Source organism: Epinephelus lanceolatus, chromosome 22 (assembly GCF_041903045.1).
Source record: "Epinephelus lanceolatus isolate andai-2023 chromosome 22, ASM4190304v1, whole genome shotgun sequence".
Lineage (NCBI taxonomy): Eukaryota > Metazoa > Chordata > Actinopteri > Perciformes > Serranidae > Epinephelus > Epinephelus lanceolatus.
In genome coordinates this window covers 24,615,686-24,687,774 of record NC_135755.1, presented here as the reverse complement: position 1 = coordinate 24,687,774, position 72,089 = coordinate 24,615,686, and the positions used below count along the sequence as shown (strand labels likewise).

General features: G+C 43.1%; 2 protein-coding genes across 3 annotated transcripts; one reads left to right on the top strand and one right to left on the bottom strand.

Annotated features, from left to right (window-relative positions):
• Nucleotides 1-29,752: 29,752 nt before the first annotated feature.
• Nucleotides 29,753-34,522, bottom strand: gba3 (glucosidase, beta, acid 3). Of its 2 annotated transcripts, none has more exons than XM_033651986.2 (5): nt 34,280-34,522; nt 32,778-32,942; nt 31,881-32,683; nt 31,239-31,362; nt 29,753-30,836 (listed from the first exon to the last, which is right to left on the bottom strand). In XM_033651986.2, exons 1-5 carry the CDS (start codon nt 34,332-34,334, stop codon nt 30,628-30,630), a joined length of 1,356 nt encoding a protein of 451 aa, XP_033507877.1. In that variant the 5' UTR covers nt 34,335-34,522; the 3' UTR covers nt 29,753-30,627. The 2 variants fall into 2 exon arrangements, with proteins under 2 accessions (XP_033507877.1, XP_033507876.1); XM_033651985.2 differs by having other exon boundaries at nt 32,778-33,002; nt 34,280-34,521.
• A 2,447-nt stretch (nt 34,523-36,969) lies between these two features.
• On the top strand, nt 36,970-71,498 carry adgra3 (adhesion G protein-coupled receptor A3). Its single transcript, XM_033610037.2, has 19 exons — nt 36,970-37,998; nt 49,316-49,387; nt 54,929-55,000; nt 60,001-60,072; nt 60,192-60,263; nt 61,066-61,226; nt 61,847-62,060; nt 62,191-62,355; nt 63,130-63,331; nt 63,508-63,657; nt 64,113-64,271; nt 65,481-65,648; nt 65,808-66,015; nt 66,207-66,415; nt 66,738-66,862; nt 67,342-67,465; nt 68,059-68,204; nt 68,917-69,012; nt 69,737-71,498. The coding sequence occupies exons 1-19, from the start codon at nt 37,790-37,792 to the stop codon at nt 71,181-71,183; spliced, it is 4,071 nt and encodes a 1,356-aa protein (XP_033465928.2). The 5' UTR covers nt 36,970-37,789; the 3' UTR covers nt 71,184-71,498.
• The last annotated feature ends 591 nt before the right edge of the window (nt 71,499-72,089 follow it).

Sequence of the window (72,089 nt, the reverse complement as noted above, 5' to 3'; positions counted from 1 at the left end):
ACAATACTCTGGCTAATACCTTTCTCTGGAAGTCATTAAGCTTCATTCTGACATTCAAACTGAATATGAAACTCATGTCCCACACCATCATCATCATCGTCATCACCATCACAGAGGTTACAGATCCTCTGGTTTCTGTCCAGCCCGTCACATCTTCACTGACATCAGGACTTCTGGTGTTATTTACTCTGAAGTTACAAACAGCCTTTTTTGTTTTCATGCCACAGATCCTTCTCCAGTTTAAACTCTTGTTTAAATATATATTATATACCACATGATGTCACACTGCTGAGGTCACTTTACCACTTTTGTATTAGCCTCTGTTCATCAGTTAGTTTGAACCAGCTGATGTTGTTACACTTTGGTGTAGTGATGGGCAAAGCAGTTCTTTAGATGTTACTGAATCACTAAAGGAACACATGCATCCCCCCAGAGCACTTACAGGTTCACATTCAAGACCATTCGCATCTGTCCCTGAACAATGCAACAGGCATCCCCCCAACAAATCCAGAACATTCAGAACCTGTTTTTCTATCTCCTAATGCTACAAACTGATTCTTGGGCAACACTGAGAAAAATAGCTCAGGATCATTTAGAAGTTAAAAAACAAACAAAAAACTACAAAGATACAGGGAGTTTCAAATACTGCTATAGATGTTGGAGTTTCAAATACCCCATACAATTTATTCATGTGTTTAATTATGGTCTAAGCTAAACTAAGTAAAAATTTAACAGAAAAGCACATTTAGAGCTTCATTACAATGAATCATCTAATACTTTAAATTTCTACTACATTTTTTTCAATTTGTGACCATGTGAGAAGTGCAGTGACCTTATGTAATGTGTAAGGAAGCACAGGCTATTTTGACTACCACACTGACCCAACGTTGTAGAATTACAACATAGACATAACAAGCTATAAATCAAATTTGATGAATGTTTTCCAAAATAACTAAATATGTACATGTTCTAGACATTGTAATAAACACAAAAAAATATTTAAGGAATTTTACTTACTTGAATCCTGACAAATCCAGTCATGCAAAAAAAGGAGATGAGCTCAACAGGAAGTTTGCAGGTAGAGTGAGTTCATGGCCAGATGACCAGACCTATAAACACTTCTTCTATCCAATAGCATTGTGAGGACAAACAATAGGACCCATTAACTATGTAAATGTGGTCTTGAGAAAAAAAAACATTTGCAGGCCTTTTTTTTAGAATTGTTAAAAGTGATGTTGTAAATTTGCAACAGTGGGTTTTAGTGGAGCTTTTAGCAGCTAGAGATTGAGAAATTCCCCTCAGATCTTGGTGGAGACCAAAAACAGAGCTAATAGGAGAGTGAACATTGAACTTACAATAATCAGGTGGCCAGGAACACGACGACAAATGAATTCTAATGTAGCTCGGTCTCTGTTGGATGTGTTAGTAGGCAATGTTTTGCTAACTTTGCCACATCAACTTTAAAGTGTTGATAAAGTGGCCAAAAAAATAATGAATTCCGGTCTAATATAAAAAAAAACTGGTTGTCAAAATCTTAAATTTACTACAAAGAGTGAGGTTACATTAACCGAATATTTTCCATCCACTAACTTTTCTTAACATTGACAGAAAAATTCAAAAGTTGTCCATTAGAGCACTGAGGGCGATCTACCTTACCTTTAAGTAATTCATTCCTCAGTCCAGTTGATAGCGTGTGCTTATTAATTAGCAATTCTCTAGTCTTGTCTTTGATTTCCTGTGCATGACTTTGTCGTTTAGCCAGCTTTAGCCAAAGAGGTTACCTCTTAGCTTTAGCCATCGCATTGGTCAGCTACATAACTATATACCATTAGGCTGAACAAACGTCCTTTTTTGCCCGGACATGTCCACTTTCCACGTCCCGTGCGGGCATCCGGGGGGTTTTTATAAACTGATGATAATGTCCGGTTTTCCGTGTGTTTGTGTGTGAATGTTAGAGTGCGGCACGGGCAGCATATTTCTGTCCGAACCCGAACCGAGCCCGACATTATTTAATGACCAAAGCACTGAGTTTGTGTCACACAGTGGTTACAGGCTATTTAACAGGCCGGGCGTGCGCCGTGGGTGCTCAGCTGCGGAGAGGGAGACCTCCGTGTTTGAGACGGGAGCGGGAGGCGGGAGGTAAGACGCTTTCTAGCGAGAGGAGAGGGAGAAATAAAACAAAATAAGATAAAATAGGAAAAACCTGTCTCCCTCTTTTATTTTATTTTCAGCATTTAATCAAGGCGGAGGCGGGCGGCTGGAGGTCCGAGACTTCCAGAGAGTGGAGAGGTAGAAACAAACAGCCAGTGTGTGTCTGTGTGTGTTATGTTCAGGTGTTGTCACGTAAATAACAGTGCCCAAGCAATAAACAGGACAGACAATAGGACTTTATTTATTTTTACACTACATTTTCACTGAAAGCTGACCGAATCCGACCCGAGCTCGAATACAATTTATAGCTACATTTTTGACCAAACCGGCCCGACCCGTCGGGTACCGTCGGGCTCGGATCGCGACACTCTAGTGTGTGTATGTGTCCCCTATTGGGGCCTATCTGAATTTCTGTCTTTGAGAGATATTATTTTGTAATATAACTGAATTTTCTATCCATACATATAAATTTTAAATATATTAAAATTATAAGGCATCTTTGAGTAAACTGCGAGTATCATTTAAGTAGGCTATGTTGTGGCCGGCCGAGTGTCCTCTTTTTTGGAAATCAAAATATGGTCACCCTATATACCATTGCAAAACAAAGCGACAGCTGAGAGTCCTAGGTTTCTTTAGAAGCTCAGTAAATATGATGGCATTGATTAATGAGGGGAAACAGTAGGGCTGGTCATTTCAGCATCTGCCTGCATTTCACGAGCTAGCACAGCAGCAGCAGCGGCTAACATCCAACACCCTGTTAGCCCTGTTACAGTGTATGTGCGGGCGGACTCTCCCAAACTATCCCTGATGTGGAGCTCACATATCGTAGCAATTTCATGATAAAGAGCATGAGCGGGGCAAGGACGGGCTGAGCAGCTCAATGTTCTGCACACAGCTTTACATTAAAAAAAGATTTTACCCATTTTAAATAGAAAAAAAGATTAGAGAATTCTTGTTTGGCAATACTTCCACGGCTAAAGCATCCAACATGCACTATGGGTGATATGTTACTGAAGCTCCAGTGCCCAGAAACTAGAAAAAGAGGGATAGATGCGGTGGAGGATGAAGGTTTATCAGCCAGGGGCAGCTAAAATAGGGTACAGGCTCATTTCCCTTTGTTATAGCTACCCCCACTTTCAGTCTAATGGTTGAAAATGTATTCAGAGCACACTGTCTTGTCCAAGGAGACTACTTAACTTATTTATCCGGTAGATCTGTAGCATATAAACACACAGTTTTGCGGTTTATCTCCAACATTACCATTCCATGCCTGCTGTCAACTGACAAGGTTGCTTTGTGTATGTTACTGTGCATGCATCTGTGAGCGAGCGTGTGTGTGCAGCATCTCCAACATGCACAGCTGGGTATAGTTTTGTGCATCCGCTTGTTTTGTGTGTAAAAAGTTAAGACTCTAATCTCTCCCATTCTTTTTACCTGCCCTTGTGGTTTTTCCGGCGCCGTCTGGCACCATTACCCACTGAGTGACTAATGAGTCTTACAAATGTGTATTATTTGCATCAAAAGACGGGGACAGATTTCAGTGGCGCGACGCACCAATACCTTAGCAATGAGAGGCACTTACAGGTAGAGCCTGTTGATCTGCCGACAGAGAGGAGGGATGGAATGAGGAAAGGAGGAATGCTGGTATTTGTCCTGTGCAGCACCATCATTTATACAAGAAAGTTTTCTCCCTAGTCTGTGCACTGAATACCATTGTGTGCATATTGATCTTCCACCTGCTTTGTTGTAGTCAGTTTGCAGCATACCAGTATACGGATCTGCATAATGCAGCTCAGAATGTGTGTTTTCTGCATCTGTGTGCACAGCTTGTTCAATTATATGTTTGCATATGTGCTAAATGCTCTCATTTCTAGAGCAGGACTAGGATTAACTAATGACCACCGGATCTTAACATCTTACAATTTACATTTTTTATCAACTACTGACCCCAAAGTTGCTGCAGTGGTCTCAGCTGGGCCCCTCACACAACATCATCACTGCAAAAAAAAGATGCACATTGAGTGGATGTGGAGCAGGCTGTTTACTACCACTCCCCCTAGTGGATATTGCAGGAACATCAGCTTATTTCACCAACCAGTGTATGATGTGTCTATGTGCATACATGCTCTGTAACATGAAGGGATTTTTAGTCACCCATGTGTGTGTACATGTGCCACAGAGGCATAAAGAGGTAGAAGTGTGTCTGTAACTTTTGCCTGTAAATTTACTCCACCAAGTTTTTATTTTCTGAGAGCATCTGTGCATGTTACTGTGCTGCACTTTAGGATGAGTCCGCTGCCAGTTCAGCACAGAAATTCCTCGCAAATGATATTTTCTCCCTTTGTGTGGGCAGAATAGGAAAACGGCCCCATTTGAGCAAGTGACTGCAGTAATTTCATTTCTATTTTCAAATGAGCTTTCTCTTCATTTTGCACCATTTCTAAGTGCTTTGTTGCTGCTTCATTTTCTTATTATTGTTCACTGGAATGGTTTAGACATTTCCACATGCAATATTTTACTTCTGCAACAATCACCGATTGTCCTGGAGCAATGAGAATTTCATCTGTAGCTTCCTGATGAAGTGCTGATTTTTTTTTTGGACTCCCCACATTCAGTGTTCACATAGTAATGGACTTTAATAGTAATGGAGTTGGTGTGTCGATTATTCTGATGGTGGACACACATGGCTGGATCCATCCTCACAGGGGGTCAAATATATTTGATGAAATCAAGTATCTGAGAGTCCAGTAGGAGCAAATCACCTCCTTGTTGCCACACCACGGGTGGTGGGGTAATGTAACCAAATATATTCGTTACAGTGAGATGCTTGGCAACACTCGCCATGGTTGTGGCAAAGGTAATTTAGAGCTCTAACAGGTATGACAGAGCAAGGAGTGGGTGTGTGTGTATGTGTGTGTCTGTGTGTTATTACCAAAGGAAAGGTTAGACTCCGCTTATATAATGAACCATGGGGCAACATCTGGGTTTGTATAGGTCACCTATACTGCATATAATTGAAGCACAGGTGTCCATTTCTCCTATCTTGCTTTGTATCTGTGATTGTAAAGATGGACATGACATGACAGGCTGAAATCCACCTTATGACTGGCTCTTCAAGTTGGGATTGGCCCAGTGGGGCAAACCAAGGATAGAATTACGCTCTCAGCCCATGTGAAGGGACCTTGTGAAAAGCAGATAGGGCCAACCCAACACCTATCCCCATCCCCTCTCCCTTTCCTTCTCCCCCTCCTCTCGATCCATTAGATGGAGCGCTTCTTACACCCGCAGGAAGCAGCAGAGGCCGTCTCGATAGCATCCGCCATCTATTTTATTTTTTCTTATTCTTATTTTTCAATTTGGTGGCTGGGGAAAGGTCAGGATTAGTTATCGACGTGGCTGTGTCTAAGCCAGAGACAGGGAACCACAGCCGCTGCCATGGGTCCCCTAAAGCCATTTTCCTCAGTCCCAGCAGTAGCCTAATCTGAGTGCAGGTGTGTGTGTGTGCACGTGATTGTGAAAGCACCTGTGTGTATGTGTGTACCTTTTGCATGTGCACTCCACCTGTGTAGTTGTGTATTTACTTACGGGAGGGTAAATACTTATTTGTGTGTGGCTCGCATTTGTATGCGTGCGTGTGTTTGCGTGTATGTGCGTGTGTATATATTTTGCCCTACATTATGTTTCTTGGAGGATAAGTCCTCACATTGTGTGTACAATGTGTATGCATGCCCTCACAGAGTTGTATTTGCATGTATTTGCACAGAAATTGAGGAAAGCCGCTCGGCGTCTCACTCGGCAACTTAGCATTCCAAATACATTTCCATTCAAGTGCTTCTCAAATGCTGTTGTGTACAATTTCAATCAGACTGTCAACTCACTCGCCGGCTTTAGTCAGTGGTTCCTTAAGTGGTGGAGTCTAGTCCACCGAACTGATTGCATTCCACCTTCCTGTAGCATCCTACTTTTCTTCTTTTACCACCTCCCATCCATCCCCAAACCAGCGGTGATTCCCACTGTGAGAGGCTGCTGTCTCACAGTCCCAGACCTGTGAAATGATGATAGAGGAGCAGGAGCCCCTTACCCATCAGTCTTTATCTCTCCTTTTTGCCCTCCCCCCGCACCCTCCACCACCACCACCACCAACTCCCCCCTCATGCTAGACTGAGCTCTGGTTGTGGTCACTCTGACGGTGACGGATGTTCCCGTGCGGACGGGCCTGGAGAACCCCCCAAAGTCATCTCAGCGCTGGCCTCAACCTGCTGGCCAGGTCCCTTAGCAAGGCCTCTACAGGTTAGAGGTCAGGGAGTGATGAAAGGAACTGTTAGTCAGGTTCGGAAAAGGTAGACGAGGAAGTGAAAGAAGAGTGTTGGAGTGAAGGAAAATAAAGTTGACTAAATCCTCCTTCAGTGTTCTTAACAGGCTTTGTTTCCTCTGTGTTCCTCCTCTCTAGCAGAGTTTAAGCTGCTGGAGTGTTGCGATTTGTTTCATGTCATCAATTTATTTTGAGCAGTGCATTGCATTATTTAGATGATGCTTATCTCACCCTCCAAATCACTATCTTGTCGAGACTGGCACAGAATAGCATCCGTATCTCTTGTGCTCATCAAGGCATCTCATTTATTAACCAAAAAGGAATTCTGAGGAGAGGAAGATATGCAAGAATGATTAGATGCTCCAAAATTTGATGCTATCTGTCAGCAATTGGTTTTCCTTCATCTCTCTGTAGCCGCTAGATCTTTAAAAGACATTAGCCACATACTGTAAGAAATAAATCAAACAAATGGATTAGCAGAGCTAAATAGTTGTCAGGAGCCTCACAAGGCCTTATGAAGACAGATCTGCCTCTTATGGGGGCAATCAGGTATGGAACTTATCATAACAGAAATTAGGAGTGAGACCCATTTTTTATTCCACAACCCAAGGCTATATTTCCATAAAAACTAATGGCCAAGTATATTATTCAACTATACTGACTTATGTGCTGGCTTCCCTGTATTTTAAACACACACACACACACACTTATACATATATATATATATATATATATGATGTTGAAATTGCCAAGATTAATGTGGTACTGCATTTTGAGATAAGGTGGAGCAGAATAATATGAACAGTATGTCATTATTGTGTGATGCCCTTTGGACCTCTTGGCACAGGAAAAAAGAATGCGCTGGGAGATGGGCATGGTGCTTCATGTATGTGCGTCTGACTAGATATACATTTCACAACAGCTGCTTTCTCTCAGCCTCTGATCAGGTGATAGACACAGTACACAGTGTATCCACAATAGGGCACGTTTCCTATGTAGCTTGTCATGCCTTATTTAAACTTAAGTCCACCGACCATCTGCTATTTTTTCTGAAGGGTAAAGGATCAGTTAGGGTAACACACTCGGCCCTGTGGTGAGTCTTAAGGCAAGCTCTTGATGGACAAGGTAAAGAAAAGATCGCTGATTAGAAATCTGAGAACTGTAATTAAAAAGGAAATTACTGTGCCTTACAACCTGGTAATTATAACACTGTTGAACCTGCATTAATTTTTTGTCCCTGTTTTTTGTTACACAGGGCCACACAACAAGTGTTAAATTTATCAGAATTATTGTTAACTTTACCTTAAAAAGTGGTTATGACAAATATGACAGCAAAGAGTCGATACATCTTGCAGACATGGCTTATCATTGGCATTTATTTCTTGACTGACAAATCTCCCGCCCAGTATTTACTCTCCTATAAACTCTGTTTTGGTCTCCACCAACTCCTGACTGTAATATGTGGCTGTTTAGATGCTAAATGGTCCACTATGTTCATGAGTTAACTTGGTTACTATGTGCAATGTATCATCGTAAAACTTTTTGTATATCTTATGAAAATGCACATGCAGCAATTCGTATGATACCTAACGATTTAGCACCCCGCAAACGACATTATATATGGAATGTAAAGTTAAGTACTTAATGAAAAGTCACTTAGGTTAGGTTTAGATAAGTAAAGTTACGTAGGGTTCAGGAAAAGAAACATGGTGATGACATACTTTACAATAACTTCCGAACACCATTGTCGTGGGGGAAAGTCCTGTGCTCAACCACCCTAACATGCGTCCTTTGGAGATTTTCAGTCTTTATAGTACTTCCTTCTTTACTCCTGTCAGCGCATTGGTCATGTGATCACAGCCTTCCCAATTACGTGGGTTATACACAAATTACTGGCTCATAGTTACGTAGATTATGTACGAACTGTGGTGCTGACTGCACAAGAAATGAGTGGTCGCATAAGCATATTGCTTTTAAACAAATCACTACCTTAGCCAAACTTATTTTAAAGTAAAAACAAATGTGAATCAAAAAACAATACGGTACCCAAAAATTTGAGTGATTAGCAAAGAACGAGTGAGGATAGAATCAGGAGCGACCCAATAATGAATGAATTGTTAAAGAGTACTTCCTGAATAACTGATAGTAGAGAATGGTGGGTTGGACTACTTAGTAAACACTCAGTGTGTAGTACTACTTTACTTTACGGGGCGCAAAAGGGATAGGTAATTATTTTTGCTGTCTGGTTCAAAGTTCATCAGGAATGACTCATGAAGAAAGTGGTTATTACTCTGATTCACGGATTATTGAATCGGTATTCACTCAGGGCTGTATAGGTGTTGGCTGAATAATAGTGATGGTCACCTTGGAGTGTGGGTCGGAACAGACAGATGTTCAGATACCGGAATTTCTTACCAATTTAACACCAGTAGTTCGATGATCCTAGCCCAGGTTCGCCAAACAAAGATGAACAATAAATTATCACCCCAACTATCCATCACAGTTTACAGACCAACTTTCTGGTTTAACTTTAACTACCATGCTTACCCTGGTTCTGCACACACAGTTTTTCTGTGTTCTATTTTAAATTCAGAAACACTTGACTGTACACACATTTGCCCCTGTGTCATTGTATGTGTGTTGTAGTACTGCATAAAGGAAGTTTTAGACTCTTTTTATACTGTATAATGACCTCTGGATGGAAAGAGAGAGCGGTGGATGTTGCTCAAACATCCTGATTTGTATAGGTCACCTATTCTACATGTAACTCTACCTCAGGTGTCCATTTCCCCTATCTCGCTGCGCATCTGTAACTGGAAGACGGACACGCTTCTCCCACATTCCCTCGACCCCTGCGCTGCTGCCGAACACCGCGATGATTGTTTTTGAGAGTTAAACTGCTAAAGGTAGACAGTTGGCATGTGAAAATGTCATCACTGTAAAACTCCCCCCACTCGGAAATGGGAAAGTAGCGGGGGGGGGGGGGGGGGGTGCAGCAAGCCAAAAGGCCATTAAAATCTGCGATCATTTATTTCCACTCCCTCGTCTAATCCATCTCTCTGGGGAATGGTTCTGTCCTTATCCACCCAAGGCTACCAATCTATTCTCCTGTCTGTCTCCATGCATCAGAATGAACCTGTGAAACAGTCAGACATGCTCTCTTTCTCTTTTACCCCTTTCTCTTCTTCTGTCTCTGTCTCTCGTTGGCTCAACCCTCCTTTTCTGATTTGTTTCGTTTTATCTCTCCTCCTCCTCTCCCCCCCCTCTGTCTCTGATTGTCCCCGTCTCCCTCCGTTCTCACCTTTCCTCTCCCCCAGTGCCTGTTCCTTCCTCCCTCTCTTCCTCTCTCCATTTCACTATGTCAGAAACGTCTACATGAATCCAATTCAAATCATATCCAGAAAAGAGGGAACAACAACAAGACTTTGTCAATGGCAATTTAATCCATGGTGAGCAAGGTGTATGTAATGCTGTGCATGTTCCAGGAAGCTGTCTGATTGCATTTGGATTTGTGCAGATCTGGTTGCGGCTCACTTGTACAGAGAGGAAAAATGACACAGAAAGAGACAGCTGACTCATTTTTCACAATGTACTTTAATTTCTCTTCTTTGATTTTTCTGGTATTTGTGCAGATTTATTTCAGAAAGGGATGTTTATTTAAGTTTTGATGGATTTGTTTTGCTCAAAGAATGGGTGTACTTGTGTGCATGGGGAAAGGGTGGTGGGGGTTCTCCCCTCCCTCCCGAACCTTGTATTTTGGGAAGATAAGAACGAGGGGTCTGAGGCATGCAGCTCATCATTCACAGCCTCACTAGTCATGAAAAGCAAGCGAATAAAAGTAGTGCCACAAACCAAGGTCCAATTCCCCATCAGGCCAGATCCCCAAGGTTAGCCACACCATTGCGCTGTCACGTCAAGAAATAAAAAACTCCCGTCTGCCTCCCCACCCGACACAAACGTCTTTTGCTAATGGCCGCCACAAAGTCCCACTAAACATCGAGTGAATATTTATAGACCATTAATAACCTATGTGTAAACCGCTAGTGTCACCAACCGGGTGAAGCAGATGATGGGGAATCATGGTCAGGGCATTAATATTGGCTCAGACTTCCCCCAAAGGTAGATAAATGGGCCTTAATATCTCGGACTCGTGTGCACATGGGAATGGCTGCCAGAAATCCCAGACGGAGAGGTCTGTGATCTGAGGCCGTCCAAATTCCAGCGACATAATTGGTGTAATCGTGTGATGAATTGCAGCCATTTAGCTTTTTTTTCCACTATCTGCAAGCTTCAGCAATTTTCCTTATAAAGGTATATCCAGCCGAGTTCGTCGGGCATCTTCTTATAGTCGAGTTGGGAGAAGACCGGGGCGATGTTAAATATGTACAATTGGGCAAGTAATTAGATTAATAAGGCCTAAATGAGCACCAGGCCAAGAACTGAAACCCAAAATCCCTCATCCTTTGAGAGTCTGGAGTGAAACACATTACAGTATCTGTTCAAAGTTTAAATGGAGCCTGAAAAAAGTTTCTACGCTGTGGTTCCTGCGCTCGTTTCTTTCCCCGACAGACTTAAATTCCCCCCTGCTCATCTCTCTGTTCACCAGACTAAGAAAGAGATGTTCAGCAGAAGTAATAATGAAGCAAAACTTGTGAAGCTCTGCAAGGAGGAAAAAAAAGAATGAGATAAGAAGAGGCCCTTTAGGGTTACTTAACTCTATTCAGTCTTTGGCTGCACAAGTTTTATGTCAGATTTTCTTTGAATTGGGTAGTTACAGCATGATATAGACTCCTTTCATACCTGAAGCTCTTATTGATTACAATATATGGAACAACTATGGTGAATGCAGAAAATTCACCCGACTGAGAGGGGGGCCAACAAGCCCAGGAGCCCTGTTGCGAAAAGACTAAGAGAAAACATCCACACTAGCAGGTCTGTGAGGCTGTACTGAGGCAAAGCAATGCTTTCAGCGAAATGCTAATGCGAGCAAGGCAACACATAAACAATAACAATACTAACATGCTGCTGTTTAGTAGGTACACCATGTTCACCATTATTAGCCCTTTTTACTCAACGATCACACGATAGGGCCGCTACGAAGTCCCTTCTTTGTGCCGCCTTCGCATTTTTACACAGAACCAAATGACCACAGCATCATTCCACTCCCATGTGTAATTTTAGGCTGCACCCACCATCGCAGAATCAAAAGAGGCATGACGCGTTGACAGCGTTGGCCTCTAGTGTGACACAAAACACATGCATCTGCAGTGCCTTCTAAACAATAATAATGGCATAACATGGCAATAACAATCATTTACCATCCTTGTTATATGGCAGCTGATCTTGTCTACTGCTCCCGGGCCTCATTGTTTCTCACTATGCAGACATTTTCGGCTGCTGTTTTTTTCTTTAAGTTAGCTGCCAGCTGCTATCAGCTACTTTTTAAATCTCCTGCGGTGGGATGCACACCAACCACGTTGTCAAAATGTCCCACCCATGCTGCCCATGATCCCATCCTGCGAGCCGACCCATTCATACATTTATACAGACATCGTTTTGGCACTGTTACTACCTCTGCTCCTGGCTTAGAGGCGAGACAACGCTGTCCCCTCATTCTGTGATTGTACCTTTTATACAGAACGACAAGTCTGCAAAACGGTGCGATATTTCCACTCTGAACAGGCAGTGTAAAAGGGGCTTTAGTTTAGCATTTTAGCTTTGCAAATTAGCACTAAGCACAAAGTAGGGGAGAGTCGGGACAGCTGCACCACTTTCACCAAAAAAGACCTAAGAGTCATGTAATAAATTTCTTGTATGACCAATAGAGTGTGCCAGTAAACCCGGAACTCTGTTAGCGCTTTTAGCACTTCCGGTTCTCTCGTCTAAAAGTCAATACGTTTTTTGAATGGGATTTTGGTAAAATGCCTCAAATAAGGTCTGTGGTTAACAAAAGCTTAAGCGAGTTTTGTTCTACGACATAAAACACGTCAGTAAATACCCTACTTGTGAATTTTGAAGCTTTTACATGTCGTAAAAATGGTGGTTGCTAACAAGTTGCTCAATACGACTACAAACCCTGTCGGGGACATTAAACGTCATCACCCCCGAACAGGCGAGAGTTCTGGCAGTCCGCCATTACAGCTTCTTATTTAGCTGAAACAGTCCGATTTCCCCATTATACAATGTTTTTAAAATAAAGCGGCCGAAATCAGTTGAAAGCTTCGTGGCGGTGACGTCAAGAGTCATGCGACCGTGGAGTAGTCACGTAGTCCGTTAAAGCCTAACGTTAGCTTTTTACTTCTGGCGATAGCATTTAAGCTTCAAATGTGGTATGAAAGGTGTTCATATGTGAAGATTATCTCGCTGAACAAAACCTGTAAGTGTCATAAACTTGTGTTAGCCACAGAGTTTATTTTCTGACATAATCCAAAACGCAATGCAAAAATCACATTCACTTTCTCTTCCGAGAACCAGCGTGGCACACTCTATGGCTTTCTTACCTTGCATTTCAAATTCCGTAGCAGCGTGAAGAAGTGTGCAGATTTTACGCTGTAAAAACACTGATTTTCAGGTGTGAGAGTCATTTTTATGAGAGTATATATTTTGAAATTACAATTATGTAATTTATATATGATTAGATTATTCTTTTTGGACTCAAACTAGACCTTAGTAGGAATTTTTAATAGTATATGTATCAGTTTTCATCATTCTTATCGTTACAACTTAATGCAGTAGTGTAGAAGGTTGTTACAATAGAATACCTTTTATTTGACATCAGTTTAATTCTGTGATAAAGTTGGAGAAGTCTGAAAGGTTGCTATTTGTAGTGGACAAGTAAGGGTACTTTCTATCAAGGTTTGAGAACATAAGGGCTGAGACAAAAAGTGCTACAACCATCCCCAGTCTCCCCTATGGCTGAGGTTGATAAGAATATCATTAGTTTAGCAGGTACTGCGGTGGCGTTTCCAGAACTTGTGCTTATTTCATCTTAATGCTTGGCATTTTACCACATCTTGTTCCTGGCAATCACAATGTTTCACCATCACAATGTTTGCCAGGTCACCTTGTTCTAAGACTTCTCAGGGTTGCTCAATTTAGGTAAACATGTTTTGCTTCTAACTTGACCTTAAGGGTTAAGTATTTCTAGGCCTTTTCGCCACCACAATATTTGATGATAAGCCAAGATATGGTGCCTGGTAAAAAGTGAGGGGATCATTAAAGTTATTACAGTTCATCATGAGAGGGACATGAACATCTGGATCAAATGTTATGGGATTCATTAAAGAAGGCGCTCAAAAGTAAGACGATCGGCAGCGTCATTATGATTTATTGGATCAGAACCATAAATGTATGTACATAATCTTGTGCGAAACCATTTGGTAGATGTTGAGATATTTAATGGGCTTAATGTCGATAGTAACTTGGTGAAGTTTCTGTCAAGGGATCACCAATGTCAGTAGAAACCAAAAAATAATGCGATATTTCAATCTGGACAAAAGTGGTGGACAGCCACACTGACACTGCCATCCTTAGAGCTACACAGCTAGCATGGCTAAAAACAAAACTCTGGGTATGTATGCCTCAGATTTGGCATATTGTATTTATCCCTTACACTCTTGATATTAAGCTGTGCATTGGATCTAGGTTTTATCTGACAATTTAATTTCATTCTCTTTCACAGACTGAAGTTAAGACTAGGGCATCCAACTCCAATGAATGTCAATCATGTCAGGAAATGCTACCACTCCCATTCAAAATTAGCATTCTTCCATCCTTAAATGCAAGTGTTTGTCAACATGATTGACAGCAGCACTTCTGATGGGGCTAATTCAAGAAGCTATTGAATTGGGTGAACTATCATTATATCACCAAAGGTGGGAGTTTAATGAACCTTTTCACCTCCATTAAACCTGAAAATTGGTTGTAGAGTCTTTTATTCTCCAAACATCATAACTTGACTTAGAACTTTTTGTAGCAGGGGAGTGGATTTTTATATCGCTTTATATATTTTATGTGGATCGTGCATTTTAATTTCTCCACTCCTGATTTGATGGTGCGAGTTGAAATTGGGGTTATGCTGTGGTCACATATATAAGCCCAGCATGAATTGTCTTTTGAAGATATATATATTTTGTTCCGCCCCCACCAGAAGGCTGCTTCTGTCCTATAGTGGAGACAGAGTACAATGGGACAAATAGAGCTCTAGCAGGCTTTAGAAACATGAAAGTACTGTAGGAGGGCCCTCGCTCCTTGGGGGTCCCAGATTTCCTTCATGAATGCAAAACAATATAGCGCAGGCGTATGCGTGTGTGAGTGTGTGTGGAGTGGGGGCTGCTATAATCAAAGGCACCTCATACTTCAGCTCGTTTCCCCTCGTTTTTCCTTCTTCTTCTTCTCCTTCTCTGACCTGACATGGATTAATTACAGCCCGGCACAATTTACACCCTGCTGGAACTGTGGCAGAGAATAAAGAATGGTTGAAATGTGAGCCCAGTGACAGGGCGTTAGAATGCTGAATTGCTTTGTGCAGCACGTGCCGCGCCTCTATTGCCTTTGCAGGGACCATGTTTACGAGGCCCGACTCAGAGGTGAACTCCCAGGCCTTAAAGTGACAAAATGCCCTCACTTAGATCAAGACAGCCGCAATGTTTTACAGACTACACAGGATCTGTTCCATTTCTGTCTTTCACACGCTGCGACTTGATCATATCAACCTTATCTTGAAATTACAGCATGCCTCTTAGGGTCTGTCACTGCTGTAATACTATGCAACTTGTTTCTGAAATCCAACGGGACCGACATGACATGTGTTACATACCAGGACGAGAGCATGCAACATTTCTGCTTATAGAACATGCACCATGAGGCATGCTTATTGGGGAGGCAGCAATAGCAGACGCCTCAGCCAGAGTCGGCCTGGCACTGCCAAGGAGGTGTCAGCAACAACTGGCAAAGCGGGCGCCCTGCCAGCCCGCCTGGCCGCCCTGCCTATGAATGGTGCTTTTGTCAAAGGTGGCAGTGAGGACACTTGAGAGGGCTGCAATTAACACCACCTAAAATTAGAACGCGTGACCCTGTGCATCTGGCCTGGAAGAAAAGCGTTCCTTTCTTTTTTTTTCTTGAATGCATTCTAATTTTACACATTTGAAAAAGCAATAATTTCAACAGGGCCGAGCACAGAACTGTGTATATGGGGGCAACCACACGTCAGAGGCCACAGGGCAATGGGCCCAGGCAGTCACCGAGTCCACTCAGGTTAACTGGATGGGGGCGAGCTAGACGGGGGAGGCCATCTTGGCTAAGAGTGACCGGTGGATCAATGCACTAAAAGGCAGAGCCAAAGGTCAGGCTGCTCAGTGGCAGCTCAGGGATCAACCGTGACAGCCACCAGTATGGGGGAGAGTTACCACCTTCATGTGACCACAATGCCGGACCTTGCACATTTGGCGCCCTAGGCAAGTCCTCCCCTACAACAAAAAATAAATATATATTATCTCGGCTAGCGAGCAATAATAATGAATCTCTATATAACTATAAAGGAATACGGTATTTGCAAATTTGAAAATTTCGTCAGTCTTTTTTGTACTGCGCTTCAAATGGCTTTTTCCTTTTTACTTTCTCTTACTCTAACGCTCTCCACATACACTCTCCACATACACACGTACTTATTTACTTTTTTGTTAAACAGGCCATCTATTGATGACCAAAGGGCTTTCAATCTTGAATTGAATTTTAAAGTTGTACTAAATATTGCCCATTTGTCACAGATAGAGAGTGAAAGCAACGGCATTGCCTTTCTTTTTCATTGTCATCTCCCCAGAAAGACTACATTGACTCATGGACAGAGTTGTTGACATACTGGACACCTGCTTTGAATACCACCTCTGTTGAGTGGCATACTTGGCAGACCACACCCAAGGCCACAGCTTTTATAGCGGGTAAACTGACAGCGGAACATCCTGTCCAGAAGACTTAAACCTTCAACTCTGAGCCACAAAACCAGATTTGTTTGGCACATTTAGCTTTAACTTTTTATTTGTCGTATTTTGTACTATGGGCACTGTCCATTGCTCCAACAGACCATAACTCTGGTATCCGAAAATATCCGAAAGTCCATTTGTATGGCAGCCTCTTATCCCGAAAACAAACGCCCCTTGTTCCAAAAGTCCAGTGGCACATGGCTATTTATTATCCAAAATGATGTCATCGGACTATAGCAAGGGCATGACCTGCCATACTCTGCCTCTGCCTCTGATTGGCTAGTACTCATTGCCATCATTGGTTGGGTTGGCTAGGTTTAGGCATGAGGAGTGAGATTGGCTCAGGTTAGGATAAGAATATCAGGGTAGGTCAATCAGACGCAGAGTTGGGTCATACCTTTACGACAGTAGGAAGATCTGATGATGTCAATCTGCTAAATAAATAGCCTTTTGCCTCTGTTTGGAAGAACATGTAGCATATCTTAGAAGAAATGGCCCTTTGGCGCAATGGGCGTTACTATTGAGGCTTCGGGATTACAGGTCATCGGAACAATGGCATGACACCTTTTGCTATATATTTCAACCCTCTTCAGACATGACGTCCTTTCAGAGTTTATACCACCTTTTGTGTCTTTTATTTTCCCCTCTTTCTTCTTCCCTCTCTCCATCATCCCTTCCCTTATTTTCCTCTTTTAGCAGACTATAATATCAAACTGTCACATAAGTCCAAATAAATTATAGATTTTCTGAGGGGTGTGTTGGTGTGTTTGGCAGCGAGATGCAGCTATAAAAGGGAAATAAACAAGATGCCCACCAAATTGAAAAGAAGGAAGTCCCCCTGCTGTGCATTCAAATTGGTTGGCGCAATTTGACAGGCCACTGTCGAGCACGTCTGTGGGATTAAAAGGCCCGAGATGCTGTTTATGTGTGTCTGCTCACTCGCAGGATATCTTCACTTTTGTCCGCAGTTTATCATCTCCTTCCTCAACCACCACCGTCACCCAACTCTGCTTATTAATGGCTACAGAACTACTGTCAGGAAGTACTGACCCCTAAATCATCCCCTCCTCTGATGTTTTTTTCTTTCTTCATTATTGTTGCTCCAAACAATCAGGTCGGGGATTTATCACCGGGATTATCCACACTGCCTGACAGCCGCATTGGGAAGTTGGATAATGTTGAGATATTTAATGTGGAGCTGTGGCCATTTCCGATTTATTTCACCAGTAATGCGAGGGGTAAACTTAGAAATGCTTCACTTTGCTTGCATTTTCGAAGAGATATGGTGTCGTCAGTGATCAGCATTATAAGTCCGGTATTATTTTTTTTTCCAAAACACACTGAAAAACATCAGAAGGCATTACTCTCACACAATCTTATGCCTATTCCTCCAGTTGTGAATAGTGCTGCACAAACACAGAATCACCGTACTCCTCCCCCAGCCCCCCTCCATGCAGCCTCTATTTTCCCCTGGATCGCTGGACGCCAAACAGGCAAGAAAAATGACCAGCATGCTCTCCTTACTCCCCTGAGAAGTGAGTCCTACACACAGGGATGTGGCTATTACTTATCATCATCAAAAAGTGCTTGTTTGGTGATAATAAGGGCCTGGGATAGAAATCTCAGCTAAAGGGAGGGAGGGGACTACCTGAAGTAGCAACGGAGGAATCCTTCCTCTGCTTACCCAAGCATTTTCTGCCTCTCTGTAAAATGGAGGGCCAGCTCTAAGACCCGGCTTAGTCCAGAAATAGGAGAAGATAGGAAAAACTGTTATTAGCCATGGTTAGAAGAACGAAATAAGATAAAGAATAACAGACAACAACTTCAAATGTGCTTACCGTGCAGGAGACAATCGTCAGGGAATACGGGAGGAGGGTAGAGTAAAGCATTAGGTCGTAGCGTCTTGTTTTTATCTAATATTCTTGTGTCTGCGATGGTAAACATGAGCATAATACTGCCTCAGACAGAAAAGCTGTCAATTTGTGAGGCCTACCTTGAAGCTCTACGAGTAAAAAGGCTTTTGAGTGAACAAGCTTTACTGTGTATTCTATCGCTGTGTATTCTATCCCCACAGTATTCAACCTGAAGCATGGTCACATTGCTAATAGCAACATTCAGCCCAAAGGGAAAGTCGCAGCTCATAAATTTCCATCTACCTTTTTATTCTTTTTTTTTTTTTCTTTTTTTTTTTTATGCAGTTGGTCAGGAGGACCGTGCACCCTGGGGGAAAGCAGGGGCAGCTCACAATTCAACATGAAACATAACTCATGTCATGCTACGTGGGGAGAAAGTTCATGCAATACATAAATTTAGGGTCATATGTTACAGTTCCAGCAGGGGTCACGCTCGATAATAGCCCAATTGCGATGCAGGGCTCGCAGGCCTCATCTGTAAAAGTTCTCGACAGTGCGGCGCGCATCTCCTCGTCTCCCCTCTGCAAGCGGTTCACGTCCCTTGTTTGTTTTATCTATCGCCATTCAGCTATTTGAGTTTGACACTAGGTTCACGACCACTTCAATTCACCTCCTGGTATCTGATGATTCCGTCGCTCACACTCCTCTAATGTATTCTGAGCAGAGAGGGGGATACGTGGTGGAGAAAAGGCACACGTCCCATCTGATTGCAAGGTCCTCCCTGATGAATCGCGCCGCAATGGACTTCTCGGCTTTATCAAAGGGTGCTTTCCATCTCACTAGTGTGATTAATCAGAAAGGGACTTTATTGTGAGCACAAAAAGTCACTGCAGATCACCAGAAGACTCATAAAATAAAGTATTCATTCACTCCATCCGCCAATGAGACGAGACCTCGGCATATTGGGGTGATGCGCCTGATGAAGTTCAATTCCAGTGTCTTTTTTTGTTAGTTTTGTTTATAATAATTTGGTAAATTAAAGTTGGAAGGGTGAGATTGGTTTTAAACAAAGGAGGAAAAAACAGAAACAAGACAGGTTTACCTTTAAATAAGTGAATGGAAGGAGAAAATGGAGAAAGAAAAAGCCTCATAGATTCCTTGCTGACAGAAATACCTGCCTTGCCACGAGCGTTTCTCTGTTCTGTGCAGATTTCTCCATTGGTCACAAGCGGTAGAGCTATACCTGTAGGACAGAGGGGAGAGGGAGGAAGAAAAATTGAGAGAATGAAATAAATATCTATTTAAAAATAGCCTCTCAGCATGGCAAGGAGAGATTTGAAGATATTATCCTCAAAGGCTGCTGTGAGTGAGGCCGGGAGAAGGGAAGGCTGTCTACAGTGAAATATGAAAGGCACATACTCCCTGACAGCCTATGGCTTTTCCTGATACTGCCAACACCAGCCCACTGGAGTGATCCATAGACTCTTTGTGGAGACTTGTGATATAAATGCTGAGGGCTAGATGTTGAAGATCCTCAGCTCGCTGCCGCCCCACCCTCCCTCGTCATCCTTCGCCATCGCCTTGCCCGCCGCATGGGAGGAATTTGTTATGTTCCCTCTCGTACGCCTGCCTCGGAAATATCAGGACGGCGGACGGGGGGCAAGTCGACTGACTTGTCCTTGTCCCTTTTCAATTTGACAAGGCAAGCAGCCTTGGGGACTTTCCAGTCTATTTTCAAATTGACCATTTATAATCAGTTTTCTAAAGGAGAAAGAGAAGGGGTGGAGGAGTCGAGCCGTCCCTGTGTTGTTGTGGAAGGTATAGAGCTGGGGGTTGGGAGATGATAATACAGCAGCGTGTTGTCAGATGTGTCAGCAGGTAAGACGAATGAAGAATAGGGAGTGGGTGCATAAAAGGGAACGCACAGCAGGGAATTGACCTCTATTCAAAAAAAAAGAAAAGGAGGAAAAAAAGGAAGAAATCTATATCCTCAAGCAAATAAACATATACAGTCTCACTTTGAAATATGCACCACCTCTCAATGAACCCAAATCGCAGGAAAAAGTTGTGCTGGCGGGGCTAAAAGCTTCCACAAAGAAGCGGCACCCGTTGTCCATTTTTTGACACCAATGTGGCTGCATATATCAGCACCTGCAAGGTCAGGCCGACTCGGGCGTGGCAAGCGTGGCGAGGGCCCCAGCCCGGGAGGCGTTACAGCATTCTGTCACACTGCTTGCTCTGCCGCCACCACACGATGACATTTCCACAAGATGGCTCTTCTGAATTATGCGGCCCAGCGGAAGGGTAAGAAGGGAAAGGGGGAAAAAAAGCTCATTTTCTGGGTGTCTGCTTCCGACCTGAAACCGCCACTTGTTTTCATCAGCGCCTTTTGCCGCTTATGCAAAACGGCGTGCAGGGGTAATAGGGGAACAATCAAGCCGGCCCGCTGCTCCTGTTCTCCATGCCACAGCCGCCTCTCTTTTTTCGGGGTGGAACGACACGGTGTCACCTCTACACTGGCCCCCATCCTCCTCAAATTAATCCCAATTTGGCCATCAAGCACGGGGCCGTCCAAAGGGGCAGGCGGCAAGTAATTGACATTCTCAGGTGCATGAGTTTTGTTTATGTAGTAACGCTGAGCCAAGGCCTTTTGCCGTGGATGACAGCAGACCCGGTCTGCATACACCACTTGATTCGGGAGCCCTGCATGAGTGACTGCTCAGCAGCCCGTGGCCCTGTGGCATTTCAGCAGAGGACATTTCAGTAAAGATCGCCTCAGGTGTCAAGCAGCTTGGAAGGTGCGGGAGGCAGCTGGAGGTCGTTTGTCCAGCGCATTGATTCCACTGTGACCCCATCGCTCTCTCTAACTATTGATCCATCCCCCAAGACCCCTACACAATGCCCATGCCACACTGGGGAATTAGACCTTTGGCGTCAATGTGGCCTAACCTTAAACAAAAGAATGGCAAATTTTCAATAGCACATCACTATATGAAATAGGCATTGCGCTGGCCACTTACCTCCGAGGTCATTCCAACATTAGGTGGAGTCCATTTTGGTTATTGGGATTCCATGAATGTGGGGAGTGGGGAGTTTATAAACATGAGAGCATGCTGGAAGCAGGGAATATCCGTAAGTCATTACAGGTGGGGGGGGTCTGCGTGTGTGTGTGTATGTGTGTGTGTGTGGTGAAGTGGGGGTCTTGGCGCTCGTACACGGAAAACCCTATCCTAAATGCTTTCCTAGGCAGATCTCCCATGCCTTTTAGCATGTCACCCAGGGCCATGAATCACGATTACAGCACCTACATTTTTACCTGGGCACCTCTAAGGCTTTTTCATTAGGGTAAAAGGGACCCCACACTTCAGGGACGGGGTTGTTGAGGGGGTTGGCTGTGTTTGCGAAAGGGAGGGTCAGGGATTTGGGCTGGGTGGGTTAATTACAATAACAATGGGGGCGGCCAAAAAAAAAGGAACACACGCCATGGCAGGGCTGAGCTGCTCTCATTTATTTCAATAAGGTAAATTGATTCCTATGTCCTCTGGTGCCATTTGCATCGCATCCATTTAGCGCGCGCCTCTCATCCCACTCTCCTCCCACCCGTTCGCCACCACCTCCTCCCCCTCCATTCACTTCACGTGCGGAGGGCAAGACAACATCGATGCGGACGCATTGATCTTCCTGGACAGCAGACGCATGAGGCCACTCACACGTATATCCACGCACATTTATATATCCCACCTGTGCATGGGCATGCATATATGTACATACATGGATACATGGAGCACATATGTGACCACTAATAAAGTTATTTGACATTCAGGATTCTAGACCTACTAGGTCAAATAATTATCTGATAAAAACAGATTTTTCCATTGTCATGCAGCAAGTTGAACTTTGCCCACCTGCCCCCATTTTGGACGTTAATGACTTAAGTTTCTCTCGATAAGACATTGCATCATTGCGACAATTCATCAGCAATTTTCTCAGTTTTTGGATTCTTCATTCACTGGAGGCAAATGGTCTTTTGGGGGGTGAAGTATTCCTTTAAGTTCCATTTTATTTTACCCTTCTCTGGACCTCCACACCATAGCCTGACAACCAATGTTATAGAGTAATAGTAAAGCTATGTGTGACAGTTCCGCCACTCTCCCGGTGAATCTGAGCCACATCACATCTTTTTGTTAGCCCTCTTTGCCATCCAGCTCCACAGTGCCAACCTGCTAACACTAAACTTTCTTCTCAGTGTCATTCTGTCCATGTGACAACTGATCCATCTCACCAACACTGTTGTCCTTGCTTGGCTGCAGTGCGCCCCCAATATAGCCCCTGTATTGCTCACAGGCATGGTCAGTGAATGCAGCACTGCCCACTGGCCTCTAACCCAGCCCTCAGTCAGGGTGGTATCCATCTCACCTCCCTCACCGCCTCCCTACCTGCCACGGACCCCCCCCACCCCCACCCCCTCCTCCTCCACCTTCGGTACAACACACTGTCTGGTGCTAACACACACACACACACAATCCCATCATCAGTCACCGCCAGGGCAGATAGCGGCGTCCGTCAGGCAGATGAGTGACGACTGGGCCTGTTACCTGAGCGCCTGCATGACAATGGGGCCTGTGGGCTGAGATAGAGAGACAAAAGCTGCAACTCTGCCACACACACACACGACACAACACACCAGCTGATCTTTATTGTCGGCTGTACAATTAGCTGTCAGCCGGCGACATGTAAAGGTGTGCTACACAATGCACCCCACCTCGTAACACATAATTGAATACTGTATGTGTGTGTGTCTGCGCAAGACATCACTGCAAAACTTTTCACCTGCCATAATTAGAATATCCTGACACTAGGTGTGATCACACACAGAGCAGTCAAAACACTGTCTGCAATGATCCAAACTATTTGAAATCAGGGTACTGTATATCCATATAATAGGGAACAAAAATGAAGCTGCATAATAATGTATCTAATCCAGTCATTATTGCGGTTTCAGCATAATATCTTTCAGCACTTCCTTCAAGATGACAACACTACAAAGAGCTTACTCCTCATCCAATGCTATAACTTAAAAATATACATTGCAGAGTAAAATTGCTACCAAAGGTATCGCAACCACCCTCTTGAATCAGGAATTAAGCAAATCCTATTAAATCCCTTTTAATTTGGCCCCATTCAGGCAAATCCTGACTGCTTGTGAACAATATAAGAATATAGATTCTAATGACTTCAGGGAGGCGGAAAGACCTCGCATATTAGACTCATCAATACTTTTCCCCCCTCCTTATCCTGACACACTTCTGTATGCTGCAAGTGTGGGATGGCTGTGAGGCCAGGAGGGTGCACTTGCCTTCTAAACCTCCATCTGAAAGTTTACACAAGCAGATGTTGCACCCAAGCTCGCGTTCGGCTCCCTGGCACACGCGGAACACAGTCACCCAAACATACACGCTCCAAGTATGCCACAAGATTTATAACAATAAAAGTCTCCCCAAAAGGCATTGAAACGCACCGACCATTTTCGCGAGCAGCCTTGAACTCTGGCTGATCTGCTATTTGTTACCTCGAGCACTTGGCAAAACAAAAACGGCTCCAGCCAAAACACTTGAAAGGGCTTATTGCTCATGTTGCCCACAAGTTCTGCGCTGTCTGGCTGAAACAAACCATCACAGTTAAGTTTGCAACACAACAAACCGAAAATACCTTGATCCAATTTGAAACACAGGCTTACTTGCCAAAGTATAAATGCTTAAATTGGTAATACCAGCAGGTAATTATTAAATTCCCTCAACCCGCCCCCTGCAGAATGTTTGTATTGCATTTGGAAACACTGTGAGCACAACAATTGAGTCACAGGTTTGGGCACCAAAGGATGATGATTATGGTAATCCAACAATGCCAAAGCTCTATTGTATGTCACAGATTTTTGTTGCAAACTCATGACCTTATTAACCTTCTTAATCCTCAACTGGGTTCTCATGATAAGGGGCTTACACGCACACACGGGCATGCACACGCACTCAAACACTTTCACTTTGATGCCCGGAAAACACTTCAGAAGCCATATTCACCTGTTTTATCCCGCACACCTGAGGTTGCCCTGCATAATATCAGCAGAGGCCCTTGAGCCATCCAAGACAATTAACGCTCTGCCTTAGATCAACACTGGGGGAAAAAAAGTGGATGACAGCGTTTGGAGCAGTGGGCCCTCCCACTGTAGGCACATGAGAACGCAGGTCTGATTGGTATTAAGTGGTGAGATTAAAAAGCCATCTCATAGGTCAGGTTAGCTGGTGTTCATTTGAATGCATTACCAGGGTCCGAGGCTAGATAATTCTCTCATTAGCGCCACTCAAACCCTGAGTGACAACACGGGTGAGAAGGGAGCATGTCTTACAACACTTAGAGTTAATTAGTCCACGCGCACTGTTGCTCTGCGCCCCATGTGTCCGCTCTCTCTTGAAATGGCTTCAACCTAAAGCCTCTGCAGTTAATCAAAGATGAGCTGCGGAGTTTTCCCAAAGAAACCACCTGTTGTTTCAGGAAATACCTCAACTTTTTTTTCAATAAGTAGCTAATGAGAATTTCCTTTCGCTGTTTAAAGTCTTGTGCAGAGTGGCCATCATCTCTATTCTACTCTATTGGCTATAACAATAGCAAGAACCTCAAACAAGCTCACAGTTTAGCCAAAATATAAATAAACCAGGGTAAAACTGCAATTATCTAAACTGACGCTGGGTAATATAACACACACATTAGACCTTTACCTCTCTTACCTCCCCCAAAGAGTCTCTGCAGCTCGCTCAAACTCTCACAAGCTCTAAATGTTTAGGTTTTACTCATGTTAGCCAGCCTGTTGCAAGAGGAACGCACGCCACATAAAGCAGCTAAGTGGGTGATGACGGACTGATTATCTCACATTAGGATGACTTAGTTCAGTTCAGATCTGTATCCTATTGCTGCAGACATAGTGGGGAGTGGAGTGATGAAGAAAAATGCAGCACAGACAGGCCATGGCAATTCTGAGGTAACTACCAGATGATATTGTTTCCTTGCAGCCCAGGAGCGTATTTTTCGTGATCAGGTAATGGTCCAGGTCCTGGGAGTCTGGGACCAGTGATCTAAACCACTTTATTTGGACTAGTGCAGTGGCCGATCAAAACGTGCCGTTCAGAAGGCGCTGATTGCTTGCAGCTTTCTCGAACCACCCCACCAGGCAACACACTTGACACTGTGCTTTCTTGGGTCCTGGGCAGTACACCAGTACCAATCATGATATATTTATGTCATCTAGCAAAGCTAAAATACACATCATTTGCTAACAGCTAGCTTATTTGGGACCAGGCTATTTCCAGGAACAAAAAATGTTCATTCTGATAGCTTGTAATGTTTGAGCTTCTCTAGTCTCTCTAGCGAGTGACAGAATGAGCTGTACCCCGCATGCCATTCAGTGGTGTAACAGTCAATAGGGGTCCCCTCTCAATACTCTACAGTGTGTACATAATACACTACTACTAAATATGTCCCGTTTATTTCAAGTCCTTGGGTCCTCAGCAATACAATCCCAAATGTGAAGTCAATCGGATGAACAGTTGTTGAGAGAGTCGAAGAACGTACAGATAGAGACTCCTTCCATTTTAGTTGGGTATGAGCAAATCACTGTAAACTGATATCTGCATGCTGAATCTGTAGGCAGCGGGACAAGATTTTGGTATTGGAAGCATTCTGGTTTCCGTTTGTAGTCTGAGTAGTATCACATTTGAGCGGTAGAGGCAGAACGCACTTGCCGATATGCAATCGCGGAACCCATCGGCTATTGTCTGATGACGATTTAGATTTAGATTTTTTAAAAATGTATCTGTGTTGTTATGCAGATATGTTGATAGATGAACAGTGCTTGGAAGAGGAAGTCTTGGCACTGGATATCCATTGATTACACTGGATCTTCCAAAATACTGTCCCCTAGCGGCTGATCGTCATCAGACCAATAGCCGATGGGTTCTGAGATTGAATTGCTGCATTTCCACATCTCAGCAATTAACTTGAAAGGTATTATCACCAATGGGACTGATGATACGACAGTAAGAAGCAGGTTGTATGAAAGTGGAACCTTTAAATGTTTGAAGTAGGACATGAAAGGCCAAGGTAAATGCGGGATCAAGTTTATACTGTAAGTGCCCCCCTGTATTCCTTTCATTATTTCCAGACAGACAAGACCCACAGGTAACCACTTTCTGTCCGGAAAGTTTCTGAGATTTCGAGCAGATGAATTTTTCACTCTTTCTTTGTTGATGACATTGTGTTTGCATATTGGGAGCATGAGGTTATATCCACGTCATTAGTCTCCCTGCTTGGATCCGGGCCTGATAACCACACCGCCATCACAGCTATATTCACTTCGCTTCTAAAGGTTCCATAAATTGTCTCTTTCTCTTTCTCACTTATGTTCACTCGCACTCCTACCACTGTTCCCATGAGACACGGCGCTCGGCTCATTGGCCACCACACACATGCACACGGAGGGGGGGTTCTCTCTCGCCACCACCGCCGGGCTTACCCACCACATACACACACGCACACAAACCCTGAATACCAATCTCTGCATGTGCCCCCCAATCACCACCCCCAACCGAGCGCACGGGGTTAGCTGAATATTCTAGGAGCTTTCAATTTTTCAGGCAGGTCTGCGAACCCCCTCCCATCACGCGGCGCCATCACACTCAAGGGAGTTAGAATTTCAACAGTCGTTAGCAGGGTCATCTGCAGTCCCTCAGGGAGGGACTTAAAAGAAAAAGATTTGAATTGCCTTTCTCTCTTTTTATTCTCTTTTCGTCTCGCCGCTTTAGTTCTCTGTATGGGTCCGTCATAATTCCACTTCCTGTCTTCAAGGCCTAGCAATATTCATCCCCCTCAATCTTGTCTGCGCCGCCAAATTCATCAATCAAACACGAGGTCTTCCAGAGCGCTTTTTATACCTCCGATGTCATGCTTCTTATGCCACTGTCAAAAGTGGCGACAGAGCTCCAAACCGCTGGTTACGCCACGGTAAGGCGTTTATCCACTTGTGTAATGTACTGTAGTGGTCATACAGGATCAAACACAGGATGTGAGGAAAATGGCTTCCAGCTGAAAGAGAAAGAGGAGGAGGGGAGTTGTGAGGAAGAAGGGGGGGGGGGGGGGGGGGGGGGGAATGAAAAACATTTCTTCTTCTAACTCTTTTGCACTAATATGAATTCCCACTGAAATGTCTGGCGAAGTAGGTCAATGGGATTTAGAAAGTTTGTGCTGTTTTTTTTTTTTTTCCTCCTCCCTCTCTCCTCATACTCTCTTGTCAATGGAAAATGAGCAATGCGATTAGGAGAGGGAAAGATGATGAGCTACAGAGAGTGAGTGAAAGAGAGCAAGAGAGAGGGAGAAAGAAAAAGACAGAAGGCAGGCTGAGTGGTGGTTTGGGTCTCTCGCGGGTCCCTCACCAGCTGACTGAGAGACCCAGACAAAGAGAGCGAGAGGAAAGGGAAGATTTGTATCTGTGCTCTAGAGGAAGGGAGTGGCTGATGTCTCTTCATCTTGATATTGAAGCAACAATCTAATTATACAATTTCTCCAGGGAATATGCATATGAGGGTAATCAGTAAATAGAAAAAGGTAATTATTTGCCAGAAGTCATACCCTTTGCACCTGTAAGCACTGCACCGATACACAAGATTGTGCTTTCCCAATAATTCACAATGAAGATAGTTTATCAGCAGCTAAATTATTTAGTTAATTTATAATAAGTAAATGAATTTCCCAGTTAATGAATATTTCATAGTGTCTGTCAAAATAGAACGAGTTAAGTTTGGTCAAATACAAATGGGCCTCTCTTGGTAATTTGCCAGAATTTTCCTCGGGGGTAAATCTCCGCCAGTGATTGAATGTTACAATTAAACGTACTAATTCATTGTCAAAAGCAACTTATCTATACACATGATATATTTGGCGCTTAATTGGAAAGCACATTTAGAAATGGTTTCTTCGGTGACTTTCTACATCACGGCCTAATCAGAATAAATTCTGCCCGCTGTAATGAATTGAAGTTGAATATTCGTAGTTGGGGCTATTAAAGAGACTGGAGGAGTGAATTATTTAAATGCTAATTAATGTTTTAAGCTTTCCAACCTGCAATAGGCACATATTATTCCTCAGTCCCCCCCCCCCCCGCCCCCCTGCAAAAGGCTAATTCCAACATCCACTAAGTGCAGAGGAACTTCTTGCTCATATTTCATTCAATCAATTCAGCTGCAGTGGTGCTTCTTTCACCCATGCAGCTACCTCCAGCCAGGGATGGAGGAAGATGGAATCCATCAATACTGGGAGACAGTTGGTGGAATTACTAATCAACCCTTAGCTGGGAATTCAGTTGCCCATGGGAAACATGATTCAAACCTGCTTTAGTTCTGATTTTGTCTCTGACACATGCAGGTAAGGGGATTTTGAACTGCTTTGAACTTTTTTTTTTTTAATGATAAAAGATTTTTTTTTATTAACACATTGCTTGATTTTTAATCGGCTGCTGTCCCCGTCTGACAAGCTGCATATTACATCTGTTTAGTAAATGTTTAGTGCTTTGTGCTCTGTCACCGTCACTCTGCAGAGATTTAAAGCAGCTTCTGACAGAGCCACAGATATTAGATGAACTTCATTAGCGTCGAAATAGTGTGAAGTGTGGCTCAACTTTGCGTTCAAAGCAGCCTGCAAAGGAGTTCTAATGTGAGCGGCGGTGGCATTATTCATGTTTTCCACAATAGCTTGTTATTCATCATAAGACAAAGGAGAATCTCACTCGGCTTGACATAGATGGAGGAGGGCCACAAGGGTATTACTCACATCTGTTGAAAACAGTATGCACAGCCAACTGGATGTCACGATACACCATGCTTATTAATGCAAACAAAGTCTCCCAACACAGAATATAAATGACATTTTCCTTCACATGGGAGCATAAATATTAATTGTGTTAAATCTGTGATGTATTGTGGTTAGGAAGCTGCTTTAGTTGTTTATTGTTACACCAACAGGATGCATTTTATTAATCAAAGCAGCACATCTTGTGACCCCAAAATGTGAAGTGTGGTGCAATTCAAAGTTGCAGTTCACTTTGATACCACAAGGTGGCACTGTAGGCTTACAAACAGGTGCCATCACACTGCTCATCCTTGTCTACAGTTCCATAGAGCAAAGATCAAGTTGATTTTAATTGCCCTTTCTTTCGTCTTTAACCTAAAACAGTGCAAATGATTTACAATATCCCGCTTTCTTTTAGACACACCTGCACACACTAATGTTAAATACCCAGCCTTGTAGATCTACTGTGCATTGTTCAGCACTCCATATAAATAATCCTACCTTAACCACAGCATGCACAACGAATCAACAGAAGGCCTCCGGGAGGCTTTTCGCCTTGTTCGCTCTTTTCTTTCTTTAAGTAGAGAGTTTGCACAGCTGTCCAGGGAACACAAATGGCATTACACTCTCTTCCTGTGGCAGGACATCTGTTGCTTTCAGCTGGCATCCCTTCTGAGTCTACTGGAGTGTGCTTTATGCAGCCTGGCGGCATTATGATAAGTGAGTTTTTGATGGGTTCTTTCCAGTGTGATAGGTGAGGTGGTACAGGAGTTGTGTGTGTCGAATATAAAAGGGATGACCAAATGGACTGTGTAATTTATTTTCGCTCGTACTTCAAATACCAGATAGTACAATAAACTTCCAAAGTACAATGCATGGTATTGTGCTGTTTTTTTTGTTGTTGTTTTTTTTGATTTATTGACTCACAGATTGAGGAGGAGATCTTAGAGATGTAGATGGACTGCAACCATGCATCTCACCACTATACACCCAAAGTGAATGTGTGTATTCAGCGCTGTTATTCAAGATGATGCCACCATTAATACTGCTATTAATCACTGACAAATACAATGCATTCACACGCATTTGTTCTGCAGCAGCTTGGTCTTACAGCTGCCTTGGCCCTCTCAGTGAGGAACTCTCCATAAACCTCCTAGTAAAGATTGACTGGGAACTGGGCAGGATAGAATACTAATTTGCATCCCACTGAATCAACACTGTTCAGCCATGTCCTCGTGTACCCTGCTGAAGTCAGATTTTCTATAAATCACCCCGGCCATTTTCTAAACTGAAAAGAAATCCAGGCACAAAAGTGGTGCTTTAAACTTTGGATCTACAATAAAAAGGAAGCCTGGTTGGTTTGCTGAACTGGATTGGTGTATCTAATTTGTATGAATGTGTGAGTCTGACAGGAAAGCAATGCAAAAACTGCTGATTTTTATTATCTCTTTTCCTCTTGACCACATTTGTATTTTGAGATCATCTTTGCATACTCCCGTCCAGACTGGTAGATGGTACGGCTTAGCTTTGCGTCTGCGAAGTCCACGTGGAACAATCCGAAACGAACACTGAATCCATCGGCCCACTCAAAGTTGTCGAGCAGCGACCAGGCGAAATATCCACGGACGTTGACTCCATCTTCTTGTATAGCTACACGCGAACACAGAGAGTAAAAGCGTAGAAAAGACCTTTAATTTTGTAGATCTGAAAAGAATAAATCCAAGCACACTATGAATCCTAGAGCAATAAAAATTGCACAGATTGGCCAGATGGTGGTGCCAAAACAAATGCTTTACATTTGGGCAATAACTCCTGAGCCTTCAGGTCTGGGAATAAAATAATATGAATAAAAATAACATTTTCATGAATCTATAAAAATCTATTGCACATCCAAATGTTTGTTTCCACCATTACTGTTTTTATACCAAATCCAGTTTAACCATTTAGTATTATTCGTAATATTTCACTATTGTTTTCCCCGCTGGCTTGGAACATGCTCCTATCTGCGAATGGCTATTTGCTTATTTCCAATGCAGATTTACCAGCCATTACCTTTTGCTACTTCGAAGATGGTGTCCTTGTAAAACTCTGAGCGCTGGGCATCCTCAATCTGCAGCGGCCCCACCTGAGAGAAGCCGTTCTCTGTAATGTAGACCGCAGGGTGGTTGAAAGTGTCCTGGAAAGTCATGGGGCAAATATTATTGTCAAACAAGGCATCTCAGCTGTCAGACATTCCAGGGAGAGACAGATTGGTCCACAGTGTGCCGTTTAGCTGCATTTCACCGGTGCCAAGCTCAGACTAATGGCCTGTGACAAGGCACAACAGCAGGAAATTGCAATTGCAAACACTTTCAGCAAAGTAACTGTTTCATTCAATGTGACAGCCCTAATGAAGCATCAATGTGTTTCTGGAGGTGTTAAAAGGAGATTACCACATACAAAATCAATAGCAAGACACTGTACAAATGTCAGGGTGTTCTACTCGTTTGGTTGAAGGCGATTTGTCTTGTTGTCGGTCAATTCAGCTTGATGCCAAGAGAAGAAAGAAAAATGGCTTCGCATTTCAGCTGATTGAATTCACACTCAAAATAAAGGATGTGTTTGAGCCTTGTTTGGGGATACTTAAGTGATGTGGACTGAGGGAGATGAAACAGAAAATTACCCCAAATGATGGACCTGTAGTTGTAGTTTTACCTTGATGTACTTAAGAAGTTTCCTTAAGCCATGGGGCACGACAGCGAGCCAGGACACACCACAGATAGGCCAGGATGGATCCAAAACTTCCTCTGTATGCCGGTCGCTCTTCATACACAGCATCTTTCCACACCCTTCTCCCGGCTTGACTTTACGAGATGTATAGTAGTTCAATGCGAAGAAATCAGCCGTGCCCAAAATGGAAGGCTCATCCTTTGAGAAACTGGGCAGCCTTGAGCTACCGTTGTACCCCAACTTCTTACTCTGAGCATTGATGGCAGATCTCATTATTTCTGGATAATCTCCAGTTACAAACACAGGCCAGGCAAACCAACCTAGTGTGAATGCAAAGTGGCGGTCAGTGGCAGCGATATCCTCGGTGCAACCTGCGTGTAGTGGCTCAAGCCAGTCGCTGTTGATGGCCAGAGACACTGCCCCCTTCTGCTCTTTCCTGTAGATCGAGTTGTAGCTGTGCCAGGCCATGGCGTGAGCACGCAGCATGTTATGGCCCACCAGGTAGGCAGCAATCCCCAGTTCTTTTAACCCAGGGGCATGGATACCATCTTCATGGCCCAGTTTGGCGCACACATAGGGTTCGTTGATAGTGATCCAAAGTTTGATGCGGTCACCAAATGTTCGGAAACAAAACTTGGCGTAGCTGTCAAACAGGGTCGTTATATCCGGTGATTTCCAGCCACCTTGATCTTGGAGAGCTTGAGGCAGGTCAAAGTGGTAAAGTGTGACCATAGGTGATACACTGCAGGCCAGCAAATCATCAATCACCTTGTTGTAGTACTGTACACCTGTTGAACACATATACAATGTGTTTTTTAATGGGTGATAAGGCAAAATATTGTGTTCTAATATGGTACAGGTCCACTGGGGATATGGAAATACCTTTTTGATTGACACATCGTGTGGTCCCATCAGGCAAGAGGCGGGCCCAGGAGAGCGACAGACGATAGTGCGTCAGTCCAAGCTGCTGGATACACTCCAGGTCCTTCTCCCACAGCTCGTAGCTGTTACAGGCCACATCTCCATTCTGTTCCCCAAACACTCTGCCTTTATCGTGACAAAACGTGTCCCAGATACTCAGTCCCTTGCCGTCTGCCTGCCAGCCACCTCGGTGCGCACACAACGGTTGTTTCATTTCATAAAAGTATGTAGGATGTTGACATTAAAGAAATCACAGTAATGTTTCTATTGGGACTTCAAGTGTGCCTGTGGATTTTACTGAATTCATTGTGACGGTATCTCTGGCTGATCCCCAGTACCATTTGCTGTTTTAACTTTGCTGCATTTGTCCCCCTGTATAATAATAATGGTCTGTAGGTTTTTTGTAAGTGGGCCAGCTTTACATTAGGATGAGCTAATTGAAAATGGTCTCTTGACTGAATACGGTCTATGAGTTGGTCAGGCATGACAATGGTGAAAGGTCAAGGTTATGTATGGGTTATAATTAAACGTCTCATGTCATTAATGCATAGCCTACTCAAGTATGGAAAAAAAATTACCCCCTGCATTGTGTCTTGGTGTGTGCCATTTGCAGGGAGTGGACACAATATCATGAACACCGGACCCATGCCATCTAATGTAATGTAGTACAAAGGTTCTTCAATAAATATAACCTTAATGGAGCCTGTGATGTTTAGCTTGTTAAGTGGTGTGGATTTAACTCAACATTTTTTTAAATTCTGGTCTGACATACTGGACTTCATAAAAGATATAAGACAACTATCTCCCAAATAGCCACAAAGCAAAAGTTATAATGCAACATCAGCACAAACTAGGGCAGAGTTATTAAGTCCATACTTTATTGTCATACTGAATGTGATAGCAGTGACAAGCACTTTTGGCTCATTCGTTATAAAATAATTCATAGATAAATTTAATTAAAAAAGAACTAGTCTTGGCAAAAGCAACACTCTGATGGAAGTATTTGTTGTAGGTCTTTTACAGTGATATTCAGCTGACAATCATTATCTTATTCACAGTGAAGATAATGATTAACTATAGGATTTTTTTTATATACTTTTAATGTGAAAAAGGTTAAAGAGTGCATTAAAAACTTCAAAATATGCTTTTTTTTAAAAATCAAAAACAAGTGTCCAGGGTGGATCCCCTGACAGAGGCCTGGGCTAAGGCCCCAGTCCTCAAATCCTATAAACGCCCCTGTTCACACCCGCACACTACAGCAGATGTCGACAGGCTTCAAACTGTCAATTCATTTATTACATACACTAATATATATTGTTTGTTTTTTTTAAGTGCGCCCTGGCAAAGCGAGCTGAGTATCCCTGGTCTATTCACTATATTAACTACAGGAGTGTAAGTGGTATTGTGTCCAGTTCACCCACTATAACGATTCACAGTTCAGTGTGGTGGTTGTGTTTACATACCTTCTATTTGATACGCAGCAGTTCCCGCTCCCCACGCGAAGTCTCGTGGGAACATGTTTGTACACCTTTAGGACACTGAACCAAATCAGTTCTAATGTCTTGCTGCGGTTTGCATAGATATAATGTGAATGTCTCACAGAAATCCTACTTTAAACTGGTTATTTTCGCGCATAATGTAACAACGTGGAGTATCCTGAACCTAGTATTCTGAACCAGGAAACACTTGGAGATGTGGCGTTTATGGGACGTGAGGGTTGTCTTGTAGAGTAAGCCAACTCAAAGCGCAATTATATACATTTTCTTTGCTTGATTCCGGCTTTGCAGCACTACTTGAATCATGTGGCTCAAAATAACCCCAAATTACTTTAGTTACTGATATCTGTATGTTGAGTTTCCCTTGAAACTTGTGCTCACGACTTGGGATGTGCAAACTTCCGAGGAGCACCTGAAAGCAGCACACGAGGCTGCCCGCCGAGGTTTGCAGGCACCTCGCGGGGGCGCGCACAGCCTGAAGCGACATTACCAGACATTGTAATGACTTCTACGGAAAAGCACAGTTTAAAAACGACATAAACTTCTTTGTAGGGTCCATCAGTGGTGGTAAATGACCTTAAGCCCATAGTTAATGAAGGCTTAGAATCATAGTGTTTTAGACTCAGTAGAAGTTGCATTTCCTTGATAGGATTAGTCAGAAATTAGCAAGGGACTTGATTAATCTCAATAGTCCAATTTCTGAGGGCGAACTCTTCGTGTCTTTAATGGCGTTTTTTAAGTATTTCATACAGTTTTATGAAACTGTTAAGTTAAATTAACCCAAAACCTGCATTTGATTCATACATTATCCGGCTGAGATTTTAGCCTACCTGGCAAAAATTGCATCCCTAGATCCTTTCTTAGGCCGGGTTAGGTGAGTATTACATGTATTAAATTCACACTGACCAGTCAAAACAGCCCAAAATGTCAGCTGTTAACATTGTTTGATCCTAAAGTATCTGCAAATTAATTTAACAGGAGGGAAATTGTTGAGAGACCAACTGAATGTTGTTGGATGTATGAAATTTACACTGTCCAGTCAAGACAGCACATAATATCAGCTGGCAATAGATATATAACAAAGTGTACTTATAGTTTTATAGAGGCCATGAAGTCTATGAATTCATTTAATTAAGTTTAGTGAAAGAAGTAAAAACCTATGCCCCTGGATTTATAACATCCGGTGGGAATAATCTAGGCTATGTGACGTCCTGAATGCAGACAAAAAAAGGTTAAAGAGCACCAAGGTCCTGAAAACCAATAGACTAGTGGAGGCAAAAGCTGTAGCCTGAAGCTTTATGTTCTCTGGCCTGTGATAACTTCAGTGCTATCCTCTAGTTTTCTGTAGAATGAAGGGACTCACTTGACCTCATCATAACAAAGGAAATGGACTGTTTGCCAAAGGGCAAAAAAAAAACATCCTTGCCAGTTAAACGTCCTCTTCATAGCTACAAGATACAATTGGATTTTTGCGACTTAATCTTTCATGGCCATTGTGAGTACAGCAAACCTGACTGAACTTGTTCAGAGGCACCCAAACTGAGGAAAAGACCACGGGTAAAGAAAAGATGTCCTTTACGCTGCTTCTGTGGAAACAACTGCACAGAGGCATAAAAACACTCATTTTTGTCCTGTAAAATTTCTGTATTCAAAAGTGTAATTAACTAAAATACAGAAAAACAAACTAAATTTAATCTAAAAACACTTCTGAGTGTTTTAGTATGCATAGTATGCAGAGTATATCTGGACTGATTTTTTACTTATTTCCGTAAGCAGCATTTAACTGGAGTGGTTGGCAGTGGTAGAGGAAACAATGAGATAATTTACTTCAGTAGAAATAGTAATACAGCAATCTAAAAATAACCAATTACAATTGAAAGTCCTGCATTCAAACCCTTGAATAAAAAGACAAAAGTATTGGCATCAAAATATTATCAAAGTACAAAAAGTATAATAAGTAGTATAATATATAATATAATATAATAAATAGTATAATAATAAAGAATAGTCTATTTCAAAATAATATTATATTCTATTATTGGATTATAATGCATTGAGGTTCATCACTTTAATGTTGCAACTGAAGGTGGAGCTGATTTTAATTACTTTATAAGCCACTGCTGGTTAGTTTAACCTATACTTGACAATTTTGGCTATTCCTTGATTTATATTTTGTATTAATAATCTGAATCTGCAATGCTGTCAAATAAATGTAGTTGATTAAAAAAGTGCAATATTTCCCTCTGAGATGTAATCTACCTCAAAATTGTACTTAAGTGGGCCCACGGTACTCGATTAAACGTAGGCTACTTAGTCACATTTAAACACTGGTGGAGTTATGATTTAATAACTTTATAAATTGTGGGTTAAATGGTTTTGTGTCACTCTCTGCAAATGTTGTGTAATATTTGCCATAAGTTAAGGAAACATAAAATAGAAATACACTAGTAAAGTATAGGTAATTTAAAAAATTATTTGTACAATACTTGAAAACACTTTCCATTGGTAAAACCATAGACTGGAAAAATAACTGTAATAATATAATATAATATATCTGTAAAACCATTTCAATCATGCCCAACACACTAAACTGAATTCTCACATAAACGCTTCCGGTGATGCTTTTATTTTGAAACGTGGACCGGATATGGTTTGGATTCCGAGGGACTTGACAATGGTGGAGCCCGGGGCAAAGCTATGGGAGGAGGACTTCTCAATGGACAGTGAACTGGTTTTGAATACTTTCTAAAGACTCAGTGGAGCTAAAAGAGACACAACAACCACTTTTGGATATTTTCTTTTAAGCGACATTTAGCTTTTTACTTTTTTTTTTACTTTGTTTGGGGCATTTGCAGCACACTTTGACCCGAGAAGGTGTTGTGGCGCTTTTGTGTTTTTTCCCTGACTAATTTCCTGTTGGTCCCTGGAAAACAGAAAAGTTTACTAGCTGTTGTTTGGTGTGCGTAGTCCAAAGTACTGGGAAATTAAAGTGGGTGTTTTAAAAAGCCTGGCCGCGTTTCCCGAAGTTGGTGTGTGGATAACCTGGGACTACTGCAGCCGCCTCTCCCGTGGAAAAGACAACACTGACTCGGACCCACGCTATGGGCAACAAAGAAAGCCTCTCAACAACTGGACAAGTTATTCAGTAACCAGCGAGCACACGCAGTGTTCAAAATTTGCGGATTCATCGACTTCTAGGAAATGGACACCACGCCAGGATGGAAAGGGAATTATAAATGAGTCGTTTGGCAAACAAAGAAGGACACCTCTGTGGGGCTGAACACCGCGGAGCAAAGGGGAAAGCCTGGCGAGACATGGAGGAGGAAGGCTCGCTTGAGCCAAACAAGATACTGGCCTCATTTTTGTCCTTCTCATAACAAAGCTTCCCAGTATCAACTCCCCCATCTGCCCCGTTTTCAGTATCAAAACATTGTTTCCTTTGCCAATGCTGCAGTGGTTTTCTGGTCGCGTGTGAAAATGAGGGTGGATCTGTTGCAGTTGTTTGTGATTTTGCTGCTCGGCGGCGGCGGTGGCGGCTCGGCGGTATCATCTGATTGCAAATCATATGATGAACGCTCGAAAAGCGGTGGGAAAAGCCTGCAGTCCGACAGGAAGGTGGTGTGCAGCAACATGGAGCTCCATCAGGTGTTACCCCCGGACTCCTTCCCCAACAGGACAGTCACACTGTGAGTACACAGGGGATCTATCGCATCCATTTCACCTGATTAAAACACATTAGCTATACACTATACACTAAATCTGTTTGCCACTGAACTTTAAGCTTCATAACTTAGCTTTAATAGTTATCTGTCATAGAAATCTGTATGTGAACTACATTACTTGTATTCCCTGTGCTGCCTACTTCTAAATAGTTCATGCCACTACTTGGACTTGAACATGGATTTTTGATAATATCATGGAAACTACAGTTTCAATATCTAAATAAATGAATGTATGGTTAACTTCCACATCAGCCATCTTCTTAATAGTACAGCCAACAATAGCTTGGCAACTCTTATTATAGTATACCGGTATTTGTGTCCATCTCATGCCAGCTGTAGATCACTCTTTCACAGCTGCATACTATAGTGGTGTAAATGTAAACCCTGTGTAATAGTAACCGCCTGTCTTCCTGTAGTGATTCACACACACACACACACACACACAGAGGAAGATATTTTGGCTACCAAATCAGTGCTCACACAAGACACTTATCTTCCCATACCTCCAAGGCATTTTAATGCAGCTAAGAGGTCATTAGCGGTTGAGTTAATCTTTGTGGGGTTTTTATCCACTTGGCTGAAATATACACTTCTCTGCTTGGGTTTAGATCGAGTTTGTGGGGGACTTTGTTATTGATGACACAGTACACTGAAGTCAGGGAGTGCACTTGTATAGACAGTGATTATATTTAATGTTAAGTTGGTTTTTGATTGGGAATTAACCACCAGTGTTCAAGTAAAAAAGTTCACGTCATAGTTCAGAAGCAGCAGTTGTGATTGTTTGTCACCCACAGCACCACATCAGCCATCTGTGTTATAGTGCAGTTGTTAGTTATTGTGTGGCAACCCTCACAACCCCAAACACACACATGAATACAACTGACTGAGCACAAGTGGATTTGATACAACCCTCTGCACATGACCTCATTGATTGAGGTACTTAAATATTACTATACTGATTTATTTTCAAATCAGATCAGTCAAAAAGCACTTCTGATTTTGGTTTGTCAGAGACCGTTGGGCACAAGAGAGCACCAACAAAACTAGCATAAAGACAGAAATTCAAAGCTGTGCATCCACTACACTTGTGCTTTGTGGTGGTGGTGAGCGATGGGGGAAATATGAGAATACCAGGGCAGGGTGCAGGAGTAGAGAGCAAATAATAGACTCCCGGGAAGGAAAGAAAGGGATAGGATTGGCTGCTAAGTTAAGTGAGTTTGCATGTTTTAACCTGTTTACCACAAATCACATGCACATGTCTTTGAAGCCCTTTCCAAAGGAGTAGCTTTTAAGGTTTTTAAATCTGCTTTCCATAGCCTACATATTGGTTTGTTCTATCGGTACAATCTTAATGCACAATTGCTGAGACTAAGAGGTTATTATTTCTTGGCAAATTTACACCATTGTAGCATGGAAACGCAGATGCAGCTACACTGATTTGGTAGATTGTAGAAATACATGAACATGTCTGGGATATTGTGTTTCTGCAGGGAAGTTGTGAAGCTTGGAACTTGGGTTTATGTTTGCAGTCATTTTATCAGTTACTGGAGCTAAAAAATCCAAATTAGGCCAGTGTGGTGTAGCTTGGGTGGAGCTGAACACCTGGCAACCACTCAACTGAGTGTTAAAGCCTAAGAGACCTGTCAGTATGACAGTATGCCTCTCTTTAAAGCCCTTTTTAAGTAGCAATTGTGCAGGAAAGCCCGATCAGTCTTCGTTCAGCATTGGCAGTATAAAAACAAAATCGGGGAGTGCAGTGAAATGCCGCCTACCTACTTGTGTTTATACAGAATGTGTCTTTTTCGGGGCAATGGGGGGCATGAGCAAGTAATAAAACATGTAGCTCAGCATGTGACGTAAACAGTGACGCACTCCAAGGAAGGCCACAGCTGGTCGCTGATTCTCTCATAAGTTGGCCCGTCCTTCATCGTTCCTGTCATTTGACGGTTAATGGCCTCTTCTTTTGCGAGGGCAAGGAGGCCGCGCAATTCCTTGTCTCCCCAGTTTCTCATCTTTACAGTATCTTCCAGGTTTGCATTTCCCTCTTGCTACTAGCTGCTCATTCCTGCTATCAGCTGTTTCCTTTTAGTCCACCGCCAGTGTCGCACTTGCAGCGTCATCAACAGCTCCTCCTGTGGTGGAAGGGTGCTTCGTTCTCTTTAAACCAAAAAGGTTCCACCAGTTGGGCACCTTGGATCAATTCGCCAATCCGGCTCTGTGTGTCTAAACGCTCGCAACTTGCCTGCAAAACGGCCCAACATTGGCTGAAAATTTGGCAGTGTAAAAGGGTTAAGACTAAACATCCCTTTAAACAACAATTTTCCCCCAGTCATTAGAAGTGCATCATAAAGCACTGCCAAATTTGCGTCAACACTTACCCGTTGAGATGCTACTTCTATTCGGGGGCTGAATCTGAAATCCCAGGTGTAGTATTATCCCACCAGCACATACATGCACCACACTGACAGACTGTTGAAGAATCAGCCCACTCTGCTGTATTACAATGAAAATAATGTTCACTGGGTCAAACAAGTATCTGTCTCTTTGAATGAATAACCATACAGCACTATAATTAATTGAAACCATTACCTTCCTAGATTGTAAAAGATGTCACTGCATTACATTTAAAAACAAACAAGCTTGTACTTGCATTGACAAATGGTGAGCCATGCTGATGAGTAGAGGTGATCACTATGAAACTGGCGAAAACAAGCAAAAAGGGATCTTGAACTTTAGTCGCTCTTGAATTTTTTTCAAATTCTCCATTACCTTCCTCTTTGTGGTCTGGAATTATTCTAGTGTCCTCTCTGGTATTTATAGAATTTGAAATACGCTGATCTCTTTTAGCTGGTCTGCTCCAGAGTCACTTAGTAAGCCTTCCATCTTGTCCTTGTGTTTGCTTAGTCTGTCTGTCTTCACTGAGCTTCAAGTCTGTCATCTTGTTCTGACAGTGATGGATTGGAGGTTCCTCATGATTTAGCATTGAGCTTAAGCAATGTAATGGGGAGGATGGCCTCCAAAGTACAAGGAAGATATAATTACAGAGCAAAGACAGAAAGCAGAGCAACTTCCAGGAATTCCTTCCAGTCTCTGCTTTTGTATTTCTGGACATTTGTTGTTGTCCATTGTAGGAAAACAACAAAACTGTGTTGCTGCGCTCACAATTCCCTGTAGACATTAGTGGCAATGAAACTGCAATTTATGTTGACTGCACAGTTTTTGGGTGTTAATTTATGACCTGTAAAATCGGCGCACCCTGTCAGTAGGTGTGGTGGTCCCGTTTTTACGACTCCCCCACTGTCTTGTGGTAGGGTTGACCGTGGCCGAGTCACAGCTGGTCTGGACTCCAGTGAACTGAAGCCAGGGTCTCAGCTGCTGTGAGAGTCCTTTCTCAAGCTTGAAAATGACCAGCCATTATTTCTCCTTGTTAAACTAAAGCAGGTCCCACCCAGTTGAGCTTTTCATGTGAGCACATTAAGTTTTTGCTGTCAAATAAACAAGGTCCTGTTGGGACTTGGGTGTTGGTGACTATTTTACCAAATATTATATTATATTATGGAACACTTTAAAGGAATATTTCCAAACCTCAAATGACCATTTGTGTATCAATTTCTCACCCTGTGTTACGTTCAATTGGTAAAGAAAACTTAGTGGGGTAGTTTGGATTCACCAAAGTCACACAACACAAACAAACTACTGATTGAGGCAGTGATAGACTTTCAGCTCCTCCTACAGTGAGGTAGAATCAGTTTTTATGCCAATGGAGTTTGGCTTTGAGGAGAATATAGATACGGTTTACTTTCAATTTAGTTTTAAATGCTTATATTTTAGCAAAAATACATGTGTTTTGCAAGAACTCAGCATATGACTGGCTAAATGAGACAAGCTATATTTTGATTAGGGTTGGGACTCATTAGGATTTTAACGATTCCGATTCCTTACCGATTCCTTCTTAACGGTCCGATTCCTTACCGATTCCTTTTACCGATTCCTATATTATATTCATTATACTTGCTATACTTAAACAAGTATATAATAAACACAAATGCATTCATACAAATACAAAAACTTTATTCTAACTGTTGCACAGTACAATTAGATGAAAATACACATTTGTGTGTGGTGTGTATTTCAGATTTAGAGCTTGTATCATCTCCCTGAGAATATATAACAACAAAAAGTGATTCTCTGATTTCTACAGTAACATTATTACCTCAAATTAACCACAGCAATGTAATAAAAAAATACTTATATGCATTCATGCTTGGGCACTGTTATTTACGTGACAACACCTGAACAGAACACACACACATTGGCTGTTTGTTTCTACCGCTCCCCTCGCTGGAAGTCTCGGACCTCCCGCTGCCCGCCTCCGCCTTGATTAAACGCTGAAAATAAAATAAAAGAGGGAGACAGGTTTCTCCTATTTTATCTTATTTTGTTATATTTCTCCCTCTCCCCTCGCTGGAAGCGGTTTCAGATCCCAACCCTAATTTTGATATAGTTTTGCTCTTGTTAAACCCAGCCCCGCATTACCTAAAGTCAACAAGAATGTTTACCGTTTTTGGATTCTTCGTTCAGCATTGAGACATGCGAAAAGAACAAAGTTTTCTTCACAAATTTAATTCAACATGAGGTGAGTGATTGATATTTCCAAATGAAATACTGTTTAGTTTCATTTGGAAAAAACTAGATTTTGTTTATGGAACGAGTATCTTCATGTTTCTTTTTTGTAAAGAGATTGTGTTTGCTTTGGGTTTCCCTGGATATGTTCTCCAATTGCATGCCTGACTTTTATTACTATCAACAAATGCCCAAAACTCTTAAACACGTCATACAAAATAACACCAAATGTCATAACTGATGTTTTAAACTACCCAGTTTCATAATGTTTTTTCACTGATGTGGTGATTACGGCAACATAGGTGCCTTGTTATATGGATGTTTTTCAATTTGTGCGTAGACACGCCTTGTTGTGTGTGTTAATTAAAGGCCCTGCCAGAAACAGCAGTATAAGCTAGGTGTGATTAGAGACCCATTCCATTCATCATACACCCCCCACCCCCCCTTTGTACCTAAGCTTTCATGTTCTCCTCTTCAGGGGTCTGGATTCTACTGAATAGAAATTTTAATCAGACTTTTCAGAGAACATAAAAAAGAGCTTTGAACCACAAGAACACCTCTGAGAAATCTCTCATCTACTCTTTAGCTTTAGTGAACTTATTGAACCACTGGGATAATTGTTTTGATGCCATGCCAGAAAAAGTACCTCATGTACTCACCTCGTTCTTTATTTTAACCATGTCTATCTGTACATTTTTTACTGAACTTAAATGGTTGCTGGTACTAGTTTACCCTGAGATAAAGCACGTAGATAGTCAGCGCAGCTCTGCTCTGAATGCCTCTCTGTAGAGAAAAAATGAGTGATGCATTCCCCGCATTTGTGCTCTCCGAATGATACCGCATGCCGAAGTAATCCGAGAGGAAATGACACAAATGTGTTTACAGCTGGCCTGTCCTCCCATGTTAGTGTAGGCCTCGGCTAAAATACGAGGGCTTGGATGTAACCTTTGCCTCACACGGAAGTATAAATCAGGCTGAGTGAGTCGTCTCTATGGGTGTGTGCATCAGTGTTTGTTTCTATGTGTCTGTGTTAGTTTCAGCCCACATACAGACAGGAAAAGACTATATTTAAGCTCTCTGTGCTCACGCAGCTCATATTTCTTTACAGGTCTTGTTTAGTGTAATCAGGATCCTTTCACAGGAGCACCTGGGTTGGACAGTGCAAATAAGCGCACCTGGTTTGGGCCTCTCCGGAGCAGCGCAGGATTAATGTCAGGAAGAAAGCAGGGATTTCCTCCCTCGGTGCAGGAAAAAGCGCGCACAGTTTGATGACACATTGGAGTGCAGTAAACGGTCTTGTTTCACAGCCTTGCAAACTGGGAGTTAGGGTTACATTCTCATCTGGTTTCCTTGAGACTTCACTTCCTTCAGGCTTGCAGAGAAGTTTCCCTTTGGATTTAAAAATCTCGCAGACGCATCAGTTTGGAAGGCATGATCAGTCCCTATGTCAATCATCTCTTACGTTTGTTCCCCTCAACATTAAAAAGCTACCCATGCTGGGAGTCTTGGAAGTGTTTGTCTAACTAGGACACAGGTGCCTGCTGTCATCCGTGCCCTGAGAGGATTTGTTTTTGTTGCTTTCCAGAAAAGCCACTGGTCTAAAGGAATGCTCCTGTGTTTTTCCACAGAACTTCTGTAGTGTTTGCTGAAGAAAGCAGAATCCCAAAGGCGAGGCACTGACAGCTGCACATTTAGTCAGTTCGCAGCCTTTCATTTCACAAACCTGTTGAGTTTTGACTTTGCCAGGTTGCCCCAAGTCTCATTTAATCTCAGACAAGCAGTTCAGTTTAGTGCGTAGACGTGAGCTAAGGCTGTGCAATGCCTTCTCATCTGTGTTAACTCGACTGCTCATCTGCTTTTATCCTGGTGTTTGCATGGTGGATCATTTTTCCATTCAAGCAGAGAGCTATGAGGTGAATACCTTGCTCTAATGGCTTGGCCTGTTGAATGTTGAAAGAGGATATTGCAAGGCCTACTGTTTGACTTACAAGACTGAAGGGGCAATAACAGCTTGTATGACAAGGGCCCTTTTTTTAAAAAAAAAAAACCTGCCCCAACGTAAGTGAATCCCTTCAAAGGACTTGGTATGAAAAATGAAAATCCTCACTGCAGACTTTTCTACCCATTGGTGCCCATTCTCAAATAAAGCCAAATGCTGCAGAGAAATCTTTGGATCATTAGTGGGAAAAGAAAGTGCTGGATAACTGCAAGAATTACCTTGGCAAGTCCGAGCACCTCGGCTCCCTTTTCCACCTGAGCTGAGGCCCACTTTTCCATCCGCTATATTCAGAGGAGGTCACTCTAGAAGGGATTTTATGAGCTCAACTGCAGCCTGAAACTTATTTGAAAACCCATTGAAGGGTTACAGCTCTCCGCTCTTGGGAGTTCTTTGTCTAAAAGCCTCCTGAGCATAAAGAAAGTGTTGAGAGAGCACCAGTTGGCTCTGTCCTTAAAACGCTATGTGCCTGTGAGGAGTGTGTGTAGTGGCTGGCCATTTTTAGTCCTCCTCTGGATAAAGTGCCTGCTGCCGGAGGCGTATGCTTTCGAAGGTGTACTTTTCTTAAGTGAAAGGGGGTCTACCTTCGACGGTGTCATATTTACTCACTTTGAAGGCAAGATGAAATTTAGGCCAATGCAGTTTATATTACTCTTTGACTCAGAGTAGATATTCTGGTTTCAGACATAACTTTTCCATAAATGTCGTTGAGATTTATAGCATCGGTATCAGGAGACAGGATGTGAGATTTGGTCGGATCCCTCTGCAGCTTGTTCCTGGCTTGAGCTCAAACAGGTCTTATCTATGCATCAAGATAAGGGAGACTCCCCTCGTCTGTCGTTTGAGGCCTAGCCCAAAGAAATTCCATGTACAGTTTTTCACTCTGGAGACCTCAGGCCGACAGACAGTAAGGAAGCAGACGGTCTAGTTACAGACGTCCTGAGGGCGGTGGAGATGTGGGTGGTTAAATGGCTCCCCATACAAATTTGAGGCTTTGCTTTATGTTTATTGCTTGTATAGTCAGTGGTGGTATTTCTTTCTCACCAATGAAAGTGTAAAAAAGACGAACTTTGCAGCCAAAGCAGTTTCCAGCAGACCAAGGTCACACTCCTGTCATGAGGAAGAGGGAGGGACAAGGCTAGTGACAGAGGTCGAAGCATGCAAAGAAGGGAGGGATGGAAAGAGGGTAAGAGGAAGGGCTCATGACTCTCAGGAGGCCTCTCTTTCACAGATTTATTTTGACGACCCATGGAGTCACAAGGTTAGAAATGTGCATTTATGCAGCCAGACTCCAGCGATTCTGAAGGCATGTTGTTTAAAATTCATAATCTATTCTGTAAACCTAATTATACAACTTTCCGTGAAGATAAAAGGCCTGTTTGTGCTGTACGCAACCTCAAATAACTTAACGCCAGTGCTGGTGAGGGTCTACTTGTGACCACTGTGCATCTTTCCCTAATATATTTTTCCTGTTTGACAAATGTCTTTGAGAGTTGCCATAGTTTCCTGTCACCACGTTACATGATTTAGCAGTTTTTCTGCCCTCTTTGTACCTCTGCAGATTGGCTCATGATAAAAAAAGGGTGATTGCCAAGCCCAAATTAAAGATGACAGATAGGGTGCAAACGAGGTCATGTGGCTCAGTTCCTGTCTGTTTGGCGGCACCTGGAAGTTGCTTGACATGCTCCTGGAGAATATTCTTCAAATATGTTTACAATCTAATTATATTACACTATGATTTTGTCATCTTGTTTTCCATATTGCAATTTTACTTTTTTGGGGTATTCTGTACACACAACATCTGTTGCTTGTCTGTCCATCCTGGAGGAGAGATTCCTCCTCTGCTCTTCTTGAAGTAGTTTTTCCTGATTGGAATCAAGGGTTTGCCTAAGTTGCCAACACTGTCAGCCAAAAATGATGTGCTTCCTCAAACTGGTATTACTGCAGTCCTATTGTTTCGTAAGGTGCTTTCGTGTATTCTCCATATTATGTGGATTGAGTACCACATTCCTTATTTCTCACTGGCCTCTTGGTAAATGCTCCTCATTGGTATGCTAACTATTCTTCAGTATAAATGAGACTTTTGTGACCACAATCTTGGGAGGCCCACCGTCTCTGCCTATATCATCAGATCATGTGTGCACAGGCAGTGATAGAATTTGCAGCCTTGTACATCACCGTGTTTTAACATCTGCCATTTCAGCGTTCAGAAACCTGCAGAACTCAGTCAGTGAAACACAGGAACCGTTTGTGCGTGCGCTCTCTCTGAGCGGCAGGGAGCCAAGCAGCAAATCTCCAATGAGTCTCCACTGTCCAACCCTGTAATAAAACAACCCCTCAACACCCCATAATGACTCCAATCTGGCCCTGGGTTGTGGGTGCAACTAGCATGTATGTCACCCACCACATCCCCTCCCAGCTGGCCAGAAACATATGCTAACCACAAGTCCCCGCTCGAGTTTTCTGCCGGGAGTTAACAGTGCTATTGATTCCCCAGATCCCTTGGGAGTAGTTTGGAGAGAAAGACGGGAACTCGCGGGGACTTGGGCACGGAAAGTGGAGTTTTACTTTGCAGCTTTGTGTGCAGTGTATCGGCTTGTGCTGTGCAGGGGGAATAAACTGGATAATAAAATGTGGTTTATTACCCAGGGAGGAAGCAATCAAGAATTCACACTTGGACTTGAAGATTTCCAAGCTCACTTTTATATTTGCGTTGATGAAGTTGAAAACGATGACAGATTTTCTTCTGTAACAGGTTGTGTATTTGTTGCTTGTATTAAAGGAGGATGTAAGGAATGCTTCAGGCTATGTTTTATTATTATCTACATTGTATGTATTTGTTGCCTCACATCACATTACACTTAATCCAGTGTTAGCTGTAAATATGATTGATAAGTGCTCTGTAGAACACTTATCTTTTTCCTGGTATGTAGACTTTGAGTTTTTGTTCAATGGTGCTTCTATAAAATACTCCTTTTTAAGAGATTAAACCCTTATTAAAGATTTGTTTGGTTTTGTTTATCGTGTTTTTGTGAATAAGCATACAGAGTATAACTGTGTCAGTTCATATCAGCAAGATTTAAGTTGATCTTGTGTTTGATCAAAAAACACAGATGTCCTATTGTTAGAATACTTAACTTACTTAATATGGCAGTTACGGGAAAAAATCTGCAAGTGTATCACCAGTGAGTCGTTGCTGCTCCAGATCAGATTATGACCCGTTCACCTGGTGAAGTCAAAGGGGCTTCACAGAAAGATCACTCTTTATCTCATTTTGGCTACCTGTCTCAAGATGCTGCTCAGATGCTGCCAATTTAACATGAAAGCAAATACCCGGCTGAAGTTCAAGTTGTTTGTCTAATGATCTGGCGGTGAGGAACATTCTGTGACTGGAGAAAGAGTGAGAGTTAATACTGATATGTTGAGACAAGTGGCAGTATGGCGCTCTTCCAGTTGTTGTTGAAAAAGACACGAGATTCATTTTAAATCCACTTTTACAATTTAATTAATGCACATTCCTGCTGATGTTTTGAGTTCTGTGGCTGGATTTAATAATGATTATAATAATGATTTTATTTGTACGACATTTTTCTACCTTTCCATATTAAAAAATGTACAGAATGAAAATTAGTGAAAATCAGAAATCCATGAAGGCTATTTCAAATTGGACTATTACACTTTAGCTGCCAGCAATATGTAACACAATATGCTCTGGTGGAATATGCTACACATGTATTACACACAGATATTATTAATCAATATCATGTGGTGGCTGGATGATATGGGAAAAAATATATCACAATAATTTTCCCTGTATTGATTGATATCGATATTTATCATGATATATAATTTGATAACGCTGTGAGTTTGAAAAGTATCCTGATAATGTCTGACACCTGAAGAAACCAAATTATGTCCAGCTCATGGCGCTCGTCGTGAAGCTGGGGCAGAACAGTTTGAGAACAATATTTCCTGCCTGGGACCTTGTACCCGCAGTCTAGCACTTTAATTAATTTCTTGAACCCGTCTTTTTCCACAGTGCTCATGGACATCATGTCTTTGGCTAGAAAGTACAACACTGCGTCTGTGATGTCTCTGCTCCTTTTCGATCGCTTCTCATACGGGCTTGCGGTGGCAAAAATGGACACTATTGATCGCTGTTTCGGTGCAGCCCACAGCAGGAGAAGTGCTAGGCCATCGAGTAACACTTGTTGGTGAACTTCTGCAGTTTTGACCTGTATTTTTATGCTCTCAGTGTAGTCACCGGGATGCCACCTTTTCAGGTGTTGTGTTTCCCGGCCTGGTTGGCACCAACCGACGACATATTTTGCAGATCTTCTTTGTCCGTGTGTCGTTATCTTTCAAGTAGCCAAACCACTTCCAAAGTATTGCCCTTGTGTAACCTTTTTTATCAACAATTTCGTCCATTTTCAGATTGCCTGACAGCTGTTTGTTAACTTCTGCTGCATGACACGCTGTTTGGATCTATCTAGTTCTATCCACATAGAGTAAAAATGACTATAGTTTATCATCGTCATCGACATACATTTTATTGCAATCCCGTTCCGAGATCATTTTATCGCCTAGCCCTAATATGATGTGCATAAAATGTCATATTCTTTTCTGTTGCTTTGCATTTATACAGATTTTTTGTCTTCACAGAGTTCTGAACAACAATAAGATTCAAGAACTAAGAAATGGATCCTTCTTTGGATTGTCTTCTTTGGAAAAATTGTAAGTATTATTATTATTTTGCCTTTTGTGCCAGTGATATGCATGAGCACTGCATTACAAAGTAAAACTTACCTTGGCTGTTGAAATTTGTGCTTGGTTTAAGAAATCTTAGCTTTAAAGAATGATGTTTTTTATCTCGCAAAGCAGATATTAAAGCTGTACGTATCCATGAAATATCGCCAGTGGACTCTCCAATGGCCTGGCTTCTGTTGTCAAGCACCATCACAACATTTCACATTATATCTACCAGTGCATTAGCAGGAGCCATCCATCACTCCACAAGTGAGGCTCGGGCTTGTGGAGTAGAACGTTTGTAAAACACACACTGGCCTCATGCCAGTGGAACATCCAGGTCATAGAAAATGAGTCGGCACCCACACAGCACTTAGCCTCACTCAAGATTATCAGTCCATGGTGGAAGACTTGAGATGGTACTAGAAAAGGCTAATTATAGGTAGAGCCCCTAGGGTCGGTTGTTGTCTGCCTGGTGACATACTCTCAACATACAGCTGCTTGGTTATTCTGGGGATGGGGCCTACTTTCTTCTTGAGGAGTAGCATAGGCAACCTCATTGCTTCCCCAAGATACAGTCATACTTGTTTTAGCAAAGGCAGTAAAGTCTTTATCTTGGAGGAAAACCTTTCTGAAGGAAGTAACGTGGCAAGGAGGGGACAGTGCAGGAAAATTCACTCTAGATGGTGAATTTCTTGGTATACTCTTACATGTTCCCTGAGATTTCTTAAACAACGGAGAGATGTCTTTTATGACATGTGACTCTGATTGTGGAGATTGGAATGTCATCACCCGTGTTTCCTTCTTACAGAAATTTCCAGAGAATGGGTCTGGGCCCGCACATATGCGTGATTTATCACTCTGGAATGGCTTCATGCAGATAAAATAACCAGACCATTAATGGCCATGCTTTTACCCAAGGCTACAATAACACATGACTGCATTGATATGGAATTCTAAGGGCATGTTTCCCTTGCCATTCTTCCCGGTTAAAAAGACCAGAAATGTAGAAGGTATATGACGTTAAATTGGCCACCTTTAGCCTCGGGGTATCAGTTCAGGAAGAAGAAAAAGAAAAATCTCTAATTTTGCAAACTACTCCAGACTGTTTTACACTTTTGCTAAATTTTGGTGTGCAGAATTGTTATGACATATCAAGCTTGTGACTCTACAACTGCCTTTGTACTTGGACCCTGCTCATACCCCCCTCAGCCGCACTTGCAGAGTTTGATTTTGCACATTTTCAGTTCAGAGCACCTGCAGAATATATTCCTCTTTTCATCTTGTGGTCATAAATTGTTGTGAAAAACGGTCCTATATGACTTCTCTTAAGTTGAAGTTAACAAGACATTCATCTGCTTAGATTGTTTATAGATTTCTAGGAGAATTCCCTGTCTGCTCTTGAATTGGGTCAGATGTTAGTTTTTAGTGCTCAGGCCTAGAGGATAAACAAGAGCCTGTGTGTTGAATGTGTAAAAAAAAAAAAAAAGCTTTGATCTGTCTCCACACAGAAGGCCCTTAAGGCTCTTATGTGCTTTGTCTGTGAATGGCCAGTCGATTTGGTTGTAAATTCGGCTCTGCCTGTCGTCGCATCAATCGGCAGGCAAGTTTACCTCCAAAAGTAGCTCCCATTGTGCCTCAGAGACCCCACCCCACTGCTGTCCACCCTCAGCCAGTGAAGCGAGATCACTAGATGGCTTGCGCGCTTTTGTCATTGTAATGAGGCCAACCCAAGGCCAGAGGTGTCAGCAGTGCGATTCCCAAACACACTCTGAATGCTGAAGCCTCTCTCTCTCTGCAAAATCCCTACACCCTCCCTCCTACCTTCAATCACACTCGGCTTTTCTCCCCTAACTTTCGAGTCTGCTTGAATGAGCTGAGGCTCTCCATCTTGCCTTCCACCCCTCCTTCCTCCTTTTTTTAGTCCACAAAGAAACTCTCCCTCATTTGGACTGCCTGTATGCAGTCGTGAAGACTGAGACAGCAGCTGGCTGTGAGTGCGAGAGAGGGGCAGAGAATTGATTACGCCTATCCGGCACTCTGCATGAAATTGCAAAGTAACTGTGGAGACCGCTGTGTTTTGTTGGGGCCAAAGGTGCCCCTGCTTGGAAATAAGCCACACAGAATCCCCATTATCACTCTCCTCATAGAAATAGGAGCCAAGCTAGGCGACCGTCACATGCTAATTCCTTGCTAAATCCGCTGCTGTGGAGGAATGCTTATTGTGGAAAAGGGAGCAAGGATAACGGCTCTAGTGTGCAGTGTTGGTCTGAAGAACTGACTGTTGTCTACTCAGAAATGGCACAATACTAGTGGCAGACACTGCATAAGGATATTATACATAAAGTTCATTTAAAATGGATATTGCAGTGCTCCTTTAACCAAGTGCACCTTTTAAAGAGGACAGTGTTGACAAAGCTCTAATTTTCCTAACCGGTGGGATGATGGTAAATGCTGAGATGTAACAGAAGCACAAGTAGAAAGGCATAATGTCATTAGCATGCTGACTAAGCAATGTGATTAACATAGCCGTATCTAGCTCATGTTTGCTAATATTAGACAAAAGCTGCCGCTCATACCAGATCGTGTAAGGCTGTCGCAGCAAAATCCCTAAATGTATTGAAACAAGTCAGGGTGTGCTTTATTGCTTCTAAAATTGGTGTTTTATTTGTAACAGAAAGTTGGGTTGATGCTTCTTTGAGAAGTTACGTAGCCTTGCTGAAAGCTGGATTTTTGCAGTGAGTTTGTACAGTAATGTTTTTGAAGGGTTCTGTAGTTCTTATTATCGATTAACAAGGAGCCATACATCAGTCTTTGCAACTGGAGGCTTGTTTAACACACATCAGTACTCTCTCCTCAGAGGGAATGTAGCATCATGCCAGGAACCTTACACACATCTATAACCCTCCACTGGAAAATGATGCCAAAAACAATCTTGAAAAAGAACTTTTATCATGAATAGCACCTTTTGAAAGACAGTAAGTGTGCTCCTAGAAATGGCAGCAGCCACGAAACCACCCTTTGGTTTGGGGCCAGTTCAAGAGCAGTTCAGGAGCACACAGAGAAATAATCAAACCAGAAAACCTGGCGTTTTTCTCTGCAAGTAGATTTAAAAGGTGCCAGGTCATGTGTGGTCAGCGGTCTTTGGAATCTGAAATGCACTTATGGATGGTTAAGCATGGACTGTTTCACTCTGACTCTCCATATTTTATCCACAAGTAATGGAATATCTTAGAGCTGCAGTGTGCTTTTTTGTCATTAGTTGTAGTGGTTACTCCGGACAATTTAGCAGGTTTTCCAGCGTGACTGATAGCTCAACTATAAAGACCACCTGCATATATCATTCAGTAACTCCATCTTTTAGAATTGGTTAAAACCTAATAAGATATCCTTCTTGATATCAGAACTTTGAAACAACAAAACTGTACAGTAAATGTAATTCTCATGAACATACGTGAGCATACCTGTCAGAATACCAACATTGTTCTGTGTTATATGTTTAAACCTGATGTTGTGGTTTGGACATATGACCCATGACTCAAACTGCAGCAGGAGAGCTTTCCTCTTGACTCATCAGCCAGTCGCATTCTGAACCCGGAGAGAATGGACAATGTTGTTTGTGTCCTGCTTTCCTTCAACTGCAAACTCCAAGCAAAGTTTACATAAACGTAAATTAGCTTCAAATTAGTAGACTCAACATGGCGGTTTGCATACCCAGCACACACTCCCAAAATTGGCTCTCACTGGCAACGAAGGTCTTATAAGGATGTTTTTGATTTCTCTGTCCTGCCTTCTCATTTCTCTCTCAACACTCCTGCACAGAGAAGCCCAGCTCTGCTAGCTCACATCAAAAGCTTTAACAAGCAACAGGTTTTTTTTTTTTGTCTATGACTTATCTATGGCCACCTACCCACCCTCAGATGACAGCTCCTCGACATCAAATAGACAGAGTTACCCAGAGGCCCTTTGTGTGGGTTCAGGTGGTGACTAGAAAGCCTCCTGAACCTCCACTGTAATGAGTGACTAGGCAGTGCCAGCGCAGGTGAACGCCACAGGAATTTGATGACCGCAAGCCTTTGAACCTCTTAGGAGGAAAGTCTGAGTGTGTGTGTTTGTGCATCTGTGTGTTAGGGAGTGTGTAAGAGCTACAGTCAGGTCACTGATGACAGAGGTTGTGTAGTAATGATCAGTGGGTGAGGTTGGTGGAGGTCTGGGTGTTCCAATTAGATAGAAAAAGAAATGCACATCGAAGCAAGATATGCTGTGGCATGTAATATTGTAACCATAGTATTATTATGGGCGACAGGAAATTTGTATCATTATGTTCTTCTAAGGATGGTAATCCAAGTCTGTCCTTGCCACTTTTAATTGCTTGCCATGTTGATGCTTGCATGAAATGTTAATTTCAAAGGTCCAGTGCTTAAAGTGGTTTCCATGCAGTTAGAATATTTAAGGATCAGTCTTCAGAAACTGAACTCCTGTCTGCTTATATTTAGTAACTCATCCTATGCGTCCTACAATGTGCTCTTTTTGAAAGGTTGCAACTGATGATTGATTGTTTTTATTATCAATTTATCTACCAAATAGTGTCTTGTATTAATTGTACAAAATGTCAGTAAAGAGTGAGAAAAATGCTCATTACAAGTTCCCAAAAGAGATGGTGGCATTTTCAGACGTTCATGATGATCCCAAACCACGACGATTGCTAGTTAACTGTCACAAAAGGGTAAGGATGCATTCATGCTGGCGCTATTTAGTCCGCATTAAACGAACCCTGGTCCACTTCCACTGATGGTTAGGTTCGTTTGGAGTGGTGTGAACGCTCATTCGAACTCTGGTGCGGACCAAATGAGCGAATCCTGGTCCGCTTGAAAACTGAGGGTCTCGGTTTACTTGCAAGAGAACCCTGGTGCAGTTCGCTTACAGTGGGAAATGCTTATGGACTATCCAGTAAACCAAAGAGAGGAAGTGAACCAAAGAGAGGAAGTGTCGTAGAGCGCAGTGCATTTTGTGTAGAAAAAAACAATGCCAATAGCGCAAACTGGGAGAAGCAGAGTGGAAGGTGATGGCTGAAGGGGATGGATTTCCGTTTTCGGTCCTGGCCAATTGATGAGCTGGGTTTTCCTCTTCCTCATGCTTTTTTTTCTTCCTGGTCAGTGGTCGTTTCGGGCAATGCCGCCCCTTAACGAGCAGCTGTTGTAACTGCGTGACATTGTCCAGGTGGTTTGGTCCGCTTTAAAAAGTGCAGTGTGAAAGTGAACCGAACCGAACCGATCGGCATTCCCCACCCAATTGAACCGAGTCCCTCAGACTATCCAGGTATGAATGCGCCCCAAGACAGCCAGAAAATATTTGCATTTGAGAAGCTGGAGCAAGTGAATCTTTGCCAGATTTTCTTTTAAAAATCACTTAAATTAGCAAAATTTTTGCAGATTCATTTGCTGTTGTTTAATCATCTACTAATCACAGCAGCTCTGTTTTTTTGCTGTTTAAATTGCTCATGAAGATTCTGTTCTTTTCCCCCCACAGGGACCTGCGGAGTAACATGATCAGTCGTATTGAACCAGGCGCTTTCCTCGGATTGCCAGCACTCAAAAAACTGTGAGTAGTGGTGGAGCTTCTGCAGCCTCACTCTCTTTTAATGTGGTTTCTTCAAGTGTGTGCATACTCTACATTCACACACACAGCCCCTCTGGGATTTCACCGAGGTGTCCTTTATATTATTGTAACCAAAAGATCTAAATCCAGCTTTTTTAAAGGCAGTTTGGAGTGCCTGCTTTAATTACTTGCCATGTGAGAATATGAATATTGCGAGTGAAGAGGCGCCTCTTGTGATTATTTGTTGTATTGAAATGTGGTTAAAGCCATTTTCTTTTGGTGTTTAAAAATGGTTGTGTTGTGGCTCCAATGCTTTTACAAATTCTCTAACAGCTAATATAGTGTCTGGGCAGTGCAGGCTGTATGTGCAAGTGTTATTTTTAATAGCATTTAGTCACAGACTGCTTCACTGCTCTCAGCAATGATGCAATCATATATTGTATTTTAAGCAGCTGTTGTTTTGTGTGGATCTATGCAATGTGAAGTGCGTGTTCTAGCAGGTCCACAGTGTATCCAGTGTCCATAAGGGAGCATGGTCAAGCAGCAGTCTATTTCGACTGCCTTGTTTTCTCTGGCCCACCGCCAGGAACCACTGCAGACAGCATGAGGCCTTATATATTTTCACACACTAGAGGAAAAAAATGGAGGCGGATATATAAATGTGTGTGTGTGTGTGGTGTCTAAGAATGTCATGTGATGATAATTGTGATATGCAGAGAATACAGTCCATCTGGGATTTGTGGTGTGTAAGTGTGGGAGGTCAGAATCTGTGTACACAAGCGTATAGTTGTGTGTTTCTCTTTGTGTATGTGTGCGTGCGTGAGGGGGAGCACAGCATGAATTGGAATCATCCGACAGTGCCCAGCCGCTGCCAACACAAACTTGAGCTTGGCTGCCGCTGCGGAGCAATAAGAGCGAGACAGGAAGGCAGTCAGCTCCTTGGCTCAAGCCTGGCCTCATTTCCCCCCTCATCTTCACTCCATATTCATGCCACACTCACGGATTCATGCGTGCCTATATGTCTTCTGCATATTAAAATCTTCACCCCCCCCCCCCCCCCCACACACACAAGCTATTCGTGAAGCCTTCCCTTATCACTACAGAGTGATCTGCAACCTCAAATGGACATGTTTGTTCCAGAGTACAGTTTGGTTTTGCCTGAGGGTAACAACGTTTAATTGGCCCCACCGCCCACCTCAGTTAATTTCAAAGGGTAGTTGTCACTCACTCGACTGTGAAAGGGAGGGAGCACAGAAATGGGATGATGAGCGAAGGAGAGGATGAGGTAGTGCTGGACCCTGGGAATGTAAACACAGAAGCCCTACATCAAAGGTTGGCATCCTCCGCTACACATCCACCCCACTTTTTTTTCCCATTTTTGGAAAATGGGAGTGGAGTTAATTGGCAGCAAGACATACCTAAAAATAGATCTTTACCACGTTCTTATATCACATTTATTCGACACACCTTTGGCACATGCTTCTCTACGTTTCTCTTTGTCCTTATCTTTGACTCTACTCCAGACAGTCTGTGATTTCCCTCAGTATCGCCTAATTAGATTACTTCTCATTTCAAGACGTGCCATTTGGAGGGGCCATTCATCTTATGTGTTTTGTCACAGAGCAGTGACAGGGGCATTTAAAGTGAAGGCTGCAGAAGTTTGGATAAAGTGGGTTCTACACATCAAACACATTCATCTTTTTGACACACTCAAAGGCTAGTTGTGTTTCAGAAGCAGCTGTAGTTTAGTCGTTCTAAACAAAGGTAGTGAGTCCTACTTTCATGCTGCCTTGGAAAGTGGTTGAGAAACACTTGAGCTTCATATATACTCATGTGCAATAACTTGTGCGGGTATGTGCTAGGCTGAGAAGTTCCGCCATAGGCTAAGCAACAGATGACGTGCACCTCCTCAAAAATGTAGCTATGAAGATACCACGTGGGCGTTACAAGAATGATGATTGGTCAGCGCGGGCTGCTTCCGATGCCAGTAGAGATTATCGAGAGTGAAGACGACTGTTGATAAATGTCCCCATTTTCTCCTGCTTTTCAGTAGCACACATCTAGCAAAGTCATCTCCACTGCAACTTTTATGCTCACTACGACCCCCCACACATTACCACAGTGAACGAAACCATGTGACCTCCTTGGAACCGTCTGATATTCAGTAATGAAACAAGTTGGACTTTCGAACTGTTGCACATCAATGAAAGAGTGTAAACAGAGTTACTGTGGGGAATATAATTAAAGCATGATACAGCCCGATCATGTATGACGAATTTATCTGGCATTGCAGCGGTGCATCAAAGGGAAATATTAAACACTGAACTATAAATCAAAAGTGATGGTGTCGGTTTCTGCAGCATGACTCCAATTAACCCCTTGCATCAACCATCAGTCCAACTTCTCTCAGTCCCCACTATAGGGTTTAATATGAATTTTTTAATTGATTTTAAAGTTAACACAGTAGAACATATAGCATAAATCAGTGTCTTAAACAACTTGGCAACCTTTCAGTAGGGGTTCAGTGGAGTTTGTTTTCCTCTGATTTCCAGAGGAGCTGCTATAAGACCAGTGCTCAGGTCACAGTTCTGTGCACATGTATACCGTTGTTAATTTAAAGCCAAACCATACTGAAAAAGACAGTCCATGTCAAGGTCAAACCAGGTCTACAGATGAGATGACTGGCATATAAAGAACTCTCTGCCTGCACCGTTACCACAGGACTAACATCTGATGTACAAGTAGTCAGCTGGTCCCAGTCGTCTGGATTTCTTTATCCGTGCTTGGAGCTCGGATGTAGGGTGCACTGTTGGTCACACCCTCAGAGGGAAAGACAAGTGTGTCCCTTATTTCACTTTCTATACAGTTTTTTCACATTTTCCGCACACAAATATATTCAAACGCCCCCGTCTCTCACAATATACAACACTCCAACCCTGGGGCCTCAGCCCTCGTTACTCTGCATTCCACCAACAGCTGAACAGTCTTGAGCCTAATCACATTGGGCTATTTTTGCTGCTGCCCCTCGTATCAATCACAACAACTTAAGCGCTGCACTGAAGCGGTCCTCCGTGCTGTTAATGTGCCACATGCCTGTGGTTGAAAGATGCGTTTGAGATTAGTCTTTGGAAATGAAAACTAGTCGACTAGTAAAAGCAGATGGGGATATAGCCAGACGTCATTGATGTGTGGATTCTTTTGCAAAATGATGTTAGCTATAAGGGTTTCTAACAGTAGAAGTGTGTTAAAGTAATAAGAGTATTCACCATCTTGTCTAAAGTCCCTTGATGTAGCTGTAACTTGAAGATTTGAATCTAGGCGATAAAGTGAGATGAAAGTATGCCTTTAGCTAGGGGAGCCCCCTCCCTCCACCCGTTCACTTCTCCTGTGTTATCCTTCCCTTGACACACAATGCTCGCACAAATTGGCAAGCCTGCAAAAGGCGGCTTTTTCTTCTCCTCCAAGTGGAACTAATAACCTCACACAGTAAATTCCCCAGCTGGTACCTTAAGGACCAACACCAATAATTACATAAATGTTCGGATGTTAGCATATGCCCGACAGTCATTTTCCAGGTATCATTTTGCGCCGCATTCCTCAAGCACCCCAGGATACAGTTTAGCTGGTGGTGGGTTGAGGTAATCTTTCTTTCCTCCCAGGCTCTTGTTTCTCTTCTTGGCACTTTTTCAACGATTGGATCATTCAGAGAAGAATATGTGTTACAGCTAATGTGGAGGTGCTGTGTCTGTGAGTCTTTGAGTCACTGGGAATGGTTTCTTAAGATGTTATCTCTGTGGGAATTTAAAGAGCCTTAAATGTGATTGTTGGATAATAACCATATTGGAAAACTTACCAAAGCTATTTAGGTTTCAGGAATGTTTAAAGCTGCACTAATATATTTTTTTTTATCAACAGTAGATCAGATGTTTTTCCCTTATTTCTTATCTTGTTAATCATGAGAGGTCAAAACTAGAGGTCTTCACAGTTCCAAAATAACAAATCCGAACACAAATGGACCTGGGAAATTTGTTCCATGGTTATTCTGTTGTCACTTATTTTGTTGTTGTTGTTGTGATGCTACACATGGTTAGATTGGTGAGAGGTTCAGTGTATTTTACGGAAACCATGAGCACCGAAGGATATTTCATTCAGATTTATTTGCATGGTAAACAATAGGAATGGACCCGAAACCGAAGTCCTGAGATGGGCCTCGGGTCCTTTGGTCTGGGTAGGCCCATGAAGACGTCTAGTCCAAAGTCCAACAACACTAGTATTATAAATAACTTAATTGTAAGACCAATGCATGTCTATTTGTTGGGTAGGGTGTGTGCTTGGGTGGGGTCCTAACCCACCGGTGGAGAAGCGCTGTATCAGAGGATGGTGAACTTGAGTTTACCTCCAGGAGCCTGGAGCCTCCAGTGAATATTTCCTCTTTGCAGCCACTCCTGTACGTTTGCACATTGAGTGTAATTCATAGAGGCAGGATCAGTCTTTTCCGTGTTCAGTTGTGGACTCGCCTTTGATTCCTTCTGAAAGGCGTCGGGAGTCTCGCACACTTCCATCTGATGTTTGCCAGAGACATCATGTTAGGTCACATCCAGGGGAGAAACACACACTTTTGACGTTTGTGACATTAATCATAGGTGATTAATCATCTCCCAGAGTGTTACTGGGCCTTTGATGTGTAGGTTCCCCCCGGAGGCCCACACAGACACATTATCTAAAAATCACCTTGAACGTTGTAAACCTGTCAGCTGAATTTTTGGGCTCTTTGCCTCAACCTGTCTCTTTTAACTTTTTTTTTTTCAAAAACCCTGCTACACTTGATCTCAGTGATGTCTTCCTGTTTATCAGTTTTTCTAACGATACAATCAGAATTTCACGGCTTATCTTGATGTCCCAGCCTAGTTGCTGGTCTTTTAGACCATTGTAGCTGTCAGGTTGTGTTGATTCTGAAAGGCGGAAGAAATAAACCTGAAATTTCTTGTTTCTGTGTTCTACAGGGACTTGTCCAACAACAGCATCGGTTGTCTCAATGTGGACATCTTCAAGGGCCTCACCAGTCTGATCAGACTGTAAGTCATTTTTTATGAATCTATGAATTGTTTGCCAAACCAGGTGTTTATGTAATCACGTCTTTGTAATAAAATATGATAAATGATTACTGTTTTTCCATCTTTCTTTTTTTCCCCAGAAATCTTTCAGGGAACATGTTCTCTTCACTGGCTCAGGGGACTTTTGACAGCTTGGCGTCTCTGAAGTCACTGTAAGTATGATAACAAGCATGGTGTATGACGCAAGCCATACAACCAACATACCAACACCCCTGAAAATCCATGTCACCTGACTATTCACGTACATTGGGCATGTGCATGCTGACTTAAACAGGAAGCAAATTGTGTGCTCTGCGGCTGGTTGCTTAGTTACAGAAAATACCACTAAGATGGCAACAAGTAAAACTAGAGATTCTTTGCTTGGACCGAGGAGGTGGAACTGTTACTGAAAGTAGCAAATGAGTATAAGGCAGTCAAGTCAAAAAACAGATTGGGAGTTGTTGCAAAGCTAATATGACGATATGTCTGAATGGTATCGGGAGCATTTATGGTATCCATAGCCGTGGGCGCCATGGAAATGGGAAAGGCGTACCCATACGAGATGGATAAAATCACAAAAGGTATGTAGACTAAGCTATAAGGTTTTGGTTTGATACGTCATGACTGATAAGACCCAATTGGGAAGCAAACACGGGTGTTTCTACCCATCCAAACTAAAATGCAGCCCTGGAGTTTTCAAACTAAAATGGGGTCAGCAGCATTTTCAAAGGTCTTTATTTTAAGGGTTTAAGGGTTCCAAAACTGAAAGAGTACATGAACATGAGTATAAGGCAGTCAAGGCAAAAAAAACAGATTGGGAGTTGTTGCAAAGCAAATACAACAACATGTCAGAGCAGTACCGGGAGCATTTATGTTATCCATAGCCGTGGACGCCATGGAAATGGGAAAGGAGTACCCATGCGAGATGGATAAAAAAGCCTAAGTCATAAAATGTGTGTTTCTGTCAATCCACAGAGAGTTTCAGACACCTTACCTGCTGTGTGACTGCAACCTCCTGTGGCTGCTGCGTTGGATCAAAGAGAGAAACATCATGGTCAAGAACACCAAGTGCTCCTTCCCCCAGTCTCTCCAGGGCCAGTTCATTACCTCCATCAGGCCGGAGCTCCTCACCTGTGGTAGGAACACACAAACAAAAATTTGTATGCATGTGAACACAGACTGGACACAGCAGAAAGATGTCACCCTAAAATAGTAGTTGTTGAATCATTCGCTATTCCAGTGACACCATCTGATGTGTCATTTGTCCAGTCTCAGACATTTTGAAAGGTTGAAATAAGTCATGCTGAGTTGTGACAGAGATTGTAGTGTCAAAATGGCGCGTTGTCTCTTTAATTTTTCTATTTTGGTATCAGTGAGGCTGCTGGTGTTTGGGGAACGGGGGCTTGTGCAATGACACGGGAGATAAGGAAAGGGCTGCCCAGGCCAGTGCTGCCTTTGTTTGTACTTGCTCATGTCTTATCAGTTTGGCACTCATCACAGTGAGGGATTATGAAATACATGGCACAGATCTAGCAGGAGCTGCGGCCTGACATGAATGACAAATTACCCGGAATTCAAAGCGCTGTTTTAGTTTCCCATGTGTCCAGAAAGTGCCAAAATTGAAACAAAGAGGCATTGTGTCCAGAGAAAATGGAATTAAAAATGATTTGTGACAAATATGAACTAAGTAACAATATTTTTTCTGGGAGAAATGACTACCCTGAATCTCTTCCTAACTTCTGTCTGGTGTCCTCAGATGCTCCACTCGAGCTGCCCTCCTTCCAGCTGACTCCGTCCCAGCGGCAGGTTGTCTTTCAGGGGGACAGCCTGCCATTCCAGTGTCAGGCCTCCTTCGTGGCCGAGGACATGCAGGTGCTGTGGTACCAGAATGGCCGTATGGTCAAGCCCGACGCCGCCCAAGGGATCTTCATTGAGAAGCGCATGGTGCAGAACTGCTCTCTAATTGCGAGGTACGGCAGTGTACAGTCATGTCAATGCTAACCAAAGGTGGTGAGTGTATGCTCTGTGTCACAATTAAGCTGACTGTTGTGTCAGAAATATCTGAAATTTCCCTGGTTTCTCCTTCACGTTTCCCATCAGTGCGTTGACCATCTCAAACATTCAGCCCGGCTTTACTGGGAACTGGGAGTGCCGGGTCAGGACAAGCAGGGGCAACACCACCAGGACTGTCCACATTGTGGTGTTGGAGAGTTCTGCAGCGTACTGCGCTCCTGAACGCATCTCCAACAACAAGGGAGAGTTCAAGTGAGTGAACACTCACATTTGGATGGATGATATGAAGAATATCAGATATCAAATTTTGACCAAATATGTCAATATCATATGGTGACAATATTGTAAAGTTGGTCCTTTCACAAAATGTTTACACAATGTGACTTTTGAGGAATAATTATTAGTAAAGTGGATGTCAAAGAAGTGAGTAAAGGCAAACAATAGAGCAGAGACAACAGTCTCAACAGCAGCCTTTAAAACCAGGAAAATACAACACTTATTATATCCAAAATCTGAGACAATATGTAGTCTCATATCACAATATCATATTATATGTCTATTTTGCCCAGCCCTACACACACACATGAGCAGACACAGAAGTACTCGCTCATACTAGTCACCTTAAGATATGAGTACAACTCTATCAGGCTTTTATGTTGGGTTTAAATGGCTTATTGGGTATTTTAGAAACTAAATTACATTAGTGAACAGTCGCTGTATTGATATGTAATGTGTTTTTTTGTTAATCAGACCTTGTTATTTGCCAAATTGCATTCTCACAAAGTAACCAGGAACCAGTTCTTAAAGTAAAGCATGGTCACCATGCTGTCATATCAAGCACTGTGGCTCCCCCTTGTGGTGTAACATATGAATTACTTCAAGGCTCAGGCCACAGCCATTACATCTCTGTGTTGCTATTAATGTTACACACATTATGACACAAACTAAGGAGAAAACAAGGACATTGCATGTATTATTTAATGATGAATGGAAACAGCAGGACTGTGATTACTCGACTCCCTCTAGATGGCCCCGCACCCTGGCCGGGATCAGAGCCTACCTCCCCTGCAACAGACTGCCATCGAGCGCAGGCACCTACTCAGGCAGCTCAGGCGAAGAGCAGCGAGCGTGGCGCTTCTGTGATCGCAAGGGGCTTTGGGCGGAGGACGACTACTCCCGCTGCCAGTTCCAGAAAGATGTCACAAGATTCCTATATGTCATCAACCAGGTCTGTGTCGTGGTTAATGAGACTGTGATTTTCTGCTCTGTGACCTCGTTAACTGTCTTTGTTTCAATATTAATTCACTCCTTTGAGTTCGTCTTATCCTGTCTGTGCCTCCCTCTTTGTTTGGACCATTTCAATCAGATACTGACTAATTGTGTATCTCTGTATCTTTCTGCCAGATGCCTCTGAACGAGAGCAATGTGGTGGCCAGGGCCCGACGTCTGTTGGTCTACACAATAGACGCTGCCAACTTCTCGGACAAGATGGACATTATCTTTGTGGCTGAGATGATTGAGAAGTTTGGCAAGTTTGTCGAGAAGTTTAAAGATGTAAGTATAATGGTTGCTCTTGTGTCTGTGTGCTTATGTTCACCGTAGAATGCGATGCATGTGTTTGGTGTATTACCCCCTTTCAAGGACAAATAGATTAATGCTCAACAGCTGTTTGTTGTCATGTTGTTTAATGAGAAAGGATGTCTTGTCACGACTTTGGGCACAGCTGTAGGCTGACGAAAAGAAAAGTTTTCAAAGTAAAGGAGCTCCTTGCATGTTGTAACTGCTGTAAGCAAAGAACGCTATATTTTAAAGTATAAAGTTGGGCGACACCATGCTTCAAATGTCGTCACGTAGCTATGAGTCTCTCTCTCAAGCATGTGTTCTACATTACATGTCTTCTGACTCCATCCATCCTTTGAGCTGCTACTATATGTAGTCAGCCGGTGCTGTGAATTTCCTAGCTGACGAATATTTGTGTATTCACTCATGTCGATATTCTTGTCTCCCAGCTAGGTGAGGTGATGGTAAGCATGGCCAGTAACTTGATGCTGGCCGACGAAAGGGTGCTCTGGATGGCTCAGCGTGAAGCCATGGCCTGCTCCCGCATCATTGCCTGCCTCCAGAAGATTGTTGTCTACCGCCTGGCCACAGCCCAGGTCTTCTCCCTGGTTAGTACCATCAACAACACTATGGGCCGAATTTTTTTGGCAGTGCTACAACCAATGCAAGCAGCGCCTAAGTTTTATCCTGACTTTGACAGGAACATGCAAAGTCCACACACAGATGCCCTGGCTGATGGGTGCTGTTGTGCAGTGGTTATCTATCAACACTGTAGCAGTGTTGGGCAAGTTACTCTCAAAATGCAATTAAGTACATAGTACTAAATACCTTCATTTGAAATGTAGAAGTTATTTTATAATATTACTCTCTGTGTAGAGTAATCAGTTACTTATTACACTACTTTTTCGTTCACCAAAATGACCTCAGAAGAACGAATAGGAATTTTAAATGGATGAAGTTCATGTTGTTTCACAGCAGGTGATCAGAGCACAAAAGCTTCAGTTTATTACCGTTCATTTCAGGTCACCTACAGTGATTAACAGTACTTATTAAATATCCTGCCTTTTATCAATAATAGTGTGATAATATAGAACAGTTGAATAGCCTCGACCTTTTAAAATAAATGAACAGCCTTGGACATAGGGAGGGTCAGGCAGAGGATCTGAGCCTGATTTTGAGATACAGATAAATATTTATGGGCCTATGATAAGAAACACAATAAACAAATGTTGAAATTAGCACAAAAAACAGAATCGTGTGCAATTAACTCACTGTGATGTACGCAAATTAATACTACAGACCTGAAAGACCCACCTGCTGGTTCCTGGTATGACAGTCAGCTACAACAGCAGTGAAGAGAGTGGAGTGGAGAGCAATGCAGTGCCGGTGTTGCTCTGTAGTTGTAGGGGATGTGAATGGAAATATATCCAACATATAGGCTACTAACATCACTCAGATGTGCCCATCACCAGGACAAACAAAAAAACAAACTGGAGGCCAGCTCCTTATCCACACTACTTTCCAACAGCCTTAGGACACAAAAGCAGAATGGGGTACGTTGTAGATGTTGCAGGTTTCTTAATGGAAACACACCAAACATGATAATGCACAGTAGATGCACGCTTCCATGTGCCCAATGACACGTTTGGCGAGTTTAGTTTGGCAGAAACAACACAAAAACACTCTCCAACACAAAAACAATCTAGAGTGATAAATAGCACGACTGGGGAGATTAAAATATGTGTTTATAATTTTTGGGTGAAATGTCCCTTTTAAATGAATTGAGTCAGAGTTCATTGTTCCTGTTGTCCTTCCAGACATCCCCCAACATAGCACTGGAGGCCCACGCTGTCAGGGCCAACGACTGGAACGGCATGACCTGCATGTTGTTCCAGAGGCTCACCCCCGAGCGCACACCCGGACAGGACCGCCAACTCACCTTCAAATGCAACACAACCAGCTCATTCTCCAGCATCCTTCACAAGGTCAGCTCCTACTAGAAATAATTATAATGTGTCAGCAGGTTGCTGTGGGCAAGGTATTCTCTTGGTGTTTGGTTCAGATTGCAGTAAACACATAAAAATCAACAAAACAGGAAAAATATGGAATACATTTTTACTTGCTGGTGTCTTTTGTCCCTATAGAGCACCATTGTGGAGGCTTCCCTGCAGCTTCCTCAGTCTCTCTTTACCCAGGCTGCACTCCCTGGACAGGTGGAGGACACGGTCTACAAGCTCCATCTACTGGGCCTCCGCAATGGCAAGTTTTTCCCCTCCACAGGCAACTCCTCCCAGCTGGCTGATAGTGGGAAGAGGAGGAGTGTTGCCACCCCTGTCATCATGGCCAAGATAGGTGAGTCATTGTGTTTTGCTTTCATCACGTGTTTAATATGTTTATTTTTTTACAACAGAGTGAAGAAATGTGAAAATATTCCGAGATATAATAACACTGACTCATAAAGCAGACACATTTTCACACAATGAAATAAAAACTTGACAGCAGACTTTCACTGTCAGCTCTTCCCGTCTGTGTTTTACCACCAGACGGCATGTCTTTGCGTGTCCTGAGGACGCCCGTTAACATCACCCTGCGGCGCTTTGCCCGCGGCTCAGACGCCGTGTCCGCCTGCTGGAACTTCAGCCTGGCAGGAGGCCACGGAGGATGGCAGAGCGACGGCTGCCGCATCCTGGGCCACCATGACAACTTTACCACCATATCCTGCAACTCTCTGGGCAACTACGGCCTCCTGATGGTAGGCGGGGTTATTGATTTTGACCATTTGGAAAGTGATGACTTCCATTGATCCGTATCAACATGGCCTGGATTTCAATTGATAGTTTTTAAATGTAAATCACTTTCATGTACTCCTTTTAGCTAACTGGCTCTCTAATGGCCATTACAAAATACTGTCAAGTCTACTAAAGGTTCATAAGATGACACTGAACCAGGAAAACATACTGCTTGCACTTTGTAATTGTCTATAAGCATGATAACTCTTGGGTTATAACATGTAGCAACGTGAAGTGACAATAATACTTTAAAACCGAGAATTTATCACCTCATCTGTCACGCAGGACCTCAGCAGTGTGGAGTATTTCTCTCCAAGCATCCAGCCCCTGCACCCGGTCATCTACGCCACTGCTATCATACTGCTTATCTGCCTGTTCACCATTATCATCAGCTACATTTACCATCACAGGTAAGACGAGACTGCTCCATAGACTACTGTCTCTCTTTTGTCTATGTTTCCTTTAATTATGATTGATTGTGTTAGTGTTTACTTCTTACAAATCTTTTAAGTTACAATTTTCCTTTGTTAATATGATGACACCAATAAACAATGGTGCATGACAATGATTGAGGGACTGTTTAAGTAAAGGCTTGTGTAGAGCCTTGTGATAGGATTTGGGTATTGTAATAAAGTGCAAGATTTCCCACCACCATTTTTTTTTATTTAACTTAATGTTTTTTTAATTCTGTTATTGCAAAACTCTTCAGAAACCAAAAGTTAGAATTTCCCCCCCGAATATATTGTCAGTATCACTGCCTCGCCCCGGTGGGGTAAAGACAAAACTGTTGCCATTTAGATCAACATAAACAATTGTTTCATCCATAAGTAAGAAATGCTTGCTCATCAGGGCATTTTAATTCTGTAATCTTCTGTCTCTGTGACCTCAGGTCTGTCCGTGTGAGCCGCAAGTTTTGGCACATGTTGGTCAACCTCTGCTTCCACGTCTCCCTCACCTGCGGGGTCTTTGTAGGTGGCATAAATCAGACGCGATACGCAAGCGCGTGCCAAGCGGTGAGTATACGCCACCCGCACACCTCCCGACACTCCCGCTGCGTTTGCCTCCAAACTCAGCAGCCGGCGGTGAAAAATGAACAAGTGCTTCGGATGTTTTCAAGGAAAAAAATGTTGGGAGAAAGTTGCCTTTGGCGAAGTTCACTCGGCTTGTAAAAAAAAACTTGTGGAAACACAGTAAAAGATGCATAGAAAGATACAGTAGATCGTTTCCATGGCTGCAGGCGATCCTGCGCCTCCCATCATGGTGTGTTGTACTGAGACACATTACTTATTCATATTTCATTGCACAAAGTACCTGGATAAAGGATTTTGGCAGAGAACTTTTTGTTTATTTATTTAATCCCCTCTGGCATGAAGATATATCTCACAGGGTGATTTTTCAGCTCGGGCCAACGATGACATACTCAATACAAAATTGCTCAAGGATCATTATGCCATTTAAAATACTCTTACGCACTGCATTCCATCATCTTTATTTTTATTGGGGGAATTTAACAACGGGTGCCTTTTATCATTCCGATGAAGGAGATTGATTGCATTTCTTTATGCTTTTGTAAATGTCAGGTATATTATGGTGCATTCTCTTCTAGGTGGGTATCTTGCTGCACTATTCAACTCTGGCTACCACTCTGTGGGTGGGCGTGACGGCACGCAACATTTACAAGCAGGTAACACGCAAGGCCAAGCGCTATGAAGAGCTGGACGAACCTCCCCCTCCACCACGACCTATGCTGAGGTACGATACAACAACTCTTCCATTACAACGCTAGGAACGAAATTATGACATTTAGGCTGTATTTACTGCCTTAATGTCTTTGCAGACTTCATGTTATTTGTCAGTAAACTACTCGGTGAGATCTGCTGTTGTTAATTACAGCTTTCTCACAGTTCTATCTTACTGCTGTGTCTCCTCCTTACCTTCTGTACGTGAGGAAGTTAAACTTATTTCTTGCTGTCCTCTGTTTCTTTTGCATTAGACGTGGATCTGCACAAGCATGCCAGCACAGATAAAATCATAGCAGTCTGGCAATGTAAACTACACTTGGATTTCTAACTGTTCAGAAGAAATGGGAATGTTTTTCGGAAGATGTGTTTGACATAATCAGGTCGTGTGAAGATACCTGACACCTATCTTTATCTTTACCGGCAGGCAAGACAGAGCAGGCAACATTAATGTAGCCCAGGTTTAAGATGGTGGTGGATGACAGGCTGTGCCATGTTTTAAAATGATGTCAGCTTTACATTCTTTATATATTTTTGCTTGACATGCAAGTGAGAAGAGGTCATTGAGCTCTCTCTAGTTATGCGTGTCCATGTGTGTTGGCGAAACTGCCACATGGTGTCAGTGTAGAGGCCTGAAATACCACAGGGCATCTGTGTCCAGTTCATGCCTGCTTGTCGCCCCACAATCAGAAATACTGAAATCCTCTCTGTGCTTTCTCCGAAAGGTTCTACTTAATCGGCGGAGGGATACCCATCATTGTGTGTGGGATCACCGCAGCAGCTAACATCAAAAACTACGGCAGCCGGACCAGTGCACCATAGTAAGTAGTGCCTGTATAGGAAGCAATTAAAGCTCCTTTCTCTCAGTGTGTGCTGTCATTTTATCTGTACAATAACATTTAACAAAGGAGCATCCAGGCTCATTACATTCTGTCCTCAGGAGGAGTTGGATTTAGCTATCGACCGGCCAGGCTGCATCGCTTTAGTAAATAATGGATATTTTTACGAGGGTTGGAAAAGTTTATTCCCTGAAGTTCTGATTATGGAGGCCTATTAATGTTATGTGCATCCAAGCAACAAGCAACTGCTGCCAGTTTACAGCGAACTCCTCCACCCCGCTCCTACAGTAGCAGCTGTTTAGATTGTGCAACGCGGCTGACTAATTGAGAAATCTGGACCCGTATCTGTATGAAGTCTTTGGAGTTTAATTAATTTCTTGCAAGCAAGACAAATCCAGCCTGTGTTATTAAATGTAATGGGACAGTTATTTTAAAAATGAGACGCAAAAGTTTCTCAGAGAGTCGTTTTAAGTTTGTGGAGTAAATAATGACGGTGACAGATTAAGATGAGGAGATGTGGTATTGTTTTAACGAGCACTGTTGGCAATTTTCCTTTTAGGGTGTGCTATATAATTTCAGTAATTGCTAAATGATGAACTTGATTTAATTGAGGGGTGAAACATCTTTGAGAATCTTAAAAGCCACATCTATGATCATACTTTAAATTAAATGTTTGATTTGTCTTGTCTGTCTGTGTTCCCTCTAGTTGCTGGATGGCATGGGAGCCCAGTATCGGGGCTTTTTACGGCCCAGTAGGATTCATCATCTTTGTAGACTGCATGTACTTCCTCAGCATCCTGCTCCAGTTGCGCCGCCACCCTGAACGCCGTTACGAGCTCAAGGAGCCGACTGAAGAGCAGCAGCATCTGGCTCCAGCCAACACAGAAGCAGGGCCAGATGGTCCCAGCAGCCACTGCCACCCCCTCACTCTCCAGCTCCAGCCTCACGAGGCATCATCCTCCATAGTGTCCGCTCCCCACGCTGTGCCTCTGGCGGCCTTGGAGAATGAGCACACCTTCGCCGCTCAGCTGATGGGTGCTGCAGGGGCGTTAGGGCTGTATGCTGCCCTGTGGGTATTCGGGGCCATGGCTGTATCGCAGGACCACCCCTTTGACTTAGCTTTCACCTGCCTGTTTGGGGTGGCCGCGCTGGCACTGGGGGCGTTCATGGTGGCGCATCACTGTGTCAACAGGCAGGATATGAGGCGCTATTGGTCCCAGGCTTGTTGCTCTGGGAGACGAGCCTACTCTGCACAGGAGGACGTCCTTCTGCCACAGCCAGGCGTGGCAATGACATCCACAGCAGGATCTGCGAGCAAGGCAGATGGGGAGTCAACAAAGTGTGGCCACAGCAGTGCTGACTCTTCTTACACAAATAAGAGTGCCCCGAGCATGCGCCCCTCCGCCCACGGCAGCAAGCTGACCAATCTGCACGCAGAGGCAGCGCAGTGCAAGTCGGCATCGGCCCCGGTCACCGCCAATGGTGCAGCCCTTTTGGACAACAGCCTGACTGAACATTCACTAGACAATGAAATCAAAATGCATGTAGCACCAGTTGAGGTGCAGTTCCGCCCGATGAACAACATCAACAACCCAGCAGCTGCCACAAACGGACACACGGGCAGGCACCACAAAAACAGAGCACGTGCGCACAGGGCGAGTCGACTAACTGTGCTGCGAGAATACGCCTACGACGTCCCCACCAGCGTGGATGGTAGCGTGCAGAGCGCCCCACACAGGCGTCACCACCATTATGACGTAGCAGCACGCAACAGCCGACGGGCGGCCTACATGGCCTACAGAGAGCGGCATCAGAGTCAGATGCAGCAGGACAGCAGTGACAGCGCAAGCTTGCCACGCCGCTCCCGCTACGCAGACAAAGGAGGCGGCAGCACCCTGGGGAACGGGTCAGTGGTGACGGAGGAGAGTGAGCGGGCGACTCCTGCTGCAGAGTCGAGCTCAAGTAAAGACTCTGGTCCTGTAGAGCAGCCCAGCGGCACAGAACTAGAAAGCCAACCCAAGTCGTATGGGCTCAACCTTGTCACTCAAAATGGCGGCACACTTAAAGAGAATGGACAGGCAGTGCCTTTGATTAACACAGAGAGTACAGCCAGTATAAAGACCGGCTTGTGGAAACATGAAACTACCGTGTAGCGACAGTTTCCGTCCCAAAGACTGCATCGTCTAATGCTCTCGCCTTTAAACTGTGAAATGTCTTTTTTGGGTTGTATGTTAATTTCACGTACAATCAAACCATTACTGCCACTGAACTGTCTTTGTAGATATGTTTTTGTAAATGGTCTATTTTTATAACTGTTAATCAAGCCTTTTTATTCCGTTTTCAGAGTTCTGTATATAAATCTGCATGGTCTGAGCTGTGGCCCTGTGCATTCCCTACCCTGGGAATATTTTTTTCCATTTTCTAGTTTGTCCCAACAATAATAAAAACAAAAAGTTCTGTTCACTTAATTGAAAGTTTTTACTCTTGTGATAACACCCACAATCTCCTCTTGGGTCTCCGCAGCCAGTGCAAAGGTGAGTCAGAGCTGTTTTGTTTCCAAGAATTACTCTTGCTGACAATATATGACAAGCTGGTAATTGGGTTTTTCGCTGACCTTCAGGTGGCCTCAGGTTTTTTTTTTCCTCCACGGTGGAGCAGCACTTTAATTGCAACTGGCTGGTGGCTTTGGGCTCTATAGGTGTTTTCTCCCTGCCTGCTGGCAGATTTGATGAGCGCACCGTATATTCTGGGCTCCCGCTGACTTGATGCCCGGGCTGTGATTGACAGCTGACTCACAGGGCATGAGAAGAAAGAATAATGAGAGGAGTGTAGCTCCTGACTCCTCCACAGCCTACAGCTGAACTGGAGTCCCACTCACAGCTTGACATCCCTGTTGGGCAGAGAGCATATAACAGACATAAAGTATGATTCGACTGCTGAGTACTCTGGAGATGGATTAGTGTGAATGTTTCTGACATGGTGCTTGTGTCAACAGCCACGGGCAACTCAAGTTTGACGTCGAATCAGTTCTCAGCATTTGTAGGCTTTAAGGTTAGCTG

Bases quoted from the DNA above. Each gene is read 5' to 3' on its own strand.
- gba3 (XM_033651985.2), bottom strand. From the start codon at position 34,334: ATGTTCCCACGAGACTTCGCGTGGGGAGCGGGAACTGCTGCGTATCAA. The intron at 33,003-34,279 runs GTATGTAAACAC...GTGCGCACCGAG, and splicing joins TGCTGCGTATCAAATAGAAG to GTGGCTGGCAGGCAGACGGC. The intron at 31,363-31,880 runs GTAAAACTACAA...ATGACTTTCCAG, and splicing joins AACTTCTTAAGTACATCAAG to GACACTTTCAACCACCCTGC.
- adgra3 (XM_033610037.2), top strand. From the start codon at position 37,790: ATGAGGGTGGATCTGTTGCAGTTGTTTGTGATTTTGCTGCTCGGCGGC. The intron at 64,272-65,480 runs GTTAGTACCATC...TTGTCCTTCCAG, and splicing joins CAGCCCAGGTCTTCTCCCTG to ACATCCCCCAACATAGCACT. The intron at 69,013-69,736 runs GTAAGTAGTGCC...TGTTCCCTCTAG, and splicing joins AGCCGGACCAGTGCACCATA to TTGCTGGATGGCATGGGAGC.